The sequence below is a fragment of the Apodemus sylvaticus genome, chromosome X, assembly GCF_947179515.1.
Source record: "Apodemus sylvaticus chromosome X, mApoSyl1.1, whole genome shotgun sequence".
Taxonomy (NCBI): Eukaryota; Metazoa; Chordata; class Mammalia; order Rodentia; family Muridae; genus Apodemus; species Apodemus sylvaticus.
The window spans coordinates 117,534,034-117,606,122 of NC_067495.1; the positions used below are offsets into that span (position 1 = coordinate 117,534,034).

The window sequence follows — 72,089 nt, forward strand, 5'->3', positions numbered from 1 at the left end:
TGTAACACACATAAAACAAAGAACTCCAGAGTACAAAGACTCATAGAGACTAACTAGTTGTGTGTTCAAGAATCTTGAGAAGGAGCTATATAAATGGCTCAGTAGGTAAGAGCACAGACTGCTTTTCCAGGGGACCCAGGTTTCATTCCTAACATGGTAACTCACAACCATCTGTACCTCCACTTCCAAGGCATCCATCACCTTCTTCTGGCCTCCTCAGATGTACAGAAATATCTGCAAGCAAAACACTCATGCCCATAAATTAAAATAGATGAATCATTTTTTTTTCCGAGTCATGAGGAACTTCAAGTAGCATTGTGAGTGATTTGGAAGAACAGTAACTATGGAACAGAGCAAAGGGCATTGGGAATGGCATATGAATGCCTGAGATTCAGGAAAACCCCTGTCATATGAAGAGAATGGGGGGGGGGAGGCGCAGTTTGAGGTGGCTGGAAAGTGATGCTGGAGATCCTAGGAGCATGACAATAGAAACTGGGAGGAAAGATGTGGCCAGAATAGAAGAGGAGGCGAGCTGTCGCTTCTTATATTCCCACTTATCCCAATGGTAGGTAGTCCTGCTTCTAAAGAAGAATTCAAGCTGGAGATCAGATCGGGTAAAGCAATCAAGTAACCAAGGCTTATTGCAGCAGGCAATTGCCAATAAAAGCAGAAAGTAAACACACTCTCCAGGGTAGAGGGAGCACCGAACAGGGGCAATGGCAAAGGGCTGGACTCATTAGAGCTAACCTACCATTTTCTCCTCCCCTTGCCCATCCCTGGGGCAGCCTGGAGTGCTCTCCTTCCTGGAAAAGGCAGAGGCTTTCTTAGAAGCCATCTTTCCCCACAATTCAATCTGTTACAGTGCATTCAAGCTGTCAGATGTAAGGTGGAACTACGCACAAAGCTGAATTTACAAGGGGGAAAGACAACAAATGTCTCCCACAACCTCCCCTGGAAGCAGTACTTGGGAGATGGTCAGAGCTTGACCAGAACACCTCTGCTATTGTGCTCTTTCTCTTACCTGTTCAGCTTGAATATCAAGCCTTATCATCCTCCCCAAGTGCTCAAGGCCTCAGCATTTTAACCCTAACATTGATTTTTGCTTTCACCATAACAAGGCTGCTCTCCTCTGGCTGGGCACCAGTATGTACAGACAAAATGTTCATAAATTGGTCACATTCAGATTGGGATGTAGTTCAGTGGTTGAATGTTTGCCCAGCATTGTGGAAGATCTGGGTTTCACCCTCAGCACCACGAAACAAAGCAAAAGCATTTAAATTTAGTTTTTGTCTATTAATTTCAGACTACCAAATAAGTTTATATTCACAACTTGAAGAAATAAGTTATTTATCTTCCAGATTAACTGGAAACTACTACTGATAATTTTGTTATTTCCATCCAGTCGTTTTCAATGTACATCATATACAGATGCTTTGATCAAAAAACTAATATTGTAATACATGTATAAAACAAAACAAGGTTCAACTAAGACATGTTTGATGAAGCAGAAAATAAAAGATTTGCTTTTCCAAATATGAGTCTTACTTATCTATGCATGTGTTCATGCATGCATGCATGTACACATGTATGAGAGAGTGTGCATACATGTGTATGTACATCTGTATGTGTCTGTGAGAGAGTGTGTGTGCATGTGTGTGAAAGCAGGAGGTTTCACTGAACCTGGAGCTCTCACTAACTGGCTACTCTGACTGGACAATGAGCTTTAGGCTCCTCCTTCCACCACCACCACCACCACCACCACCCACCTCCTGCCACCCATCACTAGAAAGACATTTATGTACCACCTGGCCCAGCATCTTACAGTCCCAACTCTGGTCCTCATGCTTGTGCAGCAGGTGCTTTACTGGCTAAGCCATCTCCTCAGCTGAAGATATGAGACTTATTGTAAAGCCACGGCAAACAAGACAGTAGAATATTGGCAGAATTAGAACGAGGGAAGACGCAAAAAAGGATGGCTCCAAACAAACTCCTATAATATGGAGACTTGTGATATATCATGACAGATTTGCCACTAGGCAAAATGGAGGGGAGATGGCATGTCATTCTAAAGCCAGTGGTAGGGCTGGAGAGATGGCTCAAGTGCTAAAGCATTGATGGCTCTTCAAGAGGATCTGAGTTCAGAATTCCTAGCACCCAAGATGACTGAGAATTGCCCATAACTCCAATTTCAATGGGGGAAACCAACACCTTCTCTGTCCTCCATGGAGAACACTCATGTCTGTGGTGTACAGACATACATGCAGGCAAAACACGCAAACACATAAGAAGAAAATAAATAAGCATCAAAAATTTACAGACAGTTGTAAGCCACTATGTGGCTGCTGGAAATTGAACCTGAGTCCTCTGAATTGAACCTGGGTCCTCTGAAAGAGTAGCCAATGCTCTTTTAAAGAAAGAAAGGTTTTATTGTCATTGTTTTGTATTTTAACATTGTTGCTGAGGGTGATTTGAATTGTAGGGGACTGTGTCAAGAGGCTTCAAAGGAGAAGAATGTTAATAGGTGACCTAGAGATTTTTTTCTGTTTTGGTGAAGCTGCAGCTGGGCTTGGTAATGTGTAAGAGTCACCAAGGTAGTACTGGTTTTGAAAGCATGAAGGGGTCATAAAGAGCAGCTGGGGTTTGGCACTGTGAGAGGCCATGGAAGGCCATTATTAAAGATGCAGCCTCAGTTGCAGTTGATGGGACTGAAGGAGTCATGCAAAGGAGTTGAGGCTTGACACCATGAAGGGATCCTATGAGACACTATTGCTGAACTGAGTTACAGTGGAAGACTCAAGAGAACTGGAGATGCCAATACCATGGGATGACCACCAAGAACAGCAGCAGCAGTAGAGTGGAGTCAGGCAGAGCCTAGAGAGGGCAGAGTTGGAGATGTGACCCAAGGCCTTTGGAGAAGCCTAGAAAATCATGTGTGGATCCCAGACATTGGAACAAGCACCTGCAATGTTGAAGTCACCTTGGAGACCCCACGATGTTTGAGATACCAGAGCTGTGGGAAAGCTGCTGAGGAAAACTGCTAACAGGGAAAGAATTCTGCTGCACTCAACGAAGCAGAAAAGAGTTGGAGATCTGAAGAGTGCTTTGACATCAGACATGGAGATGGAGCATTTGCCCAGTTAGCTTTGGTCTTGCTTTGGTCCAGTATTTCCTCACTATGATGTTTTGGAATGGCAATGTATATCCTGTGATATTGGAGATATGTGCTTTGTTTTTTGCTTTTGCTTTTATATGGATTACAGTTAAGTAATTGGATGAATCTCAAAAGAGACTTTGAACTTTGGACCTTTAACATCTGGACTTTTAACATGACTGCTATAGACTATGACATTAAATGTATTTTGTATTATTTTGTGGCTATGTGTGCCCCCATAGACTTGTGTGTTTGAACAATCCTATGGGAGACAGGGGGTGGAATGTGGTGGTTTGTATATGTGTGGCCTAGGGAGTGGCAATATTAGGAGGTGTGGCCTTGTTGGAGTAGGTGTGGCCTTGTTGGAGGAAGTGTGTTACTGTGGGGGTGGGCTTTGACACCCTCCCCCTAGCTACCTGGAAAAGAGGGTCTCTTCCTGGCTGCCTTTGGATCAAGATGTAGAACTCTTGGCTCCTTCTCAGTACTGTGTCTGCCTGCACACTGCCATGCTTCCTGCCATGATGACAATGGACTGAACCTCTGAATCTGTGAGCCAGCCCCAATTAAATGCTGTCCTTTATAAGAGTTGCCTTGGTCATGGTGTCTCGTCACAGCAATGGAAACCTAAATTAAGATAAATGTTCTACAAATAACTGTTAGAGCTGTTTGACTTCTATTACTGGCCAAATCCATCATTTTCTCTGGAATCTTCTCTGTAGTCCTATTCATGCCTGAGAATATGATATTGGTTAATTTGCCTATTTTTTCCATTTAATTGTCTAACTTTGTTTTATGCATTTGAATGACCTTTTTTTTAAGGGAAAATATATTTGGTATGTTTTTCAGATGGGTTAAGTTGTGTTTTTTAAACATTTTAAAGAATATTTAATTGAAAAACTACTAATAAGTATTTTAATAGAAAGATTTGTTAGGATATTACAAGAAAATACAAATTTCTACATGTCAAAAAATTCAGGTCAGTATCAATATCACATTTGATATTGACAATCTTGAAAGAAAATATTATTTCCAGTATTTTTAAACATGTATTTGTTTGTTTGTTATTACTTTTTAATTTTATCAGTATGGGTGTTTTGCCTGCATTTATGTCTGTGCACTGCAAGGTATGTGGTACCCTTGGAGGCCAGAAAGGGTCATTGTTCCAGTGAAACTAGAATTACTGGCAGTTGTGTGGGTGCTGGGAATTGAACCTGAGTCCTCTAGAAAAGCAGCTAGTGCTCTTTATCACTGAACCATCTCTCCAGCCTCCTCCCCTCTTTCCCTGCCAAAAGATAATACCTAAAGCATACATTATATAGAAAAACAACGCTGAGATTCCACCTTACACTGGTCAGAACGGCTAAGATTAAAAATTCAGGAAACAGCAGGTGTTGGCGAGGATGTGGAGAAAGAGGAACACTTCTCCACTGCTGGTGGGGTTTCAAGATGGTACAACCACTCTGGAAATCAGTCTGGCGGTTCCTCAGAAAACTGGGCACCTCACTTCCGGAGGACCCTGCTATGTCACTCCTGGGCATATACCCAGACGATTCCCCAGCATGTAATAAGGATACATGCTCTACTATGTTCATAGCAGCCCTATTTATAATTGCCAGAGGCTGGAAAGAACCCAGGTATCCCTCAACAGAAGAATGGATGCAAAAAAAAATGTGGTATATATACACAATGGAGTACTATTCAGCCATTAGAAACAATGAATTCATGAAATTCTTAGGCAAATGGATGGAGGTGGAGAACATCATACTAAGTGAGGTAACCCAGTCTCAAAAGATCAATCATGGTATGCACTCACTAATAAGTGGATATTAACCTAGAAAACTGGAATACCAAAGACATAATCCACACATCAAATGAGGTACAAGAAGAACGGAGGAGTGGCCCCTTGTTCTGGAAAGACTCAGTGTAGCAGTATAGGGCAAAACCAGAACAGAGAAGTGGGAAGGGGTGGGTGGGAGAACAGGGGGAGGGAAGGGGGCTTATGTGACTTTCAGGGAGTGGGGGACCAGGAAAGGGGAAATCATTTGAAATGTAAATAAAAAATATATCGAATAAAAAAATTTTAAAAAAAGAAAGAAAAACAAGGCTAACAACCAACAGAGAGATTAGCTAAAAATACAAACAGGGAATGTAATCATGTTTCAAATTCTAATGACTGTTGGCTCTATGATAGTCACAATAGCTAAAAATAAAATATTTGCTATCAGGTTGGTGACAACACTGACTATCCAAACTTCTTTAGATGTAACTTGGTAAAATCTACAAAAAATTATATCTATTCTTGATTCAGCAATTTTACTTCTCTGAGTCTACTATTAATTGGAAATAGATAAACCAGAATGAAATATGTAAGAAGAAACAACATAGTGTATTACCAATTGTGTGTGCTTGCATGTGTATGTAAAGAATATGCCAATTTGGTGGCAAAAGTCTACTTGTCCACAAAAGGATGCACATAATGTGGTTTGAATGTCATTCTCACTCTGCTCCCGACCCATAATTGTGTAATTGCCAGCAATCACAACTGGTGATCTGAGAAGGAAAGCAAGTCAGGAAAAGGGGGGCTGGGGTTGGGGTGGGGTGGGAATGTGGGGAATGGGGGGGGGCAAGGATGAGACCTCAGGCAGCTAGTGAGCTTAGTGATGACAAGAGACTGAGGAGAGACGCTTCAGCCTGACAGCCAGTTTAATTGTAGAAGACAAACAAAGGCTATTTAAACCTTTTGGGACTGGGTAGAGGTCTTGTGGTAAGTGTATGTCACTGACCTGGGGCCAGGGTACTGGGGGAGCCTCTTTTGCATGACCTTATAAGGGGAAAGGAAGATTAACTGGCTACTGGATAAGTGACGTTCTCAGGTGAGGCAAGGGAGGGGGGCTCAGGGCTACCTTCACCAGGACCTTCAGGCCCAGGGCACGGGGCACGGGGCACGGAGCAAGCTTACCGCTGCTGACCCCAGAATGAGATTTCCTGGGTTCCAGCATGCCTGGAGCTCACTCTTGCTCCAGGCTTGATCCCATCCTCCCTGTCACACAGTTCCCTAGCTCCACAGTTTTAGTAGTTGTCTTTTGGAAGGGAACCTGACTGGAAAAGGAAGGAGATCACATCCTCTTTAAATTTTTGAAGCTTTCCCTTCTCCAGATACTATTTTTCTAATGTAGCAAAATCAGCAATATTTAAGGTTTATGTTCCACTAAATAGTTCTAATACGTCAAATACAACCAAACAGTCCCATCAAATACAAGTAACTGAAACATCATGCTTCATAAATAATAACCCACAGTTATTAAAATATTTCATATTCTATCTTATCTAGAGAAACCTCCACTATTAAGCTGTCAGAGGTCTGCAAGAGCAAAGTCTTAGTAGAAGTCATTTTTGAAACCATGTAGTTGTGTAATCATTGCCCTCAAGATATAATATATATTTTACTCCCTCAACCTACAGTCCGCTATACTATTAATGGAGCTGTTGAATGAAGTTCACAGTATGTATTTTCAAAAGTAAAGTAAAATTAGTAATTACCAATGTGGTGCAATTTATTATGCATGAGCATATTTTTATGCAGCTTGAGAACCCCGTTTTATTAGTGTCCACTGCTACTGGAAAAAAGTAACTTTTAAGCCACTGGTAGATTATGCGTTCATGTTTCCTTGGCTCTTTGGAACACTCTTGATGCAATGGTGTGTGGCAAATTCAACCCCATGTAAAGGACAAATGGTTTAGTGTAGCTAATTGCATCCTGTCTTAGCCAATCAATCACTTGTATTTTTCCAATTACTTTCCATCACTCCTTTTTATTTTTATTGGAGTTGAGACTAACCGTGGGCCTGTCTTCTGGTCTCAGTAAGAATGCAGCATCTCTTGTTCATGCTTCTACACAGTCACTAGTGTGGTGATGACCTAAAGTATAGTTTCCTAAATATGTGTGTGTGTGTGTGAGAGAGAGAGGGGGGGAGAGAACTATGCTTCTCCATAACACCCATCTATGTGTATAATTTTGATCAAGACCCTGAAGTGACCACGCCATGCTGCTGTGATGGGCAATAGATGGGAATTGATATAGGTCTTCAGAAAGGAGGTGTTGTGTCCTTTCATGAAGTTGATCAAGGGAAGTTTTACTGACTTCTTGGGTGAAATGTTAGTTTTCCATGGAAGAAGTTACTAACAACCAGCACCACATCAGGTACCTTGGCTGCCAGTAACTCTTGGTCTCTGTTCTTGTGCCCTTGGACCATTGCCGTAAGCACTGACACTCATAACAACATCATAGAAGACAGAGATGGTCCAGAGATGTCTTGGGGGGGGGTGAGGAGAGCTAGAGCCCTGAACTTTTAGTTTGGCTTCCATATACTACAGTGATTGAACTTTTCTCATTACAACATGTGTCTTTCATGCATGGTATGTAGTCACTTATAAGTGGATATTAGTCATAAAGTACAGGATAATCATACTACAATCTACAGACCCAAAAAAGCTAAGTATTAGGGCAAAGGTTTGAATCTCATTCAAAAGTGGGTATAAAAGAGACAATCTAGAAACCTCTGCCTGTTGGAGAGCTTAATACCGTAGATATCACTGTTGTGGAGATAAGATCTCTGCCTGAAGCCTACGCTGTCCTGCTTTAGCCTCCCAAGCGCTGTGATCCTAGGCATGTGCCACCCCACCCAGCTTCAATATCATTACTAGTATAGTTGGATGCATGTCTGTTTGTTTCTTGTTTTTTGAATGTACCATGCCTTTCACCTTTGTTTCTGTATTATTCATTTGCTTATATTTTTACATTAAGTATATTTTAAATGCATCATTTTAATTTTTAAACCTTCTTTGTACTTTTATTTTCTTAGCGCTATTCTAGGTTTAGTGTATTCATACTATCAAAATCACTTTTGGGTATCAAATTTTTTGCAGTAAAATATAAATGATACTCCTATATTGAACAATATCTCCTATAACTATGGATATAAACATACATATACTAAAAAAATCTATCTTTTTGGATAATATAAAAAGGTCACATACTGTATGGTTCTAATTATATAACCTTGTAAAATAAGGTTAAACTATATACCATTAAAATGTCAGTAGTTGCTAAGTGTTAGGAAAGAAGAATGAATGAACTATAGAATACAGATGATTTGAGAGCTATGAAACTATTGTGAATGATGCTATGTGAATAATGGACATTTGTCAAAGAGTAAATCCTAATGTAAACTATGGGCATTGGGCTCATCAACTGTCCTAAGTGTACTGCTCTTAGGATATTGGTGATGGGGGAAGATATGGAAGAGAGCAGGGAATATCTGAGAGTTATCTTCACTTGGTGTCCCATTTTTCTGTGACCCAAAAAAGGCTCTAAATAAAGCCAATTAAAATGTATTGTTATCAGGGCTGCAGGTGTGGCTCAGTAGCGAAACTTTGGCATAGTATGTGTGTGACCCTGCATGGCATCCCCAGTACTGTAAAGAAAATGGTTATATGCATTTCTTTTACACTTTTGAAATAGATAAATGTGTGAGAAGTTATTGTAGCTTCATGGCTATTATTTATCTATCTATCTATCTATCTATCTATCTATTTATTTATTTATTTATTTATTTATTTATTTATTTTTGAGACAAGGTCTCTCTTTGTAGTCTTGACTGCCTGGAACTTGCTATTTAGACCAGATTGGCCTTGAATATCATAAAGATCAGACTGTCTCTGCTTTCCAAGTGCTGAGATTAAAGGCCTGTATCATCGGGCCTGGCCAGGTTTTTATTTTTGGTAGGAGTTGGAAGGTTAATTTTGGACCTAGTTATGTATACTGAGATGTCTCCATCCAAATTCAATGTATTTTCCAAGTTTATGTCTTTCTCCATTATGTCATCCTTACGTAGAATCAAGTTAGGAAGTATTGACTTCCCCAAAACTCTTAGTTCTAATCCCTACAATTGAATAGGAAAATTTAGTAAGCAGGCAAATTTTTATAGTTATCATAGCTTTCTTCCTTTTCTCTACTTGTAAAGGTTCTTTTGTCACTATATTTGAAGACTCTTTCAGATCCCAATCTTGCTAAAGAGTCAGCTTTCCCCCTTGACCCCTCAAAGTCATAATAGGTGTGGGGGGTCCCTCTGCCTCTCTACCACTCCTTGCTAGAAGTCAACCAGCACCTGCTTCCTACCCATCTTCCAAGATGAAACACAGAAGGAATTTTGACATCACACTTGGAAAGTTTCCTGACTTGGGATCAAGGGGATTAGCCCAAGAAAGAAGACAAGCTAATGATTAAAGTGAGAGTTAAGGATACTGTTTCTTTGCTACTATTCCTAGCAGTACTGTACTAGCATGTGATTGGTTCAATTTAACACTCGACTTTCTATCTGTGAAAACAGGTAAACCAATCTGTCTGGGCTCAGAAATTACTTGGGAGAAAGTGTTTCTGTTGATACCATAAGGGTGACTGACTAAAGAAGTCTGGGAATTTTTATAAATAAATAACCATGATTCTGCTTGTAAACACCATGCCATTCCACAGCATCATTTCTTTTTTTAGCCAATTTTTTTAAGGAACAGATTGGTTTTTATCATTCAATAGATAACAGGCTTGGCTGCAAATGGAAGGAGCAGAAGTTATAAGGGATTTATAAGGTGTGCTTCTTACCTTCAAAGTCCGTATACTCTTACTTGAGAGAGAAAACATTTGCTGGAGGGGAGGAAGGGTAGAAACAGACTAGTATACAGTCCTTTCTATCAGGAGTGAGGCTGAGTTTTTATGAGAGGAAGTATTGTGTGGCTAATAAACTTGGAAAATGAGGACACTAGCCAGGAATTGCAAAACTAGCACTTGATAGACTGTGGAAGAAGGATTGTGAGTTCAAGGCCAGCCTGGACTACATGAAAATCTTCCTTTAAACAAAGTGACAGTACTGTATCTGTTCCTTAAGAATGAAAGACAAATTATCTCTTTACAAACATCCCTCTGATAGGTGTTTTAAATGATGGCTCTGCTAAACCAGATGTGATAGGACAGGCCTGCAACCCCAGCACTTGGACGACTAAGGCAGGGCAGGAGAATTACACATCTGGGCCACCCTGAGCTACACAGTGCAATCTTGCCCAAGAAAGGATGGGAGAAAGAAATGGAAAGAAAAGGTAAAAAGAGAAAGGGCAAGAATGGCTGTGCCAAAGCCTACTGGGGTGTCTTCTTTAAAGACACTAGCAGATTGCCTTGACCTTCAGCTTGATCACCAGTGTTGCTGCCTGTGTTAAGAAGAAATAGGACTCCGCTCCTTGGACAGTGTGCTATAGTTCAGCTGCCCTACAAGTTTAGACTGACCTTTCATCTACTTAAGGCCCAGGAGTGAAGTTTGACTCCCTCAAGGAAAAGTGGTGAGAGACATGGCCCTATACGGACAGTACCTTTCTCTCAGTGGGGCACTACATATCAAATTAGCAAAACAAGGCTGCTCTTCTATTCTAAATGGTCTGCCTTCTCAATGAACAATAATTTCATGTGGTTCATTGTTTTGCTCCCCCAAACTAAACAGTAAATATCATGGGAGAGATGATGGTGTCCTTTTTCATTCTCTCCACCTCGTACCACTCTCTGACATGATGGTATTGACCATTTAGTTTATAGATGGGCGGCTTCGTTACTTAACAAACCAATTAAACCAGACTTCAGTCCTGAGAGAGTGTAGAGGAAAAGTAGTAGAAAAAAAAAAATGAAGGGTGGTTAAAAAAAAAAAGCTGAGGTTTTTGTTGGGAGCCAGGGAAAGACTGCAAGACCAGAATGGGAAAGTGCAAACTTGTACTAATTATGGAGAGAGAGAGAAGGGATGGGAATATGAACCAAAAGTTCTTGAGTGTCTTCTGAGCACCTAGTACTTCCTTTAACATGTATGAATTCATTTCATCTTCATTATTCCATGGGTAAGTACTATTATGATACATGTGATAGAGATAAGGAAGAACTGAGAGTCAACAGATGAGCATTAGCTCATAATGATTCTCCTGTGACCATCTTCTACTGGTTTCTCGTGTTTCTGGACACCTTAGGAGAACTCATAGTGGTTGACATTGTTCCAGTCCACCTCGTCAGGTCTATGTGGATAGCTTTAGAAGATAGCTTCCCTCTGGAGCAAATAAAAGTCAAACACATACTTCCTTCAGCTTGTGAAAGACTCGTTTTTATTAAAGCTCAGTGTTGCTTTCCTGTAACACAACATCCAGCATGTTCTGACAGGGCAGTGATGGCACACTCCTTTAGTCCTGGCACTCAGGAGGCAGAGGCATATTGATCTCTGTGAGTTTGAAGCCAGCCTGGTCTATAGCATGAGCTCCAGGACAATCAGGGCTGTTACACAGAAAATCCTTGTCAAAAAAAAAAAAAGAAAAAGAAAAAAAAAGAAAGAAAGAAAGAAAAGAAAAGGAGGGAGGAAGAGAGAGAAAAGAAAGAAAAATAAAAAACGAGAGAGAGAGAGAGAGAGAGAGAGAGAGAAGGAAAGAGAGAGAGAGAGAAAGAGAGAAAGAAAGAAAGATTCAGTGTGTTCAGATATTTCCTCTTTTGAGTAACTGTGGTAGGACTTGGGGATGAGAGATATTAATCTATGACAATGTTTATATTCTGGCCAGTACTATTGCTATGAGACAGTTGCTTATCTCTCAGGATATTAAGTCTGGAGTTTCATGTCTTCTGCCAGCATCTGGGAAAATGTGACAAGCTACCTTGTTAGCATGCAGGTCATATTAAATCTCAACATCTTCACACCTCTTCTCTGTCACAAGGTGAAATGTCTAAGAATCGTACCCAGAACTCTTTAGGTTTGGCATTCACATGCTTTACCCAGGGTGACATTATTTCAGGAGTTGCTGGTGTTAACATTTGATGACATTTTACCCTGAGCTTTCCTTCATACCAATGAGCCACTAGACCTGACCTCAGTTTTCAAGTTTGGGAAATGGGTGATCCATCCGGAACAAACAGAACAACTTTAAAGTGTCCGGCTGTTTTTCCTGCTATATTCTAGGTTAGCGGGAACACTTTTCTTGCTTAATCATGCTCTTTTTCTGGAGCTCTGTTTCTTGTGAGAGTCAGGATTGTGCCAGGTAAAGTTATATGAATGAAAACACTCCTCAGATGGTACAACTGGAACACCTTAGACACTTCATAAATAAAGAGCTAGTTTTTAGCAGTTTGAGAAATGCTAACCAAACCCTACATTAAAACCACTTGTCTTTTTTTCATCTGTTCTGGACCACTTGAGGGGTAGGATCCCAAGATTACATTTTCCGCCCATTTCTAATCCTTCAATTAGTTGCGTAAGCAGTTTCAGTTGCTATTTCTAATCTCAGGTGTCCCAAGCATTGCCATTGTTTATTTAGGTCTCTTCCTCTCATTGTTTACAAATCCTTTTTTTATCTCTTTGTTCACTAGAGCTGGAGAAACGGCTGCCATCCTGGGGCTGGAGAGAGAGGAAACAGGAGACCGTGGAGAAATGAGGCCATTTTCATTTATCATGTTCCCAAAGGACTGTTCCACCAGAAGGCCTGATGATTTGTTTAGGATTTTCATCAAAATGATTGCATGCCACCCTCGCAATAGCCCTCTGAGGACACTGAGGCCTGAGGAGATTAAGTGACTGGGCCAACATCACACTGCAGTTATAGCAGCCCTGTGCCCTGTGCTTGAATTCCTTTCCCTACCCTGGATGTTGGCAAATTCAGAGGGGAGTTCCAAGGAGGTGGATGATAAAAGCCTTAGGAGGAAGACTCTCTGATTCTGGCAGTCTGTCCTGGATATCCAGAAGTCAGAAACTCAAGGGCAAACAGCAAGATGAATCAGTCCTTTTTTGTGTAATGTTTCCATCCAGAAAGGTGGAGTAAAGGGAACATTTGGGATGTTTAAGGACTGGTGTACTGCAAAATGTGGAGATTACAGAAGCCCCCCTAGCCTTTGCTATCTTCTCTTTGAGCTCCTCCAGCAGCTATTGACTCTGCATGCAAAGAGGGTAATTGGGTCATTGGGGAATAGATTCTTTAGGCTGGGTTCTACTTCAGTTGAAGCCAGAGATGGTGGGAATAAATAAGTTCAGAAGGGGAATAAGATTTCCTCCACCCCAAACGTAACAAGGGGGACTAGAGATAGAAAAGGTGGGCCCTGGAGGGTCACAAGCATCTGCAACCAGTGCCTCTCAGCCTTCCTAATGCTGTGACCCTTTAATACCGTGCCTCATGTTGTGGTGACCTCCAACCACAACATGGTAAGGAAAGTCCTGAGCAAGTTAACTCCAGGTTCCTTTTCTTGACTTGTGTGTCTGCCTGAAGATGCAAGAAAAAAGAAAAGAAAATAGTTTATTTCTGGCCTGCCAACTCCTCTGGTGGGTAACAGCATGCCACAGAAATGCTTTCGTTTTTTCATGGTCTGAGAATTAGGAATTCTGTAAGGGCAGGGCGTTGGCTCACTGGTGAGTGTTTACCTAACAAGCTCAAGGCCCTGAGTTTGGTTCCCAACACCCCTACAAGGGCATGTGTGCGCAGACAGACAGACAGACAGACACACACACACACACACACACACACACAGAGAGAGAGAGAGAGAGAGAGAGAGAGAGAGAACAGCACAAAACTGGAACTAGTAATTCTTTAAGAACTGGTAATTTTATCAAAGGTGCATTAATTTAATACTTTCATCATAGATAAGAGAGGTTTTGTTAGGATACCACAAGAAAGGAAAAGTTATGGGGAGCATACACATATTTTAGGAAGCCATCAGAGATCCCAAAATATCTCTAGGCAGCATTGTGCCATTTTCCACACATGTGTGTGACAGGCAAGGGTTCTACCAGCTGAACTATATTTCCAACCCCTCTTTTTTGCACATGTAATATTCCTCATTCCCTCTTTTATTTTTCTATTCTTTCCATTGACTGAAAAACTTCATAATAGAAATAATTCCACAGGGTGTTACTCTGATTTTCTTAGCTTGCTACTCTCTGTCCATTTCGATAGGGTCTTCTGTGTACCTTTGCCCATTATCAAATTGTGTGGTTCATTCCTGACATAATCAAATTCTACAGCTAAATACATATGTGTGTATATTACATATGTGTGTCTATAACAGAAAGCATATATATAAATGTCAGATGTTAACAATTTATAGATAAAGGGCATGCTGGTATTTACCACCATTTGCTTTTAATGGGTAGCATTTTTCCAAATAAAAATTGGGACTAATGTCCACAATTGGCTGAGTCTGCCTTCCTGAGCAGGTGGGAATGAGTACAGCACTGGACATGTTAGACATCACAGCTGACAGGCCCAGAGCAGAGCACTCCCCTCTGGAAGGTCCAGCCTCAGGGAAAACTGACCAAGTAAGAAAGTCAACCGAACAGGAGAAAAACAAAACAAGTTCTTTATGTGGAATGAGTAGCTCTGCATACCAATGTTTCCCAAAGCATGACACATGAACCCTGAATCACATTCATCCTAAGGTGCGTTAATTCTTCAGTTTTCTGTACCTATGCATCAGAATTTCAGAATCAGAATTTGGGGTTGGGGTTGGGGAACCAGCCTTGTTAACATGCTCTCCGCTTATTTCCGTGGTCACTGAAGTGGAGATTCAGCTATATTCTTCCTGTGAGTTATTGCCCGTCTCTAGAAATATTTCTCCCAATTTTCTGCTCAGGAGTTAAAAGCTTACTCCATTCTTAGAGGCTAAACTCTGATACACCTGCCTTCACAAAGCTTTTCCTGATTTCCTTTTTCCTTAACTCCAATACTCTTCAAATAAGAGAGATGAAAGATACGAGGGGTATCTAAAGGGGAATATAGGTACCTCTTGGGATATGAGAAGGGATTAGATGAAGTACGAGAGCTATTAATATTTAATCCCAAAATCTTACTTGGAAAGTATGTTACAATTGAAAGTAACCTTGATAAATACCAACATACCTTTCATCTGTAAATTATTAATATTTGATATTTGCATATATATTCACTTATAAACATATATAGATGATGCATACATACATGCATTTGGCTACAGCATTAGAAATAAAATTACTGTGCCGGGCTGTGGTGGTGCACGCCTTTAATCCCAGCACTTGGGAGGCAGAGGCAGGCAGATTTCTGAGTTCGAGGCCAGCCTGGTCTACAGAGCAAGTTCCAGGGCAGCCAGGGCTACACAGAGAAGCCCTGTCTCAAAAAAAAAAGAAAGAAAAAGAAATAAAATTACTGTCATACCAATTCACAATTAAATACTCCTAATATCTCCTAAGAATAAGACAACCAACTAGCTCCCTTACACAGATAGCATTATCACATCCAAGAAAGTTAACATTTTAAACAGACTCAATATTCTCAGATTTCCTCCAAATTATCCTAGTTGTTTGTACTGACAGGATTCAATCAGGAACTATGGATTTTTCCTTGTCTTTTTAAGTCTTCTTTAATCTGGATTGTGAAAAAAAAAAAAGATTGTTTTCCCTCTATTAGTACTAATATTTTTGGAGAGCCCAGAAAAGTGTCTCAAAAACCATCTGGATGTTTCTGATATTTTCCACATGATCACATTCAAATTAAGTATTTTGGGGGCAAGAATCCTACAGAGTTAATGTTATTTGATACTCTGCTCATGCAGGCTTATTTTTTGTCAACTTGACTCGGGCTAAAGTTATCTGAAAGGAGGGAATTGAGAAAATGCCTTCATAAGATCCAGCTCTAGGGCATTTTCTTCATTAGTGATTCATGGGATCCATCCAACCCATTGTGGGTGGGTCCACCCCTGGGCTAGCCATGGGAACAAGGCCGCAAGTAGCACCTCTCAGTAGCCTCTGTATCAGCTCCTACCTCCAGGTTCCTGGACTGATGAAGTTCCTGTTCTGACTTCCTCTTCTGACTATAGATGTGGAAGTGTAGGTCAAATAAACTCTTTCCTCACCAGCTTGCTTTTGGCCATGAGGTTTTTTTTCATAGCAATAGTAACCCTAACTAAGACACTACTACATCAGTTGAATGTTCATTGTTATTAACAGTGACCTTGTTTTTAGCTGTGGTAAATATAAATGGCTTAGCTAAGATTTATGCTTTCTGAAATTCTTCATTATAAAGGTGCATTTTTCTTTGAAAATAATAAGTAATCTTTGGAGTAACACTTAAAAAGTGAAATCTAAGTTTGCCCTGGGGGAAAAAAAACCCTGAAAACTGAAATCAGGTTTGCCCTGAAAAATTTCACCAATAGTTTTAGAATCCATAGATTCAATTGCTATATTGATATAAACGGGAAAGACCCCTAAGAAGTCATGCATTCTTGGAGGTAGCTACCAACAGCAGCCACACAAGATAGGATACCATAGCACTGACTTTTAGTTCTTGCACTTGAAAGGTAGAAACAGGCAAATGATCTTTCTACCAATGAGAAGATTGCACGGCTGGGACAGGGAGGATTAGAGATGTATTATTTTCACTCACTTAGTAAGAGCAGGAATGAGGCTGGGGAGATGGCACCTTAGTTGAGAGTGTTTGCTCTGCAAGCATGGGAACCACGTAAGTTCAAATCCCCAGTGCCCTCTTAAAAAGGAAGGCCTGGCTGTCCATGTGTGTAACCCCAGCACTGAAGGGGGGCAAAGGCAGGTGAATCCCTCCAAGTCAGTGAGAAACCCTCCCTCAAGGCAACGGATGGACAGTGAAAGAGCCTTCCCTGTGCTTGGGCACAGGTGGGCACAGGTATGCACACTCGCATTCATGAGTGAATATAATACCACCCCCTCTCTCGCAACAGAGAGACAGAGAATGGGAACACAGAGGGAATGGAGTGAGAGGAAGGTAAAGGAAACTGTTCAGGCACAATGGCACTTGCCAATAACCTTAGAACTCATGAGACTGAGACAGGAGGATCATGAGTTGCAGGCTATCCTCAGCTACATAGCAACACATCCTCAAAGGAATGGAGCTTAGAGGTAGAGCACTTTATATCATATACAAAGGCCTGGATTTGATGCCCAGCACTGCCAAATAAATAAACAAACAAGCAAACAAACAAACAAACTAGACTAAAGCCCAGCTTTAATTTTAGAATTCATGTTTATACAGTAGAGTATACTCCTTAATAAATAATTCCACCTGACTTCAGATAACTCTGCCCAGTTTCTTTTCAAGAGCCCCAGGTTCACAACATTCCTGAGAGTGGAGTAGCAGGGCCACCGGACTTTCAAGGAGGGCTTTGGTAGATGATGCCTCTGAGAAACCAACTGGCATGCCTGTGGTCTTACAGCACATGAGTAACTGAACACGGCTGCTGGTGGAGAGACCTTTTGATCTTGCTTATGAATTTGCTTTGATTAATGAGGCAGCTGAGAGCCCCTGCAGTTTCTGCCTAGTGCTTTGCTGAATCTAGAGTGAGTTCATGTTTGGATCAGTGTCACGGCCCTCGGCTTGCTGAAATGCAGGTGCTTGGTCATAAACAGGCTTGCAGGATTTCATAGGAAAGCCCAGTGTTGCCTAAGTTCCCCTCCTGGCTCTCCTTTGGCTCACAGCTCTCTCTCTCTCCTGCCTATTACAAAGAAAAGTCTCCTCCTAACATATAGCTGTTTCCAGGAGACTTTTCACACTCACCTACACCTTCCATCCTCTGCCAGGTGATTATAGTCTACAGTTTCCTTCTTTTTTTTCTTCTCTTTTTCTATTAAGCATTCCATTCGTTTACATCTCAAATGATATCCCACTTCCCTGTTACCTTCCACAATCCCCACCCCACACCCCCCTCTCCCCTCCTCTTTGCATGTATGAGAGTGCTCCCCTACCCACCCACCCTCTCCCACTCCACTGCTCCAGCATTCCCCTACATTGGGGCATCAAACCTCCCCAGGACCAAGGGCCTCCTTCCTGTTGCTGTCCGGCAAGGCCATCCTCTGCTACATATGTATCTGGAGCCATGGATCCCTCCAGGTCACTCCTTGGTTGATGAGCTAGTCTCTGGGAGAACTGGGTGGTCAGGCCAGACTATGCTGTTCTTCCAATGGGGTTGCAATCCCCCTCTGCTCCTCCAGTCCTTCTGCCAGCTCCTCCACCAGGTTCCCTGAGCTCAGTCTGATGGCTGGCTCCCTGCTTGAGGATGCACAGAAAATGTATCAATAGAACCCATATGACATATACATACATTCACACATGCATATATATGTACACACATAGACACTAGTGTGCACATAAATAGAATTATACATTAACTCACATACAAATGCACACACACATATGCAGAAATAAGCACCAAATACACACAAATGCAGACAGATACACATACATGCTAACACACATTCACACAAATATGCACCAACACATGCATACACACAAATATGTACCAACACATACACATACACACACAAATGCTCATGAACACACATAACAGCAACACACATGCATAAATGTATGAAAACATAAACACATACACATAACTACACACATGCACACACAAATACACAGCAACACACATTATACTCAACACCCACACACCCACACACATGCACACAAACACACCAACAATCCATAGACTCTTCTGCTCAAAAGGGCCATCTGTGATGTGGGGTTCCATTGACCATTTAATTTCAGGCCACCCATTTTTTTAGTGATCGAGGTGTCAGAAAAGCATGTCTGCACCTGTTGCAAAGTCTCGCTTACAGCTACACATATAGAATATCATCCCAATTTTAGCATATGTACTGTTGAATAAAATGCATGTGCATATAAAGTGTCATCCAAGTTTAGCATGTGTCCCAAGAAAGCAGCCAGCATCAGATGTAAATACAGCACATTTCAAGGTTAGGCGAGTACTAAGAGGTCATGCAGCAAAGCTGTCCTTCTTACTCATGGGACAGTCAATGGCTCAGGCTCAGGACACCTCTGTCCTATGACAGCAAAGTTTGAGCAGCTCCAGTGACAAGCTACTTACTAATCTGCAGAGGCAACTGGTCTCTCTGATTTGTTTAACAAACCTCTTCCAAAAATAAAATCTGTTAGCCCTGTAGCGTTTTGCTTTTAGAGGCCACTGCCTTCCTTTGGAATCATTTAGAACAAGAAGTGTGCTTTCCCGCATAGAAAGTAAAAGTTCTGGCATTGGTTTCCAGCAGGGACTCTGAGATGCTTTCTTTCCTGTGTATTTCTGAAGTTCATTTTCACAGTCAGCGCTGCCCTTCCTAGGCTGCACCACTCCACCTTGCTCACCAAGCAAACAAAAGGTGCTTGGAGGCTGAGACACTGTGAGTCCACTGCAGTGCCATCATTCTGCTTGCTAAAGACATATGAAGCAGTAGGTAAGTAAGCATTTACAGAGGCACATTGGGTTTCTGAGCGGTACCAACCTAGCAAAGGCAGAAATAGGCTCTAACTTAATAATCTGCTCATCACACACAGTAAGAGACACCCTGACTTATTCAAAGACACTGTGGGTGGTGCAGAGGATGAATAAGCATGATTCACTGCCACTCTGTCACCCGGGGGCACAGAGAATAATAAAACCCAAAGAATTGTAGCCGCCTGAGTAGTAAATTAAGAGATCCAGGGCTCAGCGAGACTCTAGACATCAATGTTACCATGGCAATAAAGGGCCCCAGCGTTCAGCAGCTATTACAGAGCAGGCATCTAATAGGCTAGTCTATGTCACAGCCAAAGCCCAAGGGGCTAGCAGAGAAGACCAATTAGCATATCCATTCATTACAGGCCTATGCACACTTCTTCTCTTAATTCCAATTAGTTGTTTGTTTGAACCAATATCTCTTGCGTGCATTATACTCATTGGTGCCTTTCAGCCAGTAGAAATAGGATTGAATTTCCACAAGGATGTCACAATTTCCCGAGCCTCCATTTATTTCCCCTGGGGTCTAGTCTTATATAGTCACAAACCCATGGCCTTCAGTCCCTCGAAATGAAAGCATCTCTTACTTTACAAGTGTACTCGACAGATGGAAACTGCTCTGGAATGTGATGTGCTAAGGGGTTCTCCTGGAACCCAGTGAAATAGGGATCTGGGGCCATAATCTGGACCATTTAGGTCAAGGAAACCCTCTGATCTTAGCCAGCGAGCCTGCTGGCTATGGCTACTGGCCATTCCTCAGAGGCTAGCTGTTCGGGAGGGGGAACACTGGACACCAGGAACCAGGATGACACCATATCAAGTCAGGCAGTAACTATTCTAGTCTAAAGAACTGCCCTTCAAGGTCTGGCCCGGGGCCTGCCTATTCTGGAAACTCTCCCTTGATACTCATGGCTGCAAGAGAAGTCTCCTTCTTCTATTCACTTCAAGGAGGGTAGGTACCCTTTGTTAGGAAGTGTTTATAGGCAGACTCAGGCCCTAATTTGGCCTATCACTTCTCAGTTTGAATGACTTACCTCTGCAAGAGGAACCAATGTTCATAACCACTAAGCCATCTCTCCAACTCTGACAGCTTGTCTTTTTTGTTTTTATCTTTTTTATTGAGTATCTTCTTCATTTACATTGCCAATGGTAAAACTTTTCCCAATTTCCCCCTCCCAATTTCCCCCCTAAAGATTCCCTACCCCTCCTCCCAGCCCCAGACAGCTTGTCTTTTAATCAGAGTTGAACATAGACTTTTTTTTTTTTTTTTGGTTTTGACATCCTACAGGATCTGGGTTTGTTTTCCCCCCACCAGCAGTTGGCACTACAGAAGATATTCTGAAGAGTAGTCAAAACACATTGCAAATATATTAAGTATGTATTAATCACCCAAAATACTATGGGAGAAAAGATTCTGGAGAATGCAATATTTTGTTACGTGAAGTCTTTATCACTCCAAATCTTTTGTCTCTCTACTGAAAAGTAACTAAAATTATCATATTCTCTTTTGTTAAGATTTGATTTTATTTTGTATGTGAGCTCAGGCAAAGTGAGTGTGTCTATGGAACCCGGAAGAGGGCATTGCTTTACCAGGAGCTGGGGTTACAGACTGTTGCGAGCAACCTGACATGGATCTTGGGAACAGAACTCAGGTCCTTGGCAAGAACAGCACTTGTTCTTACTGCTGGGCCATCCCTCCAACCTCCAGGAAGATAGGACCAGGGAATGGGTCCTGCATTTAGTTTTGAGGCTTCCATAGGCGTAAGATTTCTCATATTCAACACCAGGGATAACACAAAGTAATGGGGTAGAGAAAGTATAAGGCTCAGAGTGAGACATCTACCCAGTGTTGATCATTCCCGGAAATATATCCTAATTTTATTGAAATCCAAAGAGAGGAATGGATTTCTCTTTTCTGTAAGTGGCTTCTTTCTCTTAAAAAAAAAAAAATGGGGCAGCGGTATCTTGGAGAGGCTCTGTTAAGGAAGAGTCCTGATGAGTGACATTAAAATAAATGAAGTCTTTAAAACCATTGTCATCAGAACAGCATAGACTTCAAATTGTGGTTAATTTTGCCTAGGTGATTATGCTGTTTGCCTTGGCTCTGCCAAGAACCTTCGTTTCTGCAATTTTCTCAGCCACCTGTGTAGAACAGAAAGTAAGGAGTGATGAAAAACTCTACCCAGACCCCAGAGTGGTTGGTGAACCAAACAGACCCAGCGTACTATACAATATTTCTTGCAGTGTCTATTCATTTTCTTTTGCTGGATCCCATTTTGGCTTCAGGAGTTATATATGTCTGGGAAACTGACACTGCAAAGTTCTGGCTTGTTCCCTGCCCTGATGCTAAGGGATAAATATAGATCTCAACCACTACAGAAATTTGGCCAGGATTCCAAGGGTGTGTGTATGAGGGGCAGTGACGGATGGGGCCACTGTGACATGTGGCCTAGAAAAAGGCTTCTTTATATCCAAGACCCTCTTTGGGATAAGGAGGGTTAAAGCAGAAGTTTTGCATCAAAAATTAAAAAGGCATAAATACACATTTTCAGGAGTTCAGGATCCAGTAAGGAATATTTTATAGGTGGCTTAGAGAGTGTAGGGAGAAGACGGTAGGGAGAGCAAAGGGAATCTTCCCTGACACCCTAGATCCTTTTGCATGAGATCAGCCTTACGAAAAAAGCAAGTTATTCTTGGCCATCTCCCCTCACCCTAACTCCCACCCACGCCCCACCCCCTTGCACACACACACACACACACACACACACACACACACACTGATATCCAACTCTTGATTGACAAGAATATGACTTAAGATTTCCATTGATCCCATCATCTCTCGGGTCCCGGGGAAGGGCAAGAGGTGGAAAGGCACACGAAGGGGGCAGTGAATTGCTCATCCTCGTGACCCAAAATATCTCCCCCTCCCTGTAATGATGAGCTTGCTTTTCCAAAAGGGCTTTCCTTTGATTCCAGGAAGGAGCCAACCAATGAGAGAGGAGCATGCTAGATTATTTTGGGGAAGGGCTCGTGCCAGCAAGGTTCACTTTTAGTAGGCGCCAAGTGTCCCCAGCAACCAGTGTCTCCAGTACCAGCAGAAGCTCCACAACCCTGCCCTACTCGCCTGCCTCTGCAGCATCTTGGCCTACTGAACAGCCATGAGACGGCAGCTCCGCTCCAGAAGGGCTCCGGCCTTTCCTTACGGTTATCGCTACAGACTTGTGAGTCTCGGGGAGCAGAATATTTTGCTGCCCTTTGAAATTGGTTGGGTTGGGTACTGTGTAGACCTTGCATTATGGCTGCCTTGTGTTGGGATAAACGGAAATAAGTGAAGTTTAGGAGATCCCAGACTTTGGAAGAAGAGCAGTGACTTCCAGCAATCCAGGGTACCCTAAATTACTCTTTGCAGGGGAACAGAGATAAAGGAATGGGAAGATATCAGGGAATTAGGAGCCCTTTGAAGCTTTATCGTAGGAGTCTAAAATATGAGCAGACCTTTGGAGTATGGGAGTAGAGGTTTCATTGCAAGAAATTTGGCCAGGAGAAACAAGAAAGAGAAGAGGAAATGAAAAGCACTGTCCCCACAGCTGTCTCAGTCCTGACGGGTGGTGGCTTTTAGAAACCAGCTGCTCTTTTTCTAAGGTATAAATCTCAAACTATAGCTAAAAATCACAGAATCCTTGATAGGAACTAGAAGGAAGCCTAGACATCACCTCTCCAAAGCCCCTTGTCGAATTGGAGGAGGCTGCTGGGTCACAGAATGCCATACTGACTTGGAAGTTAATGAGGACACCCAACATGAGAATATGCATCTTGTTTCTAACTTAGGCTCTTTCCACTGTATTTGTGGTATGCAACATCTCGAAGCTCCGATCTACCATCACACCTTTCACCACCTTGTCTGACATCTCACCAAAGACACACACACACACATGCACACGCATGCACGCACGCACACATGCATCTACAATGAACACACCTTCTATACCACTGTTTACTTCCAGGTTCCTTTACACTTTTATTTCAAATTCACGTTTACTTTACTCTAAACCATAAATGTGGGTGCCTACAACACTCTCAGAATGATTATAATATAAATCCCAAAGGAAGCAAAGCATAAAACAACCTTCTTTGCATATGACTACTACGCACCTAGGGAATTAAGGAAAAACTGTCAAAAGCAAGCTGGAAAATACAACCCACAATTCTTCTATCAACCACTAAGGGAATTTCTTAGCAGTCTGATGCAGAATCTTTCCTTTGATACCTGCAGGTTCTTCCCTCTCTTAAGATCAGTCAGTCTATGGAGTACATATAGCTGTACCTTATTTGCCTTTTTTCTATGTTGAATTGCTAAAATTGTTGTGTATAATTTCAACAATTTGTCCAGAAGTTTGACTTTTAAGTGCCACAGGGGATCCTGCTTTTTATAATATCTCGTCAAGTTAAAAATAAATCATTTGATGCAATTGTATGTGTAATTTTTTCCCTTTTAAATTAACATGTCATTCAGATGTTTGCAACCTGTTACTCAGCGCAAGATACAAATTTATCCTTTGGGTCATACTGTTTGTTTGTATATTTGTTTATGTGTTTATATATTTAGATTGCTCAAAATGGAGCTACCTTCTGTCCTTCAGGCTTCCCTTTTAGGGAAACATGAGGGCCCCAGCACACACCCACTACCATATCTGAGCATGCTCATACACACCATCACATGAGTGTGGTGCCACTTTAGGAAGCTGACAGAAACAGAACCTTGGAGATGAACGCCCTCATCGCCAAAGCATTTCCTACTGGAGCGTGTTAAATGATTGCATGGAAGTGCATTTTACACAGGATTCCATTAACAAGGAGCCTTTGAGAAAAGCCTGTGTGGCACAGTGTGACATTTTCCCGTCCCTGGATGCAGGGAAGAGGAACGAAGCTATTTGTGGTTCCTGAAATAAGGCTCAGGTGGTAGGAATCTGTGACGGGAAAATAAGCTCCAAGAAGATTAATTCTTCCTGGGAGGATAAGACTTTAATGGCAGCCATTTTAATAAGATTATTTTGAGAACACATATCTACAAATAAGATAAGGCTGAGGCCATGCACAGCTGCTTCCTCTATAGAGCAGATGTGGAAGGCAGGCATGGGCAACAAAAGAAAGTTGTTCCAGAAATCTAAAGGGATTTGAAGCCCTTCCTGATGAAATGTCACATTTCATATTCCATGAAAATTTGGTGCAGGGGTTTTCTGGGGATCGTGTTGACTAGCCAATCTAGTATACATGACTTCTGAGGTTAAGGATGGCAAAATCTGTGGGACTATTCCTCCAGAGTCCAGGCAGTAGCGCTGACAGTACCCACTAACTACCTTGTGGTCGGCTTCACACAAAACATTAGGAAATGTGGACCCTCTACCTTTGTGTTCAAAACCTGGTTTGGGAGAATAATGTATACATAAATTCGTTCACACGTGAGTAAAAGATTTAAGAATGTGCATTGATTCACTTAGCACTGAGGATAGGCAAGGTTGATTTTCCTAAGTCTTATACTGTGAATCCATGTCAAAGTCAGAAATCCTTGATTATAAGCACCTACCATTTGGGAACACAGACTCTAAGACATCATCATGTTCATAAATCTGCTAAGCCACTTCTAGCCACTTGTGTTCAATGTGATGGAGGAGAAACTGTGCAGAGTATCAAGAGACACAAGTTCCGAGACTGTCAACTCTGTCATGGATTTGCTGTGTGGCTTTGGCCAGATCCTCTCCCCTCTCTGGAGCTCAGTTGGACAATCATATTTTGGAACCCCCGTAAGTTCTGATATGGTATGTGATAATGGAGCTGTACGTTTGGACAAATTAGAGAACAATTCAAGGGTGCTCATTATCAAGAACTAGGGAGTTCTGGAAAGATTAACTGCAAAGGGCAGAGATTTGTCTGTAACATTTTTTACTGATTCTGAACAAGCCAATTTCCTTAACTCTCTGCTAGAGGCAGCATGGGTAGCTGTGTGCCCTCTAAGTGGCCTTTGAGGAATCAGGCAGGAGGGGGCAGTACAGAGTCCACGGCCTCTAGCATTTGACACGTCCAACCCCAACAGGTGCACCAGCCTTGGCATTCTTCAGACTTGGACAGCACAGAGAAAGGAGGGTGGCCTGATTTTCTGCTGTTGCAGTGAACCTTGGCAAACTCCCAAAGAACAATGTTGCAGTCCTCCAGCCTTTACCTCTTGAGGCATTTGAAATACCACTGGTGGCGTCTGGGTTTTTCATTTTCTTTCCTTTTTCCCCCTCTCTTTCTGCTTTGTTTAACTTTCTTAAAACAATTCAAAGATTACTGTCTCAAATCTCAAGTGCTAGTTGTGATAAATGAACAAATATATGATGAATGCTTACTTACTGTGCCTCACTTTTATTTTTATATTTTTAGATAATTTTTAAAATTAAAATGTAACTATATCCTTTCTCTGATTCCCTTTCCTCCCTCAAACCCTTCTATTTACCCTCTTTTTACTCCCTGTCAAATTCACGGCCTCTCTTCCTTTAAGTGTGTGTGTGTCTGTGTGTGTGTGTGTGTGTGTGTGTGTGTGTGTGTGTGTGTGTGTATAAAATCTTCTCAGTCTGTTTAGTGTTACTTAGATATGTATGATTTCAGGGTTGACCACTTGGCTTTGGATAACCAAATAAGATGTGCCCAACTTTTAAAAACTAAACCAGAGGGGGAAACAAAGGAAATATCTGTTGGAATCTCGTCTCTCAGGGGGCTCTGTCTATCTAGCTTAAGGCAGGAAGCAGGAAATGAGTCCTTGTTTGTGTTGGGAAGGCAGTGGAAGTTTGAGGAGGGGTACAGCAGTTGGCTTTTCCTCCTGATTATCTGCCTGAGCCTATTTTTAGGCACAACTTAAGATGGTGAGGTCAAGCAGCTGAAAGTGTACAGAGCATTAGGACAAAGCTGGCTCTGGCTGGGAAGCTACCATCATAGACATAAATTCCTAAGACTACTCAGTCCTTCAGTGTGAGCTCAGCTCACTCCTGATAGGACAAAATTAAATGGGAGGCCAAGGCCCTGGACCGAGCAGTGACATGAGATACCCTAGAGAAAGAACGTAAATACCTGATATTGAACTAAACTTCAGCACCACTGTAGAAATAATCATGATTCAAAATGAGTCATAGAAAGGAACAGTCAACAGAGGGAACAGAGCAAAAAAAAAAAATCCACCTCTTGCCACAATGGGTATTTTCCTGGGGATGTGAAAATTTGAGACACCTCCAAATGCTGAGTTGTTGCCGTCTATTTGAGTTGCTGGGATGTGCCACTGGGATCCTTTTTTTTTTTTTTTTTCACAGAGAGGTCTGTGTTTTGTTACCACTCTAGGATGATCAGGATGAAGTGAATCACAACTACTTAGCAGATGAAGAGGAGGAAGCAGAAGAAGAGGCTCAGGTGATGATGGCGCCTGGTCTGGAGGAAGAGGAAGAAGAGGAGGAAGGAAAAGAGGAGGAGGAAGAAAGGGAGAAAGAAGAAGGTCAGGGTCAGTCAGCAGGCAATGCCTGGTGGCAGAAATTGCAGATCGTGAATGAATACCTGTGGGACCCGGAGAAAAGGATGTCTCTGGCCCGAACAGGTCAGAGTCGGAGTAAGTCCCATTCATCCCAATGCCCCAGTCTGGTGTCCTTGGCTTTTTGATGTGGTATCCAGAGCTCCTTGGCCGTACACTGGATGGGTTTGTTATAGTCTCCTCTTAACATTTCACAGAAAGACACCAATGGCTGGTGCCATACTTGGATAGATGAGATTCATCAGAAAAGCTACTAAATAGATGAACAAGAGAGAACATGTGACTGCAATCTACTAGTCTCCATACGCAGTATAAAATAACACTGAGAATGAGTTGAAAGAGCACAGGGTCTGTCTTTCACGCCCAACTTCTGCCACTTTCTATGCATGTTACTATGGGGGTCATCATTTACCCTTTCATAGCCTCAGTCTCCCCACATGCCAACTGGGATGATGGGGGACTCTGCTCTGCCTCTCTAACAGAATCAGCATAAGACTCTAAACATGCTGAAAACCCTAAAGTTGAAGCGAATGTGTAAAAGACTATTTTTAAGGACACAACAATAAACCCTGCTAACATGACTAAGGGTTTATAAAGCCTTATTAGCTCACTTACCTGTGTTGGAGAAGGAGAGCCCAGAAACCTATCCTGACCCCAGCTTCTGAGTGCTTTATACACAGAAGAATTGCTTTTCAAGAGATCAGTGCTAGGGACTAAGGTTGAGTTTCCTTGTTGTCTGATCAGTGATAGAATGGCATAGCTTAGCTCTTTCTCTGTATCACATTCTCTGTTGCCCCCATTTCTACTTTACAAATTGTCCAGATCTCCCTTTCCAGGGTTCTACTCACTTCTTCAACTATTACTGATGAGCCTTTTCCTTAGAAGATTTTGTGGGTAGTAATATCCATACTTGCCACGTTTTACACAGCCCGGGGGGGGGGGGGGGGAGAACGCAGCTGCTGATTCCTAACTCAGTTAATCCACAGGAGGGAATGTAAAAAAACAAAAAACAAAAAACAAAACAGTGGATACCATGGATGAAGTACTAGTCCCTTGCTGCCAAGGGTCTAGGTTGTTGAAGTTGATGGCCATTCCTTCCAAAGGCCGTTTTAGTTAAGAATCCTCAGGTTTTGTAGTCAATGCTGCTAATTCAGCTCAGTGTGCATGAAGTAGCCAGCTCTATTTTCGGGAATTAGGAATAGCAGGTGTGAGAATCTAAACAACACTCACCTCCCATTGCTCCTCCTCAGTTCCCAGCCCCACCCATGCCCATCCCTGGAACTGGAACTAATATACCATTTAAGGGACATTCCAATGTTCTGCAAGCTGCAGACAAATGCTAAACACTCACTGGAGCTCCAGAGGGGTCACAGCTGTTTCTTCCTTGCCTAAAGAGGACTGGAAAACCAGGCCTTTTGAAATGTAAGCACAATTCTGAGAGGGGAAGAGCCATACTTTAACCCTTAAACAGACATTGGAACTTCACCATATATTGTCCATCTACATTGCTCTGGTGAATGACAAGCCATGAGGCAGCAAAGAGGGATGAGGTAGGCAGGTACAAATACTTGGGGAAGACACAGCCATGGGGATGCTTTGTTGTAGGCTACAGCCAGGCCAATGGTTCACAGGTATTAGGATAGCCCAGCAATTCACAAGCCTGTCAGATTGTCCCAAGGTAAAGGGAAAATATTCATATGATACCTACATCATGAGACACAGGAATTGTTGCCCTCTTATTTGACAGCTAGTGAGTATTTACCAACCCTGCTCCAGTCTGAACATCAGTATGTCCAATCTATTCACCCAGACTGTTAATATAGTCTTCTTTTTTTCTCTGGGTAGCTGGGCAATACCAATTTTTAGGAAATAAGTGTTATTTTATTCAACCAAAAAGAATCATATGAGGTCATTTATCCCTTTTTAAAAAATATTTATTTATATGAAAAAAATTATTTGGTTCCAATGTCAAATGTATAAAACTATACATATTCAAACTTAATCCAGCTAAATTTGTCTTATATTTTTGGTTATGAGCCTAGCCATTACTGATGTGTTTATAAAAAGATAAAGAGAGGAGGAATATGGTGTAGTCAGTTATGAGGGAATGGAGTGTCTTTGTCAGCCCATGATGAGGCATCCCTTCCTGCTGAGGGACCAGGCACATGACAGTATAGTATAAAATAGAGTTTGTTCAGGGCATGGGGAGGGGAGTTAAGAGGGTAGTAGAGGCAGAGAAAGGCAGAGAGGGGGGCAGAGAAGAAGAGAAGTAGAGGCCGGCCATGACCATGTGGAGAGAGGGGGAGGGGCAAGGGGACAGAGAGGGAGCAAGAAGGCAAGAGCAAGAGAGCGTGATTATTCCACTTTACAAATGCAAAAACTGAGGCTGAGAATGGGTTAGTGACTTGTCTAAAGTCACAGAGTAACTAAGTGACAGTTCTGGGATTCAAATATCAGAGTTGATTTTCTTGTTAGAATGCCTCACTAGTTTCATCAATGTGAACAACGAACAAGGCCTTCTGTTATTTGTTAGGCCTCAAGAGATTTATTGGATGCTTTATTGGATGAAGAGTTGGGAGCATGAGCCTGGGTGGGGGTTATTCAGGACAGAAGCCTAGAGAAGAGCTCAAGGTGAAACTATCTATCTAGGGCAGGAAGGACTCGAGAGATTGACTGGTTTGAATGGTCTGGTGCCTGAGGAGAGGTGAGCTACTAAGCTATCACAGTCTCAAGACCACCTTTCTCTGTGTGGGACCTAGGGGACTCATTACTAGTGCCACTATCTAATCTACATTTTTATGGCCCACATATCTTGAGGAGGTAAGAAGATATTGCCAAGGAAATTAACCTGTGTTCCACTGATTGCCCTTCATGCATGAAACTGGATCTCTTTACCCCCTAGGATGGCTCTAGGCTGTCCATCCATTCCCAGGATAAGAATGGGAGTGGAGAAAAGGAGGCAGAAATGCAGGACATAGCCCTTTAGGATATCTAGTGAGCGACCATCAAGAGCCACAGGCCACAGACATGGTTGTTTCTTCTCTAGGAACTCAACTAAATCAATGTGTCTATGCTCTGTTTCCACTTTAGTCCATCTTAGACAAACATAAAGGATCAGTTCCGTGCCCAGTGTGATTTCTATGGTCAGTCTCTCTCCCTGCCCCCAGGCTCAATTTAAAATTTAACACTTGAATTCATTTGTAGGCGTACAGCAAAGTCGTGTAGTTTATCTTAGCTTCTGGCTTGTGATTCAGTTCAAATCTGTAGTTCCAACATTATGCCACCCCTATGAGTGAAGCCAAATATGTTTGCCTGAGAGATGTCCACAGAAGATTGGAAGAGAGCTTCTGGGCAGCTGTCTCATGCTCACTCGCCTCCTCCTGTGTTCTGTAGTCCTGAGGCAAACATAATCCCAATACAAGCCAGAGAAGGATAATTCATACAACTGTGCATCTGAGCCTATAGCAACAATAACAATATTAATAATAGCAATAATGATGGATGCCATTTATAGAGCACTTAGGATCTGCCAGGCTCTGTGCCATAGTGTTGATATACATTATTTAATGCTTATTTAATATAGCAAGTACTATGCTACTGTCCTTGTTTACCAGATGAGGACACCAAGGCCTGGAGTGGCATCATGACCAAGGTTAAACAGCTAGAAGTAGTAGAATCAGAATAAGAATATAAAAAGTGTGAATTTCATATATTGTCAGGGATACAGATAAATATAGGTTGTAGATTCTACAGCTTTCCCAAGTTCACATACAGCAAGTGTCAGTGATTATCATTTCCCCTTACTGTCTTTTCCATCCTTCATTAGTGTTCCCTTTGGAAAGAGCCACTTAAACTTTGCTAAGGATGAATAAGATATGAAATGAATAGGCATGAATAAGCCTTGATTAGAAGGATGTCCAGTGGAAATGAGTCAAAGGTTTGAATTCTAGACTCTGTCAAGAAAAAATGCTGCTTTCACCTCTTGCAAATATCTCTAATCACTTAAACCAAGTGGCTAAGTCTCTTCAGGACATCTGTCACAATGAACAGTGATCTGCATTCAGGGCATCAACCATGGCCCGCCCAGAAGACTCCCAAGCAATTTCCCCTCCGCTCTGAGTTGAAGCCCTATAGTCTTCTTCATAGTCATGTGCTCAGTGAGACTTTCCATCGGGGATACTAGAAAGGAAAACTGCACTCCGATCCTCTGACACAATCAATCTCCACCAATTCCAGATTGACAAAGTCTGAATAAGCGAGGAGATTCTGAATCTGCCTGAGTTGATTCTGGTTCATGAGTTTAGTGGGGAGGTGGGGCTTCTTGGCAAGCACTGACCACTGTCATCTTCACTTGCTCTACAGGTCTCATTTTAGTCATTTACTTCTTCTTCTATGCCTCCCTGGCTGCTGTGATCACCCTATTCATATACATGCTCTTCCTAGCCATCAGTCCTTACATGCCGACTTTCACCGAGCAGGTGAAACCTCCTGGTGAGTGTGCCCAAATGCCCTGCATTGTCAGAACTCTGGGCTGAAATCCGTTTGCACAGCATGTTCAGCCTCAATTAACTTTGGCTCTTCCCGGTAATGACTTAGAGATTCAATTATTAAGAGGAAAAGTGAAATAGTACTTGGCAAATTATGGTCCTTTTCATTTTGATTGCCTGGGAGGGAATGGTGCCATGGGAATCTATATAAAAAAAAAAAAATCCAAGAATGGGTTAATATACCAAGACCTGTTTTCATTGCCAGGAGTTATGATCAGACCCTTCGCTCATAGCCTTAACTTCAACTTCAACGTTTCTGAACCTGAAACTTGGCAGCGTTACGTGATTAGCCTAAATGGCTTTCTCCAGGGTAAGTTCCCCTGAGGAGTGGAAAGCGCTTTAGAAAAGTAGTGGGTGGGAATCCAAAAGTCAAAATCCATGGGGTCCGGAAATCTGATTAAGTCACCCCTACCTGTGTTGTTCTGCATACCTGCCAGCACCCTTTATAAAATTATATTAAAAAATGTTCTGATTGTGTGCTGCCCACTGAGAGCTCTTTAAGGCACAGAACTTGTTTTCTCTTCATGAACACCCTACAGCACCTAGTTAAACCCTGAGCACATCCAAATGATCATCTTTATAAGTGATCTCTTATGAAAGATCACTCTGCGGGGAGAGAATAGTGAGGAAAAGGAGAATGTTCTCTGAGAGCAGCAGGATTCCTGCCTCCCATACTTTCCCAAGAAAGAGAATCCTGAGTATTAGCTATCTTGAGAGAAAATGGCTTTTTGTAACAGCAACTTAGAAAAGAGTAAGAGGACTAGATTTCTGACTAGCATGTTGATCTCAAATATTTCAAGAATTCCTTTATCTGTAGTGTTATCAGGTACACTTTCAGAGACACATGAATGGCTTTCTGCTTCACTTTGTGAGAGCTAAGGCAGTAGAAGTTTGGGAAGGCTGTGGAAAGTTTAGGAGAGAGAGCAGCTCTGAAGAGATTTACTGGGAGTAATCCCTAAGGTGTCATAGACAGACCCCACTCCTGTTCACTCTCTTCTTCCGGAGTATGGATGCAGTGTGGCCACCCAGCTTTCTCCTCTTCCCACTGTGCCTTTCCTGTTGCTACATATTCTCAAGCATGATGGACTGTCTCCCTTCAGAACTGTAAGCCTAAATAAACCCTTTCCCCCTTAATTTGCTTCTCCCGGGGTATTTTATCACAGCTACAGGAAAGTAACTAAGAACCCCAACATGGAAATGATAGCACATGCCTGGAAAACCAACATTCATGATTTTGAGGTAGGAGGATAACTTGGACTCAAGAGATCAAGACCAGCCCAAGCTATTTAGGGAGACAACTATCTCAAGATAGATAGATAGATAGATAGATAGATAGATAGATAGATAGATAGATAGATAGGGAGATAGAGATAGATAGATAGATAGATAGATAGATAGATAGATAGATAGATAGATAGACAGATATTTAAGTAAATACCCTGTTAAAGTTTGTATTGCTGCAGTTACATTTTATGAATAGGAAAACTTGGTTAGACTGCTTCAGATGGCCTGGCCTGGCTGAAATGGGGGTTGGATGGTGGGATGAAAATAGCTAGTAGAATATACACTGATTTGGGGCAAGTCTCTTAGCACGAGCCAGAAAGTATTATTAAAAATAACATGTGTATTTTGGTGTTCAACTTTCACCAGGCATAATAGAATTGTTTCTCCTCAGTTTTGAAATGAGAGCATTGGGGCTCAGAAAGAGGGAGCAGCTTGACCCCCATCTCCTGGCAGCAGAATCAGTTTCGGTGCTCACAAGTTTCATTGCTGTTTGTTACTCAAAATTGCTAGCCCAGCGGCTGCAGCAAAGACATCACACAGGTGTTGGTAGAACCTCAGTCAGACCATACCCCATAGCTATCGAATCAGTCTCCTTTGACCTTTTTTTTTTTTAGATATTATATAAACTTCTAAGCTTGAGAAATGTCATGTTTCCTAACTGTGTGGTTTCCATTTAAGCCAATGTTAGAAATTCAGCTTTGTGCTAGTAAGGCTCACTGCTATTTGGGGTGAAACTGAGCTTCAGACTCTGCACCTGTAGAATGACAGAGTTCTTTCTGATGCATGTAGTTCTATTTTGGGCCACAGAAGTATTTTGGGCATCTTAGTCAGCATAGTGTCTTTCTGTAAAAAACGCTTGTGAGCTATTTCAAGTATGCATATTGTCAGAGTCTCTGCTGAGGAAATCCCTGCAATAAGATAGGAGATGGGGAAATACCAATTTTGACCTGATGATGAAGGCAGGGAGGCATTGTGTTACTTCTAGAGTAGGTAATATGTGCCTGGGGAGGTGGCTCAGCAGTTAAAGCACTTGCCAATTGCCAAGCAAGCAAGAAGACCAGAGTTAGGATCTCCAGAATCCACATAAATGCTGTATGGATACAGTAAATAACCCGTAACTGCAACCCCAGAAGGCAAACTTGGAAGACTGACTAGTGAGACTAGCCATATCGTTGAACTCGGTGTTAGATTGACACGTCCTGGCCTCAGTACATAAAAGGTGAAAGACTGATCCAGGAAGATTACCAGCATCAATCCTGGGCCTCCACAAAACCATGCACATGGGTTGTGCCCACAAACATTCAAACACACGTGCCATATACATAATGCATGCACATGAACGTAAAAAAAAAAAAAAAGAATAGCAGATAATATGTCCTTCCCAAAAGTAACAGCATCTGAAATAGATATCCCAGAGCATCAGGTTCATTCCCAGGAGGATGTTGCAGTAAATGCCGTGCCCTTGTCACATCCTTAATGGAACTACCTCAAGAAAGATGCTGAGTGTTTGAGTGCAGTTTCTATTTTAAAAGTTATTACTTGAGCATACTTCTTAGTCCTTAAAAATGTTTAAAAGAAATCCTTGAACTACATGTAGTCTTGTCAAAATAAAAATAAAAATGTTGTCATTCTTGGTGTATATTTAAACTTTTCTGGCTAGGAGCAGCATAGTGGTACAACATTTTCTTAGTATGTAGTTTCATCCCCAGCACTGCAAGCAACATTCTCATTGGAAGAAGATAAAGACAAAATGGTATCTATGTGTGAAAATACTACAATGAAACCTGTTTTTGTCTACTAACTTAAATGCAATTTGATATTCAAAAATCAAGGAATTTTAAGAAATAAAACTACCAATTACATAACAATAACATTATATCCAAAGTCACAACCTGTCTAGGTACTCACAGTACTTTTTGAGTTTTTCCTCCAGTGGGTCATAAGTGTACAATCTTTTCTGAAAAAGTAAGTTACTTTGGACATGACTGCATGTCTGGGTCCAAGAGCTCTACCATTTAGACTGATGCGGGAAATTCCCAAACCCCAGTTTTATGGAATCCAATGGCTTGAAGAGTGAACACACAGATAGTTCCCAGTTCTTTATCTGAGATGTGTACTTAGGACAAATGTTATACTCCATCCAATATAAAAGGACATGAACCCAAAATATCTCAGACTTAGAGAAGATTTCACACCCTCACTTTCTCAGTGGAGACCCTATAGTTGTCATAAGTTTCTATCTCCAATGCAAACTTCTCTTTTTCTGAGATACTTTGGGTTTATGTTCTTTTATATTAAAGTTTGAAGAGTTGTTGGGTTTTTCCCTCCTCCTTGCTCCCCTGCTTTTCTCCCCTTCTTTCATATTCCTTCTGTTCTCCAACACAGCTGCCTGTCCTTGACCTCAAAGGGAGACATTTCCTAAATTGAACTTAAGAAATTTTAACCTATGAATTCAGCCTCCTAACATATACTATGCCTTGATATGATACAGACCTTCTTCCAAAATCTACTGATACATATCCATTCCTTTCTCACAATAGAAGGAATAGCTACCCCAACTTTGCTCTCTACCATATCCAAAAAGAAATAATGGGAAATAGAGAAAAGTCATAAAATTATAAACCTGTGACGACCCTGAGACGGACATTTGAAAGTTCTGAGGGAATGGGAAGCAAAGGATCATATCACCAGGTGGGCTGAGGTGATTACACAAGAAATCTTCATAGAGCAGTTGTTCTCAACCTGTGGGCCACAACCCTGTAGGACCCTTTAACATGAGCCACAGAAGACTATTGCAAATCACAGGTATTTACATTATAATTCATAACAGTAGCAAAATTACAATTATGAAGTAACAACAAAAATAAAGTTATGGTTGAGGATCACCAAAACATGAGAAATTATATCAAACTGTTGTGGCATTAGGAAGGTTGTGAACCAAGACTATATTTCAGGGATCATTTCTATAGTTCATTAAGAAGCACTGTCCCTCATTTGAAATGTAAATAAATTATATCGAATAAAAAAAATTTAAAAAAAAAAAGTCACAGATGTAAAAAAAAAAAAAGAAAAGAAAGAAAGAAAAGAAAAAAAAGAAAAGGGAATCCGGGAAAGGGGAAATCATTTGGAATGTAAACAAAGAATATAGAAAATAAAAATATTACAAAAAAAATAAATAAATAAATAAAAGAAGCACTATCCTAGAGGGATGCTGTGAGGAATATCCCTTGGGTACCCAATAACTGTCCGCAAGATTAAGGTAGAACAAGTGAACTTTTGAAGTAGTACAAGTATATATGAGGAAAAGAAATTATAGAAAACCACTAAAAGCATGGACTTCCCTCAGCTCCTCTCTAACAGAATAATCCCTTTGCCACCCACACATGCTGCAGGTTATAATGACAGTCTTCAAGAGGAAATGAACATAGATTGCCCTCCGGGTCAGTACTTCATCCAAGATGGAGATGAAGATGAGGACAAGAAGGCCTGTCAATTTAAGCGCTCCTTCCTGAAGAATTGCTCTGGGTTGGAGGACCCCACTTTTGGATACTCTACTGGACAGCCTTGTATCCTCCTCAAGATGAACCGGGTATCTTAGCCCTTGAGATCTGTTGGTGATAGTGGATGAGCAGGGTTGGAGAGTGTGTAAACCACATTTCTGTTGGACTCTGGTATTCACACATTGCATGTTTGGCCATTTTTATCCACAGCATCAAAAATGCAAACAACTAGACAAATTGACCAATTTATTTCTCCTGAACATTTCCTAGTGTCATTCTTCTTTCCAATACCCAAACCTGCCCCCTTGATAGCCACTAATAGAATGCAATGGAGTATGTCCTTAATCTCAGCACTTAGGGGGCAAAGGCAGGAGGATCTCAAGATTTAGGCCAGACCCTATCTCAAAAAATAAAATGAGAGTCCTGAGATGTTTGGAATACAGAGCTGATATTGGAACATAGTGGAGAACAATTCTATGTTCTCATATCATTAAAAATGTTCCAGGCTGGAGAGATGGCTCAGTGGTTAAGAGCACAGGCTGCTCTTTCAGAAGACCTAGGTTTGATTCTCAGCATCCACATGGAAGCTCACAACTGTCTGTAACTCCAGTCTTAAAAGACCTAACACCGTCTTCTGGCCTCTGCAGGCACCAGGCATGTGCATGATACACACACACACATGCAGGCCAAACATCCATACACATAAACTAATAATTAATTTTTAATGCATCTGTTTTTAATCATGCCTTCCTTAGGGAATGGCAGAACCTTTTGCCAGATACACTCTTATCGAAAGTGGAAAGTTCTTTACATCCTTTTGCTTATTTTGCTGCTTCTTTTTTTTCCTGTGTATGGACCTAAGATACAAATGTGTCAGTGAATAAACTGATCTTTGAAGTTGTTTGTAACATTTCTGAAAAGAAATGTAGTTGAAATTTATATGTGAGGAGTGGTGACCAAAAGCGGGGAGAGAAAAAATCCAGCCTTGCTATGATATATGTTTCTTAAAGTATATAAATAAATAAAGCACTTTTCCTTTCCTTTCCTTTCCTTTCCTTTCCTCTCCTCTCCTCTCCTCTCCTCTCCTCTCCTCTCCTCTCCTCTCCTCTCCTGTCCTGTCCTGTCCTGACCTGTCCTGTCCTGTCCTGTCCTTTCCTTGTTTTTCACCTAGATTGTAGGATTTCGTCCTGAGTTTGGAGATCCTGTGAAGGTGGCCTGCAAAGTTCAGGTAAACAATCCTTTTGAGTAAGTATTGTTTCAGGCAAACAGTGTTCATCTGTTCCAAGAACTTCTACAAGGATCTGAGTAGGGGGAGCTTTAGTATTTTTCATAATTGTACCTCCTTTTAATGCATTAAGGACTTTCTATTTCCAGAAAACATTGTGTGCACAAGTCTGTGTGTGTGTGTGTGTGTGTGCATGCGCGCACGCGCATGTGTGCGTGTGTGTACTTGCGCATACTCTCGTGCACATGCCATTTACATATGTGAAAGCCAGAAACTGGACCTCAGCTAGGGGCCACAGCCAGAAACAACAATGTGCCAAGACATTAATTGGGATTCTGTTTACACTTTTGCTTTTAGCTTTAATGGCTTGTTTCTTTGAACTAAACTAGCAGCGTTCATTGGAGTCATTAGTCCCTGATTTTAAAACTGGATTTCGCATTTTACAGCAATGACCAGTGGCACTGAGTGTTGCAATAACAAATGACTACAAGGGAAGTGTAAACAGAAGTCCATTAATATGCTAATTAACTGTCCTTCAAGGGACCATTAACTCCTATCTCATCTGCACCAATTAGCTCCTTTGTAGGCAAAAGCTCTTACTCTTGGCATTGCTTCTTATATGTGCAGTAGCTCCCTTCTGCTGGTGACATCATCTCCACCCTCTAGCCTTGGACAGTTGTCTTGCAAACATTGCAAAAACAATCTTTGTCAGGACTAGGAATAAGGCAGACAACTCTAATCTTCAGACCTGAAAACAGAAAAATATAGCACTCATTCAGCCACTTTCACACATTCAGCAAGTGTTTATTAATCACTTATTATATACTAGGTAGCTACTGGAGATAGCAGGGTAAACATAACTGTGAAACTGGGGCCAAGAAATATTAACAGGCACAATGAAAGGTACGCTGGGGACACAGAAGAGAGAAAGGTCAGTTCCACGTGGGAAGCGGTAATAAGGAAGACGAGCTTCGTAAGGTCAGGCAATATTTGCCAGCGGAATAAGGTAGGAAGACCATCCATTATGTTTAGACGTACATGTGTGTGCATAAAGTCACATGTGGGTTATGACTACAAACTAATGGAATTGATCCCACAGGCCATCATTAAAGATAAATTCATTCATTTTTGAATACATGAATAAATCATAAAGACCAATGTAGTCTAAAGTAGCAGCAAGTGCTATGCCACTGAGCCGCATCCCTAGCTCTTAATCTAACATATTAATTGGGCTAGCTTCTATTTGCATTTCCCTAATGTAAGCTGTTCATTTTCCAAGTTATTATACACTGAACCTTACTGAGAATGATTCCTCAAAAAATAGAGACATTAGCAGTTCCTTTTTTTAAAAAAAAAAATAATCAGCACTAGTCAAATCCACACCCACTTGTAGCAATCAAGCAGCATAGGTTAATAACCAGAACAAACTATAGGATGCTCAAATTGTACCAAAAAGAATTATACTATATGGGATATAGTATATTGATAGATGTGAGCCCATGGCACCAATGAGCAATTGGCTAGCAGAGATGCAGTCTTTGTCCATTTGAGCCCCCAAACCTCTCCTGTTTATAACAGCCATAGTTCATGAGCACTCTGTTACCTGGTGTGATGTGCTAAGGGTAGCTCTGTTAATCATTCCCATCATTTGGTTCCTCTTGCTTACTCTCTGAATTCCTTGTACAGTCATTAGGCTATACAGAGAATGTGGACAGAAATGTGAGTTTGGGTAAGCTCACTACACAGACTGTGTGGCTGGCTATCAGGTTCCTGTGTGCCTGATCTGAGTTCCAATAAAAGTGAACCTCCAGTAAGGACTTAGGTAATGTTTTCTAAATTATTCCTGCCTCAGCTCCAAAATCCAGGACAGGGGTACCATGCTGTAATTCTTTGGAGATAAACTACAACCATAGGCTCTTTCTAGAACAGTGTCATCAGAAAGACATAGTCACACCCTAGAAATTCTCCTCTGAGGACAAGTCAGAGTTGAGCTCTGCCCAGTTCTAATTTTAGGTTTGGGACAATTGGCTGATAGTCACACAGTGATTTTACCTGAGCACAAGTTCCTTTAGGCTACACTGTAACCCACCTTCCCATATACATCTGCTTTTGCTTACAGAAAGGTGATGAAAACGACATCCGATCCATCAATTACTACCCAGAGTCGGCTTCCTTTGACCTCCGCTACTACCCTTACTATGGCAAACTGACTCACGTAAGCTGTATCCTTCCTTCTCCTTTGTCACAAAGGGCTCAAAGACAAAGAAAGGGCTGCCTGGGATTTGAAAGCATTAGTAAATGGTGGTAGTAACAGATGAGTAGCTGTAAACTATAGCAAGGTTAGGGGCAGGGGCAGCTCGGTCCACACATTTCTAACAGCCACAAATCTTTCAAAATCTAAAAGACTGTCATATCTAGTCTCATCTAAGCGCTTCAGTCTTCAGATGAGAAAACCGAAGCTTAGGACAGCGAAGAGACTTACGTAAAGTCACATGGTTAATTAGTGGCAAAGCCAGGAAGACAAATTATTAACAGTGTATTTAATGTCTAAAAGTAATAACACTTTCCTGTTTCTCCCATTATATACCATGGCTTCATGTCTTGTATGACGTCTTCATGTATCCTAGTTCCAGTTTTGATTTATGGTCTGCTATCCATAAAACTCAAATCATTCTGAGTCAGAATTGGTTTCCCCCAGAGGATAATCAGACATCTTGATGAGGACTTATAAGCAAGTCATACAGTTTCTCTAAAGTCTGGAAAGCATGTTGGTTACTGTGGCCATTTGGAACTTGCATCATGAAATCTGCACTGTTCCCTTCACCGATGCTATCCTAACCTGCCTGGAGGATCTGATCAACACCCCCACCCCATCCTTGCTGCCCACTTGACCCATTTAGAATTCATTGTTCTTGCACCTACAGGTTAACTACACCTCCCCACTGGTGGCAATGCATTTTACTGATGTGGTGAAGAACCAAGCAGTGCCTGTACAGTGCCAGCTGAAGGGCAAAGGCATTGTAAATGATGTCATCAACGATCGTTTCGTCGGGAGGATAATCTTTACCCTGAACATAGAAACCTAGGAACTCCAGGGGGCCACTCCCACCAGCTCTGATTCTGATTATGTTTGATTTTGTGTTATCTCTGGTAGCCCCTCAATTCCTTTCTTTTTTTCAGTTAAGACACAGCCAGATGGACGCCTAAGACAGCAAATCATCTTTCCTTGCCTTTGACGTGTGTATGAAGTGATATTGTGGGACCTGCTTGGTTATTTTTTCAAGGTCATCATCTCTTCTGATGACAAATATGATTATATTAATTTCCTTTCCTTCATTTCAAATTCAGACCTATTCTTGCTGCTAGAAGTCTGGCTATATACAAAAAAAAGTATATGATAACATTCACCATGGTCAGGAGAATGTTCTATCATGTTTTCTAAAAATATGTTGGTGTTAGAAGTGATATTATTTTCAGACAGGTGAATAATCTAACCAACCCATACAGACCTTTAAAACTGCCTGTCAAGGTCTCCTTAGAAACCAACATCAGACCAACCCAGGCTACTACTCTCTCTACAGAACTTTATATCTGAGGTGAGGGTTGAAAATTTGGCTGTCTCCCATAGGTGACTCAATACTGATATAAAGACTCCATTATTTTCAGCCAGGACAGCAAGCAATGCTGACACGTTGTTGATCTGGGCTAGAGATGAAGACCTTCTGTGAGACTTTGTGGGGAGAGTTAGATCCTATTGTGAGACGAACTGTTAGCATAGGGTGTGTTTGGTTGTTGAGTGCTCTGTAGTTTAATCATCCAAAGGCAAACAGGTTTTTCTCTACTCCAGGCAAAAGAGAAAACTTGAAAAAAAAACTTCTTTGGTCAAATATTCTTGGCCCCTATGCTTGCTAGTTGTGTGGTTTTCTTTGAGATCAGCAGGGATGGGTGCCTTGAACCTCCCCACCCCCACCCTCAGCTACAACCTTGGGGATTGAAATTAGGGTTCTCCAGCTCAAACATGACAAGACAGAAAGCTTCTGTCGGGCCTCCCTGAAGCCAGTGCTCATTAGCCAGTTTTGCATCTACTTTAAAAAAAAAAATCACATGAGGCAGATGTTTATTCAGGTTGTGGACCAGCCAAGTTGCTTTGTTTTTAATCTTTGGCCATGTGACCATTCCAATCGCTTCTTAACACCTCCACCAGGGGGAGGGCTGGGACAAAAAGAGGAGGCAAGCAGAACAGACTAGCATCGAGGCTCAGGGTCCAAAGCAAGCTTAAATTCCACTTACAAGGCCGCAGAGTCTGAATCTACTCTGCAATGTTTAGTTTCTCCCAAAACAGGAACTGGGAGACTAATGGGAAACTTGGCTATAATATAGGGTGACAAGAGGCCTAAAGATAGTACATGGAAATGCTATGGGAAACATGAGGCACAATGACTCTCTCTCTAGGTGCCAAAGTAGCAGAGGAAATTACACATTCAAAGCCATAAGCATAAAGACATCGTGTGCTTTGGTAATTCTGAACAGTTCACATGAGAGCTCAGAGGAAGGATGCGGAGACTGAATTGCACAAGTATTTAGGGATGTTGAGAGAAAGGGAGTCTTTAAAGTGTTTTAATCAGGGAATCCCTGTAAGCACATTTGCATTTGATCGAGAGCACTGGGGCAGTCATAGCATCAGGAGTGAATCCATGACAGAAAGGACAAAACCAAGACAGGAATTGGGGGAGAGGAGGAAGAGTGGAAAATGAGCCCAGGATTTTGAGCTTGACTAAAATCAGTGAGATAGTAGTATTGCTAATTGAGATGAGGTATAAAAGAGAAAGATTGGAAAGGAAGTTGTTGAGATCACTGCGGGGCAGTTTTATCTTGTGATTTCCTCTGGTCAGACACTGATGTGGAGATATGAACACGTGTAGAGTAGAAGAGAAGGAAAGCAGAAGACAAAAGCAACATTTGATTAAGTGAACTCATTTAGGAGATATTTAATCTTGGGAACTTGAGCCAGTTATGTAAACACACTGATCTAGCTCCTAACATGGTGCTTTTCTCTGGGTCTTGTGGCAGAATGGACTGCTCTTACTCTTAGGAATGTCCCTTACAGAGCCCTTCTAAATATTCTGTATAGACTAATGAGGGGCAGACAGCATTTAACAAGCAACAGAAGACAAGCGGGGACAGCAGGGCTACATAAGACACCAACAGAAAACTCCCGACTCCTCCAGAGTTATTTTCTCACCAAGTTCAAGTTTCCTTGCCTTTGAACAGAAAACTAATAAAATGAAAACAAGAACAGCTTGAGACCATTTAAAAATGGCCTTAATCAAAACCTCAAGATTTAATAGCAAAAGAGTATACAGCATCTGATCTGGAAAGGATCTTTAAGGGAAACAACCTGCATTGCATCTGACTCCAGGTCCACTGCTCTCTCAACTCAGAGCTGCTGCTTACCAGAAAGTACCATCTTTGAAAAAAATCAATAGACCATATCCCAAACATTCTGAAACATGTCAAACTTGAGTTAAAATGGTTAACATTTCTCAGGAATTCAACTACTGGTGCTATATTTTATACATAATACATGGTCCTGTTCAATATGATTAACTATTAGATAAGGAATTAGGAATGATTTTGTCATATGTGTTTCTCATTCAGTGGCAGATATAATGTCCACAGTTTCAAAGAAGTATTAAAAAGTACTAAGACAGTTTGGGCTGTCAGCAGGAACATGAAAAATGGCTTTCTTATACAAAATTAGATATTATACAGAACTGGATTAATGAGTATGTTCGTTCATGTGCAATTCTAACTGTTCAATACATTTCTAGTTGATTAATTTAAATGGGCTCCCATACTGTGCTGTACAAGGATTTGATTTCTATACCATCTGTTGCAATGCATTTGGCTTTACTTGATTGTCAATGAGAAATACTACTTCCACATGGCTTCATGGTTTTGTTCTTGCTATACTTTGTGTGCGAGTTTTCACTTTTGGCTCTTTTTAAATCATTATTTTAAAGAAATCTTTCTTAGGCATCCATTTTCTTGGGGGTCTTCATGTAGAAAATATTTATACTGTCTTGGGGAGTTGGTGTCAACAATAAATGAAATAAAAAAGCAATGTATGATTTCTCTTTCTGGATCTTATCACTGACTCCACACATCACCCCCACCCTACATCCTCCACACCCCACACACAGGGACATTGGACAGCAAGCCATATGGAGGGAAAGCTTGACAACTGACAACTTATTAGCTGAAGACTGGCTTTCCTCTCTATAATAGCAGTTCTCAACCTTCTTAATGCTATGACCTTTTAGTACAATTCATCATATTGTGGTGACCCCCCAACTATAAGATTAAGTTACTGGTACTTCATAACTGTAATTTTGTAGCTGTTTTCCAATGTTGCAACCCACAGGTTGAGAACTGCTGATTGATAGGGACATGAAGATAAAAGCTGATTTATCTGAGAACATTTTTCTTTCCAGTACCCAGTTTTCCATTTCTCAAAAACAAAACAAAACAAAACAAAACTGCTTCATCATAGTAGCCTTGCCTTGTCCCTTTATTTTACCCTCTTTTTATAAACACTTGGCCCCCACCATGACCAGCATCTTCCTTTATCAAGGTTGAATCCTGCTATAAATTGTTCTGTTTGTTTATATAGGACATGCACACACTAAGTGATGCTTTGAGGTGGGGGGTGGGGTGGAAACAAGATCTAAATAGAAACCCTGCAAACACTCAATGGAAGCCTGGCTAAGTGGCTTCCAGGCCTATCTGACCACCCAAACTGTCTCCCAATGCAAATCTTTCATGGACATAGCAACCTAGCAACTTAAGACAAATATCCTAAGCTATTTATTCAACTTAGAGGCTTGGCTGCAACAGGGATATTTTATTTCCTTGGAAGCTTCCCTGGCTGACAATCTGCTAGACTTACATGGTTTGATTTGCAGTATATTAAGAAAAGGGAAAAATACACTTTCCTGTTCTTGGCTCTTCATTAGAGTCCATTCTTTTACTGCGTTTCCCTTAAATATCTGTACACATTAAAGGAATTTAAATCATACAAAAATGTGATTTACACTGTGCATTTCTCTATGCAGAAATGCTTTGAGTGCATGTTTGCAGAAGGTACATGGAGGCAGAAGAGGAAAGGAGGGAGGAGAAAGGGAGAAGAAGAGGGGAGGGAGAGATAGCATGGAGGGAGGGAAAATGGCAATGTGGGGTGGGGGCAGTGAAGGTAGACAAGATTGACGATTGCCAAATCAAGGAAAAGAAGTTCTTTAGTATAGCAGAAGCTAAAAATATTCGATAGGGAAATCCAAAAGATTTCCAAAAGAAGAACACGATAGGCTCAGCCTAGCAAATTTCTCTCCAGAATGTACTTCCTTATAGGCTCCTTGATGAACGTTAACATTACTCAAAGTCCCAGTAAGAAGTAACTAGCTATGGGTAACTTGATAATAATCAGAATAAGGCTTAGTTACAAAGCTATCATTTATAGAAAGCATAGATGAAGGGAAATGCAAAGAGCCCAGTAACCCAGCCTAGCAGTGGCTGAATACTTGCCACTCCTAGACCGCGTGCTTGGTTCAGGGTCAGGTGTAGGGTGTGTAGAGTTGTCTGTCTGGAGAAGAGCGGTTGCCTCACTGAAGGATTGAGAGAGACTAGGTGATAGGTGAGCATTTAGAGCAGGGCAGGGGCGGGACGGAAGAATACATACTCAATCTTCTTCCCTCTGCCTCCTGCTAGTAATTCTCAGTCAGAGCAAGGGAACAAAAATAGCAGTGATTGATGCGATTCATGCAGGTCAGCCTCCCAGGGAAGAATCCAGCATGCAGAACGATAAAATGTGTATCTGGAAGATTAAAAGAGCAGGTACCCAGCATTGCTGTCAGGTGGAAGTTCTATGCGAAGTTTCTTTGAATCCTACAAAATATAAGCAGTCACTGAGCCAACTTCAGCCACAGGGACAATTTTGCCTTTATACCCAAATCTTTTCTGTGGTTGTACAGTCAAAAGCATCGACTTTACCATTACAGAAAGCTTTTCTCTGTTCTTCAGTATTCATTCTCTTTTTAAATGCCTGGCTTCTCTAATCCAGTGCCCTTTGGTTCATCATTTTGAATTATTTTGCTTGCTCAGGACAAAACAAACCAATGAACAACAACAGCACCAACATCCAATTTTACTGAAGGAACAAAGGGAATTGAGAAACCTGGATACGATTTGGCTTCTGGTGTAAGTCATGTCCAGAAACTCAAATATGTCATTAGGGCCTTTCATGGTTCTTTCTCCAGGTCTCTTTTCGGCCCTCCATCATGCCAGCCTCATAATCAGGCTCCACAATAAGCCAGGCCGCAAGGCTGCCAGCATTATTAGACTATACCCTAAGGGCTAATGGTGCCCTAAAAAGCAAAAAGGCCTCTCCTGAAAGTTCAAGTGAAAAAGAAACATTTGAGTCCCTTCAACCTTTCTATAAAACAGACAGAGAATGAACAGTAACAAATCAGTCTAAGAGCCAACGTCACTCTGACACTGGAACCACATAAAGATATAACAAAAAAGATATAACTATATGAATTTTCCTAATAAACACAGATAGTGAACTTCTCAGAGAAATTCTTACAAATTGGATTCAAGAACATATTAAGAAAATCGCATCCAATGCCCAAACTGGTTTCAATCCAGAGATGCAAAATTCATTTGCAATATATTAATCAATAAGAACAACTCAAAACGTAAGTCTTAATGACTGAACCCACATGATCATCTAAATCAGTGCTGTGTATCACAACCCCATTGAAGGCCAAATGACTTTTTAACAGAGGGTGCATATCAGATATCCTGCATATTAGATATTTGCAGTAGCAAAATTACAGCTCTAAAGTAGCAATGTCACTATACATGAGGAACTGTTTTAAAGGGTCACAGCACTAGGACAGTTGAGAATCCCCGATCCAAATCCAAGCAAAAAAGACCTTCAACAAAATCCAAAATATTTTCATGATTAAAGCCCTGAATGATTAGAGATAGAAAGAGCATGCCTTTGGGCTGGAGAGGTGTGTCAGTGGTTAAGAGCACTGGCTGCTTTTCCAGAGGTCCTAAGTTCAATTCCCAGAACCCATGTGGTAGCCCACAGCCATCTATAACTCTAGTCTCATGGAGTCTGAAGCCCTTTTCAGATGTGCAGATAATGAAACACACTGCCCCACACAAGGGGAATAAATTAATAGCTGGGTATGATGGCACATATCTTTAAACCCAGAACTTGGGAGGCAGAGGCAAGCTGATCTCTGTGAGTTTTAGATCAGCCCGGTCTAGAGAATGAGTTCCAGGACAGCAAGAGCTACACAGTGAGACCCTGTGTCAACAAAAGAGGGTGAGAGGGAGAGAAAAGAAGAAAAGAACATACTTCAACACAATAAATGCTATACATGACACATCTAAAATGGAGGAAACTGGGAGCATTCACTCTAACATCTGGAAAGGAACAAGGATTTCCAGCATATCTACTTGTTCAATTCAGTGCCCAGAGTTTTAGCTAGAGTAGTTAAGACAGGAGAAAGAAGTCAAATCTATATAATTAGGAAAGGAAGAAGTCAAATTATGCCTATTTGCAGAAAACAATATCTTATACTTTAAAAGATCCTTAAGTCTCTACCAGAAAGTTCTTGGAACTGACGAACATTTTTTTTTTTTTTTTGGCAAAGTAACAGGATACCAAGTCAGCATCCAGCATACAATAACAAGGGGAAGAAGAAGTAGTGGGAGCGGGGGATGAATGAGAGTAAAGTCCAATGATGTATGCAGACGCCACGATGAAAACCTATTCGTTTTTATTCTAGCCATCAAAATAACTAAACAAGTTAAATAAAATATTTAAAAACAAATGTTCTGAGTTCCCCATCGCCTTAAACTGGTTCCAATCCTTGAACCTGCCCTTGTGGATACCGTGAGAACTTTTTCTGACTGCCATGCTTGAATCTTGTGCCTGATAGGTTGATATCAATGGCACTCAAACAACCTAAATTAGACATCTGGGGGGGGGGAATGATCTCTCCAAGGAAACCTTAAATAATATTATTAAACAAGGGGGAGTGGGTGTGCTCTTTTTCTTCGGGGACTTGTCAACCCCCTCACCCCCATCTTATGTTTGTTTGCACCTGAGCTTTCAGACTAAAGTGTTTTTGAAATCTTTACCTTAAGTTCCCCAACAAACAATCCTTTCATCCTATTGTTTCAATCCTTTTGAATGAGGAAAAAAGAGTAGGGAAAGAAGGAAAGAGGGGAGGGAGGAAAGGAGGGAGGGAAGGAGAGAAGGAAGGGGGAGGGAGAGAAGAATGTGGGTGAAAATAATGAGAAAAGACTTTGATATGTTCTGTTTGTCTTTACCAAAGAAAATACATAAATTTTCACTAACCTTTTAGTTCATAGAAAAGAGATAAGCCTTCATAAGAGATTTCTTGAATTGAAAAACTGCTTTGACTTGAACCAAAAATAAACATGAGGTCAGGAAGTGGAGCTTGGTGGTACAGCATTTGCTTAACTTAATCCCCCGACACCATAAAGAACAAGAGGGGGAGGAAGTGTAGAATGTGTCACCTATTCATAAGTGAGGAACAAAACAAGGATAACTCTTTCCCCCTCTTCAGTCTTCTAGGTAATGAGCATCCTAAGGAATGCACTAAAAGATTATGAAGCCAATGAGAAATGTCATCAAGACTGAATGATTAAACATTCATTTACCAAAAAAATCAGTTGCCCTGATACAATAGCAATAAAGAATTATTTTAATTAATGGAACAGGGGCTGGCGAGATGGCTTAGTGGTTAAAAGCACTTGTTCTTGCAGAGGATGCAGGTTCAATTGAGAGCACCCACACAGGAGCTCACCACTGTGCATAATTCCGTTTCCATGAATTCGACATTGTTTTCTGAACTCCATGAGTACTAGGCACACATGTGGCACAAAGACATACATGAGAGCAAAACACACATAGATATAAAATACAAATAAATATTAAAATATAAAATAAATAAAATAAAATTTAAAATTAATGAAACAAGTCAATGAGTGTATTTCTAAACCTTTCATTCTGTTCCACGGGTCTATGTTTATGCTCTTATGCTGATGTGATACTGATTTAAGTACTGTAACTTTACAATACAATTTAAAATTGGGAGTTCAAGTGATGTCTCTTTGGGGACTAAAAATGAGAATAATGGAATGGACTCATACTTGCCTAGGCTAGTCTTACTGATACCTCTGAATTTCCAAACTGACAGCAAGGGATTCAACTGATCATTTGGTGTCTGTAGTGGTTTAAATAAAATGGCCCCCATAGGTCCATAGGTAGTGGCCCCATTGGGAGGTGTAGCTTGTCTGGAGTAGGTGTGGCCTTGTTGGAAGAAGTGTGTCACTGGGAGCAGGATTTGAGGTTTCAGATGCTCAAGCCAGGCCCAGCATCACTCTTTCTGCTACCTGCCAATCCAGATATAGAACGCTCAGCTACCTGTCTAGCAGCATGTCTGCCTGTGTGCTACGATGCTTCCTACCATGACAATAATGGGCTAAATCTCTGAACCTGAAGGCTAGCCCCAATTAAATGTTTTCTTTTATAAGAGTTGCCCATGATCATGGTGTCTCTTCACAGCAATAGAATCCTAAGACAGTGGCAAGCTCTCTACCATCTGCCACTTATACTCCAGATGTACCAGAAACTTCTTTTTACAGCAAAAAGCATTTATCCAAACTATAGTTTTGCCTTTCTTAACCACAGGCCAATACACTATTATTTGAATTATTAACGGAATATATGATCATTTGGTATCTAATATCACTTAAAGTTGAGTTAGACCAAAGGAGTTCCCATCTGGCAAAGAACATACAAGAATTAGCCTATGATGATGGGCTCTACAGATTCCATACCACATAATATGAAAGTTGGTGCTGTGTGTCTATGCATAAGTATGTGTATGTGGTGTATGTGTGCACAGAGTAGCTGAATTATCTTTTGAAGGACAGCTAAAGCACCAACCACTGTCAATACTCTGTGAGTATAGGATCTCATTCTTCAGAATACAGCACATTCATTGAGGGAAAATTTTGTATAATCTATGCTCTCAGAAAGAATACATGAATTCCAAAACGAAGGAGCATTAAGTATGAAGAATTGCACTTACCATCACTACTGGTAACATATCAATAGACTTTGTGTTTGGCAGACATCTAGAGTTAATGTCCTGGCCCTGAAGTGAGCTTCCTCCAGCATGAGGTTATCTCTGTCTTGAAGATAGTGATACTTGGCCTAGAATATTTGTGGTTGTAGCACTGCCCTGTGCACTAAAGGATACTTAGCAGTTTCCTGGTCTTCTCTCTGCTAGGTTCCACTATATGACCCTCCTAATTGTGATGAACAAAAATGTCTCCAGACATAAGGGCTGTGAATCAGTGGTAGAATACTTGCCAGTGGTAGAATACTTGCCTAACATGCAAGAATCCCTAGGGTCAAATCCCAATATTACTCAAAAACATATTGCCAAATATTCCCTATGGAGCAATGGCCTAATGTCATCATTCTAACCAATGGAACTACCAGCACACATTCTGATATCCTTGCATACAGGGAGTTGAGGCAAGAAATGTCTCCATCATAACTTGTTTTGTTGACCGTGATCATCAGGAAGTGGTATACATGATGCTGTGACACAATGGGACAGAAGGGAATTTTGAGGAGATCAAGCAGTCTCTGAGCAGAAACAGCTGCTAGACTTGCTGGCCACTCTATCAGAGATTTGGCCAGTAAGGTGACAACAGGGATAAATGAACAAACACAGTTTATTACTTACACAAATGACATAAACAAATACAGAATGTCAGTTCCCCACACAATCTCATAAGGTGATATCAAAACATGGGGGTCAGAGGATGGATGAAAAAACTCATAGATTACTTGCTATGGAAGATCCAATTCTAGAATGAAAGTAAATGGTGTTAATCCTGTGTCTGTGTACTAAGAAGACCAAGATATGTAGTCCTGTGTCTCCCTGGAATGAGGTGTATAAAATAAGAACCTGACTCATGACACTCTCCCACAATAAACAGACACTCACAAGAAATAGCCTGAGATAGCAATTCAAAATCTGATGGGAGGGGTGGGGGCAGGATCTTACAGTGAAGCCCAGGCTTGCTTCTGCCTTCCAAGGGTTGGCATTACAATTGTGTACCACCACACCTATCTCTTTTAATGTTTGTTATAGCCTTTGTTACATATCCCAGGCTAGCCTTGAACTATGTAGCTCGTGCCAGCCACCCTGTCAATTTTGACTATAAATAAATAGGTACAGTGATCTCTTATTAAGTAGGACATGATAATAGGCAATCAGGTATCTCAAGGAGAAAGACTGAGATCAAACCAGCAAGTAAATGGGCCACTGAAGCAGCCAATGGAGTAACTGAAAGTAAGGGGATTTATGATGGGTTTTAAACAAAAGAAAAATGTATTATTCAAGGTTCTCTAAAAGAACAGAATGACAGAATAAATACATACATATCTATATTCTACATCCATATACATAGATATATGTATGGCATATATATGCCCATATATATTATTAGAGTGACTTACAGGCTATGATCTAGGAAGCCCAATAATTACTGCCTCCTGATGGAAAAGCCAAGAGTCAGTAGTTGTCCACTCGATGACACTAGATGCCTCAGTATTCCCAATCTGGTGCCAGAGCACTGGGGAATTCCTAGAGACTTCAGATTACACTAGAATCTGGAAGGCTGGACCACCAGTAAAGGAATAACTTGGCAACAGTATGGATGAACTTCCTAGGGAGAGTGAGAGAAGTCAGACAACAAAGCAAAAGCTTCCTATAGCCAGGTCCTTTTATGTAGACTGCCATAAAAATGTGGCCCAGATTGAGGGTGGGGTTTTCCACCTCAATTGTATTTGAAGTGACCCAATCAATTTTCCCACACAGGCATGCCCAAGTGAGTTTAGTTGATTCTAGATGTAGTCCAGTTAACAACCATGATTAGCCAACACAAGGGGCTTTTTTTTTTCCGTTTTGACTTGCAGCTCTGGGAATAGCTCACAACCTCAACACATGGTAAGCCAGTGCTCTAACACAGGGCTACATTTCCAGCCCTTGGTATAATTCGTTTCAATTTAATGTTCTTTCTTCTTAGAAGTTTTTCCTCATAAAGAAAACCTCTCAGGAGTCTTGTAAAGCTACTCCCAGCTATTCAAAACAAAATGTACCCAAGACAAAAAATATGTGCTTTTCTAATTGTGTGTGTGTGTGTGTGTGTAAGAGAGAGAAAGACAGAGAGAGACAGAGAGACAGGGAGACAGAGAGACTTGCGCTATGTGAAGGTGAGAATGTGAGAATAAAACTTGGAAAAATAGTCCTCTCTACCTTGTTGGGCCAGAAGATTAAACCCATTGTGGAGGAGCTTGGCAGATAAGCATCTTTACGAAGTCATCTTACTGGCCTACAAAATCGTTTTAAATCATTCCACTTTATTTCTTTTATGGATTTTTAAGCCATAGTATCTTTTTTATAAAACACTTGTGGTGGTTTGCATAGGTATGGTCCCCATGGACTCATGTGTTTCAACCCTTGGCCCTTAAGGAGTGGCACTCTTAGGAGGTGTGGCCTTTTGTGGAAGTGTGTCTCTGTGCAGATGGGCTTTCTGGTCTCTTTCTATGTTCAGACTCAAACCAATGTGAAAGAGACCCTCCTCCTGGCTGCCTGCAGAAGAGAGTCTCCTCCTGGCAGTCTTCAGATAAGGATATAGAACTCTCAGCTCCTTCTTCAGCACCAGGCCTGCCTGGATGCTGCTGTGCTTCCCACCATAATGCAATAGTGGACTGAGCCTCTGAACCTGCGAGCCAGCCTCAATTAAATGTTGTCCTTTATAAGAGTTGCCTTGGTTGTGGTGTCTGCTCACAGCAGTGGAAACCCTATCTAACATACCAGTTCTTTAGAGGTCATAGTACATACCTTTAAATTACTACTGTATGTTACATCCTATACTGTAATATACCATTTAATAATTGGTATGGGAGGTGCTATGTTTGGGATATTGTTTATGAGAAGACAGCTTCCAGTAGAGGCATATATAAAGGAAGTTTGGCTGTATCTTGCTTCCTGTTTCACCACACGATCTCCTGCATGAATTCTCACTATTGTGAGATTATTTTCCTGGAGACCTTCACCAGAGCCACACAGATGTTGACAATTTGCTCTTGAATCTCCAGAACTGTCAGATAATAAGTCTCTTTTCTTTATAAAGTAACCATCCTTGGATACTTTGCTATAGTAATGAAACACAAAACAACAACACAGGAAGTTTCAAACACACACTTTCATTTTGTGCAATTATTTTCATACATTTTTCTAAAGACAGACTACACTATTATGTTTACTTTATTAAACTATGGTTTTGTGCCTTATAGCTTCTGTGCAAACATATTATTTTAGAATAAGAATACATAGAATTTAATTGCCAAGCAGTGGTGGCACACATTTTTTAATCCCAGAACATTGGAGGCTGAGTCAGGTAGATCTCTGAGTTCCCAGCCAGCCTCATCTTCAGAGTGAGTTCCAGGACAGCCAGGACTACATAGGGAATCTTTGTTTCAAAAAACAAAATAAAAAAAAATTTAACTATTTCTAATTTGTGTTATTAGGTTTATTGCCACTCTTTTACAAACATTCTTATGGAAAAATGAATTTGCATACTTCCAATGGTCCAGGTTATATTTTCATTATAATAAAAAATCTCACATAAGTAATATGTGGTGGCAAACATCTGGAATATCCGCACTCAGGAGGCTGAAGTACAGCACTGGCATGTATTTAAGGCTAACCTGGGCTATGTAGTGAGGTCCAGACTAAATAGCCTGAGCTACTGAATAAGATTTTATTTCAAAAAAGGGTTTTTTAAAAGATGTATTTATTTTATGTATGTAAGTACACTGCAGCTGTCTTCAGACACCCCAGAAGAGGGTGTCAGATCCCATTACGGATGGTTGTGAGCCACCATGTAGTTGCTGGAATTTGAACTCAGGACCTTCAGAAGAGCAGTCAGTGCTCTTAACCACTGAGCCATCACTCCAGCCCCCCAAAAAGTTTTCAAACACACAAAACTTGACACATTAACCATTTTAAATACATTTTCAGTGGCATATACTGTGTTTATATTGTGAATTAGAACTCTGAAGCTTTTAAAATGTTTTTAATTGAACAATAGTTATTTGCCCCTTCCCTTTCCTTCCTCCAGCCCCTCCCATGTCATCTTCCTCCAGTGCTTGTTTCAGCCTTTTTCAAGTTGATGATTGGTTTTCTTTCATTTAAATCTTGCTAATTTGAAATCCTATAAGCATTCACAACTCCCCCTCCTCCCAGCCTCTGGTGTCAACCATTCTAATTTCAATCTTTGTGCATTTGACTACTTGGATATCCTAGGTAAGTGGAATCATATACCATTTACTTTCGTGACTAGCTTATTTCATTTATCTTCATATCATTAGGATTTACCCATGTTAGAGCATATGCCGGTATTTCTGTGTGTGTCCATGTGTACATACATGTTCATATGTATACAGGTACACGTGTGTATGCCCATGAGTCTAGAGGTTGATATTGGGTATCTTCCTCAATTGCACTTTTTGCATGTGAACTTATATATGTATGTGTGTAGATATGTAGGTGGTAAGCTCTGTGTATGTGTCTGTGTTTGTGCTTACACATATGTACAGATGTCAGAAGTCTTTCCTGATTGCTATTTGCCTCATTCATTTAGGAAAAGTGACTCAGTTGAACCCAGAGCTCAATGGTATGTCTGTTTTATCTAACTGGCTTGCTTCCATCTCTACCTTCCAAGCACCGGAATTACATGCAGGCCATCATGCTCACCCACGATATGTAGGTCCCAGGGATCCAAGTTGAAAACCTCATACTTGGTGGCATGTTATTTATACACTAAACCATCTCCATAGACCTGCCTTATTTTTTAATGCAGGGTCTCTTACTGGAACCCAGGTGTCACAAATTGGGGTAGGATGGCTGGACATTGAGCTCTAGGAATATGCTTGTCTCCACTTGTCCAATGCTAGCATTCTAAGCACATTATCACCAAGCCCAACCTTTCACATGAATTCTGGGTATCAAACTCAGATCTTCATGTTTGCACAGCAAGCACTTGACTTGCCTCCCCAACCCTAGTATTTCCGTCTTTATAAAACTAAATAGTATTTCATTGTATGTTTGTAACATGCTATCTGTCTTTGTACACCACATCTGTCAATGGACGTTTGGGTTACTTCTAGCTTGTGACAATTGTAAACAGTTTTTCTATAAACATGAACATGCATGTTCTCAGGAACATCTGTATTATTTTTTTTCATGGTAGCTCTTACATTTCAGAGTCATAGCAACTGTAGAGTTCCTCTCCTTTCTTGATCATCATTTGTCTTTTATGTGTTTGTTATAGTAGGCATGAGGTAATAACTTGCTGTGGCTTTAATTTTCATTGCTTTGATAATTAGTAATGTTGAGTACATTTTCATTTGTCTCTTGAACACTTACAAAATCTATATTGGATATTTGTTTCATTGCTGTGACAAAACACCTGATAAAAGCAACCTAAGGACCAAAGGGATTTTGTCAGCTCACAGTTGGTGGGATAGCCCATTATGGTTGGAGCTTGGCAGCAGGAACTCGAGACAGCTGATCACACTGCATCCAGAAACAGGAAGCAGGAGGTAAATGTTGATTTGTAACTCCTTTTCTCCTTTATAGTCATTTCAGAACCTTAGCCATGGAATGATGGCACCCACAATTCAACTGAGTCTTTCTACCTTGCCTAACCTAATCCAGAAAATGCCTCAGACACTTGTCTCCTAAGTAAGTCTAGGTCCTGTCAAGTAGACAATATTACTAATAACAATATCATCTTTGGGAAAAGGTGTATTCAAAACCTTATTTTTACTTTCCTTCCTTTTTCCTTCCTTCCTTCCTCCCTCCCTCCCTTCCTTCCTTTTTTCCTTCCTTCCCCTTGTTTTGAGATAGGATCTCATTACTTAGTCCAGGTCAACCTAGAACTCACTATGTAGTCCACTCAAACTAGCCTTAACTCATGGCAACCCTCCTACTTTGGCCCTCAAATGCTGGGATGACAGGTGTGCAATATCACACTTGGCTTTGCCTTTATTATTATTTTTTTTTGAGACATGGTCTGTCACTTTGTTGTCACGAATCCACATAATCCTTCTACCTCAGCCCAAATGCTGGGATTACATGGTCATCACTGCCCTTTTATAAAAGGGGGATTCATTGTTATTTTATTCTATCTGTATATATCATGTGTGTGTGTGTACACATGTGTGCAGGTGCTCACAAAGGCCAAGAGGGCATCAGAGCCCCCTGGACCCAGTTACAGACAGTTAAGATCTTCCCTACATAGAAGTGCCACAAAGGCAGCAAGTACTCTTAAGTACTGAGCCATCTTCCCAGCTCCATCACACTCCATTTTTAGTTGTATTATTTGATTTTTTTTGTAGTTTATGTGTCCTGAATGTTAACCTATCAGATGCATGATTTGCAATGATTCATTACCTTGCCACTGATGTCCATGTCACTTGATGCACAAGAGTGCTTAAGTTAGACCATACACATTTCTCTAATTTTACTTTTCTAATATGCTTAGATCTTTAATTCATTTTTAGTTAGCTGCATATTAATAGTTTCCTCACAAGTACTTGTTGAAGAGTCTATCTAGTACCCATAGAGGAGTTTTAACATCCTCGTAAAACAACTATTTGACAATATACGTGGGAATTTGTCTGGGGGACTATATTGCAGTCTGTTGGCCTATTTGATTTTGAGTTAATATCACAGTTTTGATTACTGTTGCTTTGTTGTTATTTTATTCTATCTGTATATATTATGTGTGTGTACTAAAAAAGTGTAGAACTAAAAAGTGTGGGCCATCACTTTATTTTACATATATTTTTATAAATATTATTTATTTATTTTGTTTTTTTCAAGACAGGCTTTCTGTGTGTAGTCCTATCTCTTCTAGAGCTCACCTTGACCAGGCAGAGCCTCAAGCTCAGAGATCTGCATTTGTCTGCCTCTCAAATGTTGAGATTATAAAACCTGGCAATATTTTTTCTATATTCTTTGTTTACATTCCAAATGATTTCCCCTTTCTCGGTTCCCCCCACCCCATAAGTCCCATAAGCCTTCTTCCATCCACCCATTCCCCAATCAACCCCCTCCCACTTCTCTGTCCTGGTACTCCCCTACAATGCTGCATCAAGCCTTTCCAGGACCAGGGCCCTCTCCTTCCTTCTTCTTGGGAATCATTTGATTTGTGAGTTGAGTTGTGTCTTGGGTATTCAGAGCTTCTGGGCTAATATCCACTTCTCAGTGACTGCATTCTATGTGTGTTCTTTTGTGATTAGGTTACCTCACTCAGGGTTACCTCACAGTTCCACCCATTTGCATAAGAATTTCATAAATTCATTGTTTTTAATAGCTGAGTAGTAGTCCATTGTGTAAATGTAGCACATTTTTTTTATATCCATTCCTCCACTGAGGGACATCTGGGTTCTTTCCAGCTTCTGGCTATTATAAATAAGGCTGCTATGAACATAGTGGAGCATGTGTCCTTATTGCATGCTGGGGAATCTTCTGGGTATATGCCCAGGAGGGTATAGCAGGGTCCTCCTGAAGTGTCACGCCCAGTTTTCTGAGGATCCGCCAGACTGATTTCCAGAGTGGTTGTACCAATTTGCAATCCCACCAGCAGTGGAGGAGTGTTCCTCTTTCTGCACATCCTCGCCAACACCTGCTGTCTCCTGAGTTTTTAATCTTAGCCATTCTGACTGGTGTGAGGTGAAATCTCAGGGTTGTTTTGATTTGCATTTCCCTAATCACTAATGATGCTGAACATTTCTTAAGATGCTTCTCAGCCATTTGAAGTTCTTCAGGTGAAAATTCTTTGTTTAGCTCTGTACCCCATTTTTAATAGGGTTATTTGGTTCCCTGGGGTCTAACTTCTTGAGTTCTTTGTATATATTGGATATTAGCCCTCTGATGGATGTAAGGTTAGTGAAGATCTTTTCCCAATTTATTGGTTCACCTGGCAATATTTTAAGATAACATTTTATTAATTCTTTGGAAGTTTCACATGTGTGTAATGTACTTTTTTACACTCATCCCCATTATTTTCCTTAACTTCCCCCAATCTACTTCCATTTCCCCCTTTAAAGATTATTTTTATTTTTGATTATTTGTATGTATATGTGTTCTGATGCACATGAGTACAAGTGCCTGTAAAGTCTGGAAGAGACTGGCAGCTACCATGGAACTGGAGTTACAGGTGGTTGTAAGTTGCCTGACGCAAGTTCTGGAAAGGAAACTTATGCTCTTCACCACTGAGCCATTGCTCTAGTCCCCAATCCATGTTTCTTCTTCTTTTTGGGTGGTTTTTTTTTTTTTTTTTTTTTTGAGACAGGGTTTCTCTGTGTAGCCCTGGCTGTCCTGGAACTCACTCTGTAGACCAGGCTGGCATCGAACTCAGAAATCTACCTGCCTCTGCCTCTGTTTCCCAAGTGCTGGGATTAAAGGTGTGCACCACCACTGCCTGGCCTATTCCATGCTTCTTAGCTTCATTTATTGTTGTTGTTGTTATTATTATTATCATCATCATTATTATTGTAACTCACGGTGTCTAATACGTGCTGGCCATATGCACATGAGCTTAGGGTTTGGAACTATTGTCTCATGATAAGTTAACTTTCTTTTTTCAGTTTTATGCCTTATAATTTTGACTGGATGCCCAATAGTGTCAAATTATAATTTCAGGACATTACAAATACTTTTGAACTTTTTTTAAGACAGCTAATTTCATGGAAATAGTTGAATCTCTTAGTTTCTTTTTTTTTAAAGTTCTTTCAGATGATAACGTGCACCTGTAATCCTGAATATTTAGGAAACTGAGGAAGGAGGATTGTAAATTTGAGGTCAGCTATGTTAGCAAAAACATCTCAGATATGCTAGCTCAGTAGTGGGATACTTGTCTAACTATCATGTGTGAGATCAGAAGTTTGACTTCTATGGCTAAGGATAACAACAAATCACTGTAACATCTATTCTTCAGTACTTGGGCAAGGCCTTCTTCAGTCTTCTTCTATTTTATGAATACTCAGCAGTCTGGCTGAAAGGAATAGACTCTACATAAATATCTGGGTTTCTAAGCATTCTAAGTGGCTAATTCCTTAGCCTTAGGTACTTTTCTCAAGTGCATGGATCCATTGGTATCTAAGAGGACCATCAGTGATCCAGGCCACCCTCTGCAAGTTTCTGGAGTTCATTCTACATTTACATTATTTTCACTTAGTGCTATGCCTGACAAAACCTACTTACTCTCGTTGCTGCAGACTCTCTACTCTCCTCAGTTCCAGCTCTTACTTGAGTTGCTCCTCTCCATGCCATGGTCTAGACAATATGTATCACAAACATCAGGCCCAACTCATGTTTCCCACTTGTCAGGGATTACTATCTTTTATTACTTTATAGGTCAATAACTAGAAAAATCAGTATTTTGTATCTTTTGTCCAAGTAAAAATACTTTCCATTGTTGAAGACTAAATCCAGTTTATAGCATAAAAATTTGATCGATACTGAAAGCTTGCCTCATTTTATTTATTTTCTACGTTGGTATGTGCAAAGTTTTAGAGGTTTATTACTGCTGAGAAGAGACACCATGACCAGGGCAATTCTTATACAATCAAGCCTGACAAATATAGATGCGGATGCTCACAGACAACCATCAGACTGAGCACAGTAATCCCAATGGAGAAGCTAGAGAAAGGACTCAAGGAGCTGATGGGATCTGCAGCCCCATAGGAGGAACAACAATATGAACCACCCAGTGCCCCCAGAGCTCCCAGGGACTAAACCACCATCCAAAGAATACACATGGAGGGACCCATGGCTCCAGCTGCATATGTAGCAGAAGATGGCCTTGTTAGACATCAATGAGAGTAGAGGGCAATGGAAGAATTGGGGGTAGGACTAACAGAGCTGAAGGGGTTTGCAACCCCACTGGAAGAATAACAATATCAATCAACCTGACCCCCTCAGTGTTGCCAAGGACTAAACCACCCACCAAAAAGTACACATGGAGGGATTCCTGGCTCCAGCTGCATATGTAGCAGAGGATGGCTTTGCAGGGCATCAGTGGAAGGAGAGGCCTTTGGACCTGTGAAACCTCAATTCGCCAGTGTAGGGGAATGTGAGGGCAAAGAGGCAGAGTGGGGAGGTGGGTGGGGGAGCACCCTCATAGAGGCAGGGAGAGGAGGATGGAATAGGGGGTTTCCTGAGGGGAAACTGGAAAAGGGGATAACATTTGAAATACAAATAAATAAAATAACCAATAAAAAAAAGAGAACGCATTTAGTTGGGGCTGGCTTACAGTTTCAGAAGTTTAGACTGTTATCCTCAGGGTAGGAAGCATGGCAGCACGCAGGCAGCCATGGTAGCTGAGAGCTCTACATCCAGATCTGTAAGCAACAGGAGGAGAGAGCCACTGGGCCTGACTTGAACTTTAGAAATCCCAAAGTCCATCCCCACAGACACATTTCCTCCAATAAGGCCACAGCTACCCCCAAACAAGGACACACCTCCTAACCCCTCTCTCTCTCTCTCTCTCTCTTTTTTTTTTTTTTTTTTTTTTTGAGACAGGGTTTCTCTGTATAGCCCTGGCTGTCCTGGAACACACTCTGTAGACCAGGCTGGCCTTGAACTCAGAAATCCGCCTGCCTCTGCCTCCCAGAGTGCTGGGATTACAGGCGTGTGCCACCACCGCCCAGCTCTAACCCCTCTCAAGTAATGCCATTCCCTGATGATTAAATCTTCAAATATATGAGCCCATAAGGCTATTTTTATTCAAACCACCACACAAGATAATATGCTCCATTCTGGCATCTCCGTTCATATATGTCCTTTGTTCTTACTCATCCTCATTCCTTACTATCATCCCTTCTCCACTTTGACTTAAAATAAAACTTGTAGCTGGGTGGTGGTGGAGCTTGCCTGTAATCCCAGGACTCAGGAGACAGAGGCAGGTGGATTCCCAAGTTTGAGGCCAGCCTGGTCTACAGAGTGTGTTCCAGGACAGCCAGGGCTATACAGAGAAACCCTGTCTCAAAAAACCAAAAACAAAAAAACAAAAAAACAAAAAACAAAACCAAAAAACACCCAAAAATAAAATAAAATAAAATTTGTGTCTATGTGTACGAGTCAGGCTTCAGTCTGAACAGTAGAACTCCTCTTTATCTCTACTTCTGCCTTTCTGTCTTTCTGTGTCTATGTGAACGCGCGTATGATTTTTGAGACAGGATGTCACTAGGTAGCTGAGGCCTCTTTTGAACTCATGGTCTTCTTATTTACCGCTAGGCCCACCTGTGCGTAACATTTTAAAACATTTGGAACAGACAACTGTATGAGCTACAGTGTCTCTCAAAGGCCGCCTTCCATGTCTTGTGCTGAAATTTCCAGCATGTGAATAGTTTGGCAGCTGAGATGAAGGCAGACAAGACAGGGTCCCTGTGGTCCACGATTGTAATCCCCCACAAGTGGATTGAACTCTGAAACCTTTCTTCCCCCCCCCCCATCTTGATAGTATGAGTTTCTAGCAGTCACCAGGACACTTTGTCTCACATAAATTCATACCCCTGGCTCAGGGGTGAGGATTCTGTGAACAAAAGTTCCTGAAAAGAACAGCACCTTCCACTGAACCATCTGCAAGACTGATTAGCTGCTGATTATAATGTCAATTATGTGAAGAGGCTGAATGTTGGAAGTCCAGAAACAAATTATTCTGGTGCATCTGAATGCCCGGTAATAACAATTTCTTACCCTCTTCTGTATGTGACCACTGGGCATGCACAACTATATCCTTACTTTCCAAACTACCAAAGGGCTAAGTGTGCTGTCAGAAGTATTTGAGGCCTACAGCAAAATTTCTCCAGTTTTAATGTAACTGACCTACCTACTGTGTCTACCCATGTATTTCAAAATGCACTGATTTATGACTTTCTTTATTCTGTTACTATGAAAACTTCATCAAATTATTACCACTTCGTAGTGTGGAATTTGGAGTAACATGACTTGCATTCCTGAGACATATTTGGCTCTGGAATTAACTCTCATCCCCATTGTGATGGTGTGAATATGCTTTGTCCAGGGAGTGGCACTACTTGGAGGTGTGACCTTGTTGAAGTGGGTGTGTCACTGCAGACATGAGCTTAAGAACCTCACCCTAGCTGCCTGGAAGCCAGTCTTCCACTAGCAACCTTCAGATGCTGCTATGCTCCTGCATTGATGACAATGGACTGATCCTCTGAACCTGTAAGCCATCCCCAATTAAATATTGTCCTTATAAGAGTTGCCTTGGTCATGGTGTCTGTTCACAGCAGGAAAACCCTAACACCTATTGTGTAAAGACACCTATTGAAGTGGAAGTTTTGTTTTTCAAATATTGATGGTCACAAAGAAGAGTGTATTAGTTAATTTTCTCATTACTTTAAATAAACACCTGACTGGAAGCAATGTAAAGAAAGAAAGATGAATTTTGGCTCATAGTTTGAAAAGGTATATATATTCTATCAAGGAAGAAAAGGCATTTTTTTTAGCAGTTGTCTGCTATTCTGGCTATAAGTCAGGTGATGGTCCACCCAGAAGAGATCTACTTCCTTCAGCTAGGCCCTATCAGCTACCCACTTTCCCAAACAACTGGACCCTACCACCTTCCCAAACAGTGCAATCAGCTAGCATTCAAACATACGAGCCTGTGGGGAGATATTTTATTTCTAAACCGTGAGAAAATCCAGTGTAGCTACAAACCCCGCTGCTATCTTACACCAGAAAAGAGACAGTGTGCTTGAGCTCCAAAGTGACTACAGCTTCACTTCTGCCTTCCACCCCTCCCACAGCAGTTTCCTTATGGGGCACCCTAACTGTAAATATGGAAGGAAAAAGGATGCTGGGAAGTACAGTTGAGTTTAAACAAAATTTGCCCACATTCCTAGATTTCTATGCTAGGTTTCCCCAAAGCAACTTGGAGAAGAAAAGCTAACACTTCCAGATCACAGTCCATCCTTGAAGAAAGTCAGGGCAGGAACTCAAACAGGGCAGGATCCTGGAGGCAGGAGTTGATGCAGAGGACATGGAGGGATGCCGTTTACTGGCTTGCTCCTCCTGACTTCCTCAGCTTTCTTTCTTATAGATCCCAGGATAGAATAGCTCAGTGATGGAACCATTCAAAATGGGCTAGGCCCTCCCACATCAATCATTAATCAAGAAAATGCACCACAGATTTGCCTGGAGCATTTTCTCTTTTGAGGTTTCCTCTTCTAGGCTGTATTAAGTTGACAAAATCACAACACCACAAGCAGGGTACATACTATGAACCTGTCATGTGGAGTACTTTATAATTTAAGTCACTATAGTGAGTGAAACATTGTACTCATTCCTCTCTATCCCAATTTATTCCTACTTCAGAGATAAATCTCCTGTGTTTATCTTGTATCTTTCAGTCTTGACATTTTCATTAATTCCACTGGTATTTATTAATGTCTCTTGAATTTCCCAAGAGCACATTTACATCCAAAACGTCAAAACTCTTCTTTCAGTATTTATTTTGCTATATCATTTTCTTCCTTAAATTGCAGTTATTATAATCTGGAAGAATATTGAAATAATAATTATAACAGCTTTCCTGATCATCTTGTAAACATTTTAGTGTCTCACTATGGAATATTTGTTTTCTTTCTTCTAAAGATTTAAGAACTAATTTTTTTTTTTTACCGAAAGATGATATTTGCCCATGTTTATCAGGCACAGTGTAATGATTTGGTTCATGTACACCTTGAACAAAGAACAAATCAGGGTAACAGCATTTTTTATCATCTTAGGTAAGTAGATAATTCCTACTCATGCTTTGTGTTTTTATTAGAAGTACCTGGAAGATTTTATGAAAGCTTTTAAAGTATGTTGTCAATACTACCATAATATATCATCCTTTAATTCATTTTCCTATGAATTATACTGAAAGGTCTATTTATACTGAACCACAATTGAGTTACTTATGCCCAACCACTCTTGTATTCCCTGTTCTGTATTTAACATGATGATAATACCTTTGACATTATCAGTTTGGAATTTTATGAGGAATAGAAAGCAAATCACAAATGTCTTCAACCATAAAGACATGAGAGTGTTTTAGCGCCATCAGAAACAGCCATTTTAGGGGTTAAATGGACTCAAGGACTGAGCACATTTTTTTCCACACTGTCATTACCAGTATGTAACAATAGAGAAGCTGATTGCATTGTTCAGAATCTGACTTCTGATAGTTCTTCCCATCTATGCTTTGAATCACAGAAAATCCACATTCTCCTTCTCTCTGTGGGACCTGGAATGGCTTCAAGGCATATAGCCTCTTGTACTGGCAGATCCTTCAGTACAGTATACCTCCTAACCACCATAAAAACCCATTCAGTTCTCCCTTCCTCACTCACTCATCTTGGGATGCCTATCTTGGTGTCCCTAGACAGCCTCTATGGTGGTCTAAGTGAAAATGACCCCCATAGGCTCATAGGGAGTGGCACTATTAGGAGAGGTGGCCTTGTTGGAGTTGGTGTGCCCATTGTTGGAGGAATTCTGTCACTAGGGTCTCTGAGGTCTCAACTGCTCAAGCCAGGTTTAGTGCGTCTCCATCTCTTCCTCTTGTTGTGTACCTAGATGTAGAACTCTCAGCTGCCTCTCCAGGACTAGGTCTATCTGCATGCCACCATGTTTCTCACCATGATGATAATGTACTAAATCTCTATGCTATAAGCCAGCTCCAATGAAATGGTTTCCTTTATAGGAGGAGACACCTTTATGGTGTCTCTTCACAGCAATAGAAACCCTAAGACAGCCTCATTGGACGAATCAGTCATAACTCTTCTCCGTTTTCTTGACATCAAAACCAATTTTTGGTGGGTCTCTCTTCTTCTGTGAAGGATGCATCGACAAGCACCACAGCCAGATGGCCTTTCTAGCTTGCTTTTAGTTCTTAACTCACTGATGCCCAGAGGGTCAGCATGTACTTTCAGCTGCTGCTGCTGCTGACTGGCATGTATGTTGAGTTGAGCTGCATTGTGCTATGCTGGCTAGGTTCTACAGAAATTCTGCTATAGATTTAACTGACCAAAATCAGAGGTTTTAGTCATTAATAAGTAATTAGGATCCCAGTATGGGATTGGAACCCTCCTTAAAATACACTTAGGTTGTGTGTTTTAATCTGGACCTAGCTGTGTATCTCAGAATGATTCATTTGTCTTTCTCCCAGTGTAAAGTGCGACTGATGTTAGGATGAGGGGAAGGCTTTAGAGACTGATTATGTCTGGAGGAAGCATTGAAAGCCAAGCACAACAGTACACATAAATGATTCTAACACTCAGGAAGCTGAGGCAGTGAGATTGCAAGTTTAAATTCAGCCTAGGCTACATGGTAATACACTAACAATTACAACAATATAAAAAAAATATCAGGATATCTCTGATCAAGAAAAGGACCTAAGGGGCAATACAGTTGTTTAAACATCATATAGACATCTTAACATTGTTTCTTCTGGCCAAATAACAGAATGATCTGTAGCATTTTTCAGACTCTGGCTCTCTGGTCTGTCCAGTGACGATAATAATTCCTTTCCCAAGGTTCCTCACTTTGATTTAAAGAACTCTGACAATGTACCACCTCATAGACACATATTTTTGGAAGAGTGTCAGTCAAAGTCACACATACCTTGTGTATAGCATACATTGAAATCACAATGCAAGTCCCAATCAATACATTTCTTATACCCTTTACTGACAGTGACAAAGGCACTTATTTGTTTCTCAGAAAACTTGATAGTGGGCTCTCAAACACAAAGCATTCAATGGAAGTTTTTTCACCTTATTTATAAGCTACAAGCTTCAGGCCTCAGAGTGCCAGAATGTCTCACTTAAACAACTTTAAATCCAACTAAATGAAGCACAACTTATTTCTTTGTCATCAGTCAGAAATCAGAGGCAAGCTATAATAAAGCCTTACTCAGTGGTGGTGGAGGAGTGCACATAGAAATTAAAGCCAAGGCTTTGCACACACTGGGCATGTAGTCTATTACTGAACTGGACCCCTTCAGCCACATAACTCCATTTTTTGTTTGATTATTAATAACTCTTAAGACTTACCTCTGTGAGACTGTAGAGATGGCTCAGTGGTGAAGAGCACAGGCTGTTCTTGAAGAGGACCCAAGTTCAATTCTCAGTATCCACATGGCAGGGGACAATTATCCATAACTTCAGTTCCAAGGGACATGTCTCCTTCTTGCCTGCTTGGGCACGGCATACATGTGATTCATACACATATATAAACACAATCACAAGCACATAGAATAGATACATATTTTTAAAAGATGCAGCAACTCTGTTACTTTCATTGTTCCCTACATTCGGCCAAGATTGTATGAAAGGTTTAGTGCTTCTCTTTTGGTAAATGCAAAAGCTTCAAGCCATACAAGCACCTACTCACATAAGAAGCATATCAAGACACACATGCACACACACACACACACACAGAGAGAGAGAGAGAGAGAGAGAGAGAGAGAGAGAGAGAGAGAGAGAGAGAGAGAGAGACTTAAAATTCCAAACATGTCTCCTCTCTCAATTTCCAGTATCTGTGATTCATTCACGATCTTCTGGCCTCCTCCAAAGGGCTTGCATGACTCCTCCAGATCTGCCCTCTGTAGCGTTCTAGACTCTGGTCAGCTTTGCGCCATTGTTGCTGCTGTTCTTGGTGGTCATCCCACGGTACTGGCATCTCCAATATGCTGGGTTCCTCTGCTGCAACTGGCCTGCCCTTCCATCCATAGCCCCTCATTCATGGTCCCAAGCCTCAACTTTTCTATATAACCCCTTCAAACCTGGGCTTTCAACTGCTATTGAGGCTGCACCTTCACCAGTAGTCTCTCCTGGCCTCTCACAGTGTCAAACAGTAGCTGCTTTCCATGACCCCTTGAGGCTTTCAAACCAAGTACCATCTGGGTGTGACTTTTACACTACAAAGTTACTCTAACAGCACGAGGTACAGCCTTGACCACCTTTGGAACACAACTTCTGTGTCCTGGCTCTCGGGAAATATCTCCCAGAAGATGTCACCTCAACAATGCTGGTCTCTTCTTAATCTCCACTAATTTCTCAGTTCTGGCTAACAAGCATCAAGTATCCAGCAAAGCAAAGGTTTTGCTTTAGTGGTTCTGTTCTCTTGTTAATCACAGCTGCTTCTTCAGTCCCAGCTGAGCAGACACCATAGGTCCTTTGCACCAGTACCCTGCTAGAGTCTTTGCTTCCCTCTGACTCTTCACAGGCCAGGCCTCCATTGTCTGTATTGCTCTTGACATTCTTATCTTCCAAGCTCCTACAGAACAGCTCACTGAACTCTCTACACTCAATAATTTTTCTAGCCTAAAGTTCCAAAGTCCTTCCACAATCCTCCAAAGAACAATATTGTCATGTCTGTCACAGAAATACCCCCACAATCCTGGTACTAACTTACCTTAGGGTTTCTATTGCTGTGACAAAACCCCATGACCAAAGAAATATACCTTAAGCTTCCACATCACAGTCCTTCATCAAAAGAAGTCAGGGCAGGAACTCAAACATGGCAGGAATCTGGAGGCACGAATTGATACAGAGGCCATGGAGGGATGCTGCTTCCAGGCTTGCATCTCATGGCTTGCTCAGTCTGCTTTCTTATAGAACCCAGGACCACCTGCCCAGCAATGGTACCACTCAAAATAGGCTGGGCCTTCCCCCATCAATCACTAATTTAAAAAATGTCCTACCCATATCCTGTAGCCAGACAGGAACTCCAATGGAGGGATAGAGACACCAACCCATTCACAAAACTTTCAACCCAAAATTTACTCTGTACACTAGTAATACAGGAATGGGGGGAAAAGCAGAGATTTAGAGAATGACCAACCAATAACTGGCCCAACTTGAGACCCATCCCACGGGCAAGAACCAATCCCTAACACTACTAATGATACTATTATGCATGCTACTTAGTTGTTAGTTCAGTCTCTATAAGCATCAACCCTTGAGCCTAGGTTGATTGACTCTATAGGTCTTCTTGTGGTGTCCTTGACCTCTCTGACTCTCTCATTCCTTTCCCCTTACTCTTTTATAAGACATCCTGAGCATAATGTTTGGCTGTGGGTCTCTGCATCTATTTCTATCAGCTGCTGGATGGAGCCTCTCAGGAGATAGTTATGCTATACTCATGTCTGCAAGCATAGCGGAATATCATTAGTCTCCAGGGTTGACTCTATCACATGGGATGGGTCTTAAGTTGTGGCAGTCATTGGTTGACTGTTCCCTTGGTCTCTGTTTCATCTTCATCCTTGCATATCTTGTAGCCAGGACAAATTTGGGCTTGAAGATACCCACCCACAAAATACCCTGCATTTTCTTAATTGAGGTTCCTTCTTTTCAGATGATTTAATCTTGTGTCAAGAGACATAAATCTATCCAGCACAAACTCCAAATCAAATTTAAGGTAAATTTTCTACCTATCTTTCTACCTATCAGTTAATATATATATATATATATATATATATATATATATATATATATATATATATATATATATATATCCTTCTGGGAAGTACTGTGACTCTAAAAGGTTGGGCTCATAATAAAGGGGTTCTACTGTTCTACCTAAAGCACAAAGGAAAATCGTTCTCTGAAACCCACAGCAAGTTTCCTAGTGCATCTTACTGACGAACCTGAGATTCCAGCACACCCATAAGTGGACCACCAACCAAAGCAAACAAGGTTGACTAAAATGAAATCACAAGCTATTACCCAGGACTTTCATATCACTGCCTGAACAATGTAGAAGTTGTTACCAAAGAAGAGTGGACTTCACTTTTGACTAACCACCTGTATTTGCCTAAGGAGTATGGGCACTGGTTTTTTGCAGATGTGTTTAGCTTTAGATCACATGTATTAGCACACAATTATGCATTACTTTGTATATAGTTTTTCTGACTGGCTACTAATATGTTGGCATCATAGAAATGGACTAAGAAGCTGTTTGATTTCCTGTGGGATAGAACATGGGTTTTAGCTCACAATATGGGTTTTTAACTTACACCTTCAAAAGTTACATTACTTTAGGTAGACTTAGATTTTTCAAAACCCTCTTGTGATGGTTTGTATATGTTTGGCCTAGGGAATGGCACTATTGGGAGGTGTGGCCTTGTTGGAGTAGGTGTGTCACTGTGTCTATGGACTTCAATACCTTCATCCTAGCTGCCTGGAAGCTAATCTTCTCCTCACAGCCTTCAGATGAAGACACAGAACTCTCAGCTCCTCCTGCACTATGGCTGCCTGGATGCTGTTACACTCCAGCCTTGATGATAAGAAACTAAACCTCTGAACCTATAATCCTATAACCTATAAGCCAGTTAAATTCTGTCCTTATAAGAGTTGCCTTGGTCCTGGTGTCTTTTCACAGCAGCAAAACATTAACTAAGACACCTTTAATTTAAAAAAATAAAAAAGACACCTTTAATAATGGTTCTCGAATGCTTTGAGTCCCCCCCCCCACCCTTTCTAGCCCTCACTGTCTGAAGGTAGAGGAAAAAATGGTAAATAGGACAAGGGGGGTGTGAACCTGTACAGAGCAATAGTGTTAAAAACTGCATGGTATTGGTACAGTAACAGGCAGGAGGATCAATGGAACAGGATTGAAGATCCAGAAATGAACCCACACACCTATGGCCACTTGATCCTCGACAAAGAGGCTGAAAACATCCAATGGAAAAAAGATAGCCTTTTCAACAAATGGTGCTGGTTCAACTGGAGGTCAGCATGCAGAAGAATGTGAATTGATCCATCCTTGTCTCCTTGTACTAAGCTCAACTCCAAATGGATCAAGGACCTCCACATAAAGCCAGACACTCTGAAGCTAATAGAAAAGAAACTGGGGAAGACCCTTGAGGACATCGGTACAGGGGGAAAGTTCCTGAACAGAACACCAATAGCGTATGCTCTAAGATCAAGAATTGACAAATGGGACCTCATAAAATTACAAAGTTTCTGTAAGGCAAAGGACACCATCAAGAGGACAAATCAGCAACCAACAAATTGGGAAAAGATCTTCACCAATCCTACATCAGATAGAGGGCTAATATCCAATATATATAAAGAACTCAAGAAGTTAGACTCCAGACAACCAAACAACCCTATTAAAAAATGGGGTACAGAGTTAAACAAAGAATTCTCACCTCAAGAACTTCGGATGGCGGAGAAGCATCTTAAAAAATGCTCAACTTCATTAGTCATTAGGGAAATGCAAATCAAAACAACCCTGAGATTTCACCTTACACCAGTCAGAATGGCTAAGATTAAAAATTCAGGAGACAGCAGGTGTTGGAGAGGGTGTAGAGAAAGAGGAACACTCCTCCACTGCTGGTGGGGTTGCAAATTGGTACAACCACTCTGGCAATCAGTCTGGCGGTTCCTCCGAAAACTGGGCACCTCACTTCCAGAAGATCCTGCTATACCACTCCTGGGCATATACCCAGAGGATTCCCCACCATGTAATAAGGATACATGCTCTACTATGTTCATAGCAGCCCTATTTATAATTGCCAGATGCTGGAAAGAACCCAGGTATCCCTCAACAGAAGAGTGGATGCAAAAAATGTGGTATATCTACACAATGGAGTACTATTCAGCCATTAGAAACAATGAATTCATGAAATTCTTAGGCAAATGGATGGAGCTAGAGAACATCATACTAAGTGAGGTAACCCAGACTCAAAAGGTGAATCATGGTATGCACTCACTAATAAGTGGTTATTAACCTAGAAAACTGGAATACCCAAAACATAATCCACACATCAAATGAGATACAAGAAGAAAGGAGGAGTGTCCCCTGGTTCTGGAAAGACTCAGTGAAACAGTATTCGGCAAAACCAGAACGGGGAAGTGGGAAGGGGTGGGAGGGAGGACAGGGGAAGAGAAGGGGGCTTACGGGACTTTCGGGGAGTGGGGGGGGGCTATAAAAGGGGAAATCATTTGAAATGTAAATAAATTATATCGAATAAAAAAATAAAAAAAAAAGAAGTAGTTCTTTTGGGGGCAATTCCAATCTCCATTTTCAGGATACCAGCAGTCCAGTTCAGTAGTATCAGGACACTAAACATGAATCAGCAGTGGAGGCACAATCCAGGAGAAATGACCAGTCCTCTGCTGAATCAGCACAAGTCAGTGGGAGCAACCATGACCAGCCAGAATGCCTTGAGAAGACTGCCTTGCCTCTCTCAGCAAAGTAAAGATCAGTGAAGATGTGAGAACAATGAAGAGTTACAAAGCTAACTATCTAAGCTTCCCATAACTGTCCATGGAGGCCTATTTATACTCTTTCCCAATGTGTCCTCACACGGGTCTTGCCTCAGCAAAACATCCTGTGAGTGAGTCTGCATCACATGACACAATCAGCAACTTCTACTTCAACTTCATATATAATAGAATCTTATATCAAAAAATTATTCTTAGATATTAACCTAAAATAGCACAGAAATGTTAGTATAAACTATTAGTAAATTAAATAAGCCCGTATAATTCTTTGGGGGAATAGTCTTTCTCACCAGGTATTAGTGATGGTAACAAAACAATGTGGGGATCTTTCCATATTTTTCCATAGCTGCATTAGCACATTTTCATAATTATATGATTATCTTTATCATTATGCATGTTTTTCATATTCATGTGTGTGAATATGAGACTGTATATGTCATTGTCAGAACCATCTGAGGTGTCAGGCTTCACGTTCTGCCTTGTTTGAGACAAGGTGTCATTTTGGGTGTTTACTTCTGCATATGCCAGGCTATCTAGAGACTCTCCTGTCTTCACCTTTTGTCTCATTATAAGAGCACTGACATGCTCTATCACACCTAGATTTACTTGGGCTCTATGGATCCTAACTCAAATCCTTAAAGCAAGTGTTTTACTCAGTGTGCCATCTCTCCAGTACAACTGTGAGATTTTAAAGGTTAAATAGGAATGAATGCGACATTAGTTTTGTCTTTTAATGGCTGATTATACTCTAACTGCACTTCTAGGATTTAGAGTGTTCCAGAACACAGTCCACTTTTCTCTACTGTTTTTCGTTCTCATGTCTTCCCAGGGAATCTGATTTAGTTTTTTGGGTTGTAATATACCATAAATTCAATGTTAACTCCAAACTTACATTTAAATCCAATTTCTCCCTTGTATCCTAGAACTATATATTCTAGAATGCCTATTTGATTTATCTACCCTGATTACTAAGACACATCAAA

General features: G+C 41.1%; 1 protein-coding gene across 2 annotated transcripts; it reads left to right on the top strand.

Moving 5' to 3' along the window:
• Positions 1-22,651: 22,651 nt before the first annotated feature.
• On the top strand, positions 22,652-40,687 carry Atp1b4 (ATPase Na+/K+ transporting family member beta 4). 2 transcript variants are annotated; one of them, XM_052171711.1, is made up of 8 exons: positions 22,652-22,714; positions 26,862-27,123; positions 31,408-31,536; positions 31,798-31,902; positions 36,269-36,465; positions 37,548-37,604; positions 39,721-39,816; positions 40,526-40,687. In XM_052171711.1, exons 1-8 carry the CDS (start codon positions 22,652-22,654, stop codon positions 40,685-40,687), a joined length of 1,071 nt encoding a protein of 356 aa, XP_052027671.1. The 2 variants fall into 2 exon arrangements, with proteins under 2 accessions (XP_052027671.1, XP_052027672.1); XM_052171712.1 differs by having other exon boundaries at positions 26,862-27,111.
• The last annotated feature ends 31,402 nt before the right edge of the window (positions 40,688-72,089 follow it).

Coding starts and splice junctions, on each gene's coding strand:
- Atp1b4 (XM_052171711.1), top strand. CDS start 22,652: ATGAGACGGCAGCTCCGCTCCAGAAGGGCTCCGGCCTTTCCTTACGGT. Junction 27,124..31,407: donor CCGAACAGGTCAGAGTCGGA/GTAAGTCCCATT, acceptor CTTGCTCTACAG/GTCTCATTTTAGTCATTTAC. Junction 37,605..39,720: donor AGGTGGCCTGCAAAGTTCAG/GTAAACAATCCT, acceptor TTTTGCTTACAG/AAAGGTGATGAAAACGACAT.